The following is a 72,089-nucleotide window of genomic DNA, read 5'->3' as shown; positions in this document are numbered from 1 at the left end:
TTTTTAGCCTCGATTCAAAAAAAAGGAGGCTAAATGTGCTTTTTAGTCTCGTTGTAAAGGAACCGAAGCTAAAAGTTCATTTTTTTGCCTCGGTTGTAAAGGAACTGAAGCTAAAAGTCTACTATTTCACCTCAATTGGTAAAAAATTGAGGCTAAAATTCCATTTTTCACCTCAGTTGGTGAAAAATCAAGGCTAAAGGTCTACCATTTCGCCTCGGTTGGTAGAAACTGAAGCTAAAAGTCTACCATTTTACCTCAGTTGGTGAGAAACCGAGGCTAAAAGTATACCATTTTACCTTAGTTGGTAAGAAACTAAGGCCAAAAGTTCACTATTTCGCATCGGTTGCTAAGGAACAGAGGCTAAAAGTATGATATTTTGCCTCAATTGGTGAAAAACTGAGGCTGAAAGTCTACCATTTTGCCTCAGTTGGTAAGAAACCAAGGCTAAAAGTTTACTATTTCGCAACCGAGGCTAAAAGTTCAATATTTACCCTTAGTTTGTGAAAAACTAAAGCTAAAAGTCTACCATTTAGCCTCATTTGGTAAGAAAACGAGGCTAAAAGTTTACTATTTCACCTCGGTTCTTAGGGAACCGAGGGTAAAAGTTCAATATTTTGTCTCAGTTGGTGAAAAGCTGAGGTTAAAAGTATACCATTTAATTACCTCAGTTGGTGAGAAACCGACGTTAAAAGTTCACTATTTCACCTCGGTTGCTAAGGAACCGAGGCTAAAAGTTCGACATTTCACCTCGGTTGTTCAAAAACTGAGGCTAAAAGTCTACCATTCAACCTCAGTTTGTAAGAAACTGAGGCTAAAAGTTCACTATTTCGCCTAGGTTATTAAAAAACCGAGGCTAAAAGTCCGATATTTCACCTTGGTTGGTGAAAAACTAAGGCTAAAAGTCTAAGGAATCGAGCCTAAAAGCCCGCTATTTCACCTTAGTTACTAAGGAATCGAGACTAAAAGTTTATTTTTTTCACCACAGTTGGTGAGAATTTGAGGCTAAAAGTTTATTATTTCGCCTCGGTTGTTAAGAACCGAATCTAAAAGTTTATCATTTCTAAAAGTCCACTTTTTGGCCTCAGTTATAAGCAACTTAGGCTTTTAGCTGAGTTAGTAAGCAACTAAGGTTAAAAGTCCACTTTTTAGCCTCAGTTGTTAGGAAATTGAGGTTTTTAATGATGGACATTCAATCAATACTGTTTTCCAGTGGTGTAGTCCACATTAGTTTTATATCTACCTCATTTTTTGTATCCAGCGGTAAAATGTTCTTTAAAAATGAATTAACAGTGTGGATAAAATAAATACATCATGATGGGCGCACAGAGCACCAACCACTAGCCACCTGGCTAGTGGCAGCGTCACTCGCCAAACAGCATCCCTTTGGTAGATAACTGACCCACAGCCATAATACCCTATTCATCTCAGACTTCATTTGCAACAGAGAGCATTTGCAGTAGAGAGAGAGCGAGAGAGAGCGAATGACGACGATCAAGGTCGTTTTGAGAGAGAGAGAGAGAGAGCAAATGGTGGCGATAAATGTCATTAAAGCTAGGCAGATCTTCGATAGCCGTGGAAATCGAAACGTCGAGGTGATTTTTTTTCCTGTTTCTTTCAACTAATGATTTGCTATTCTCATGTCTAAGTTTTCTTTCAACCAACTTTTCTTTTGTGGCTGTCATGAATGTTTTAATGGGTGGCTTCCAGTGTTACTATGACACTTCCAAGGCAACAGATGAGCTCGTTCAGAAGATACTACTAACAGGACTGGAGCCTAGAGCTGTTGATGTGTTTCTTGATTTCATTTGCTACTCAGGTGGTCCTCTACCTGACCAACTGCTCACCCAAGTTAAGGTTAGGCATCATCCCACATGATGTCAAATTCTATTTCTTTTAGCTTTTCGGTTCCTCCAATTCATGAAGCTGGTATGCATTTCTATGTATTTTTTTCTTCTTTCTTTCAAGTCAAGGTTTATGTGTTATTTTGTTGATATAATTTAGAAATTTTCTGCATCAGTATGCAATCATTTTTCAAAGCTTTTTCTTTTATCAGATGTTATCAGTTGTTCTTTATCTTTATTCAATTTCTTTAGTGTTATTCAATTTTTGCTCATGCCTCATCTTGAAATAAGGTTTTTCTAATGGAGTTATTTTGTTATAACCAGGGAGTTCATGTTTCAGAGGACTTTGTTGCCAAGCAATTGAGGTCCATACTTTCTGATATGTAGGTTGATGTGGTAAGTGACAAGCACTCAAAAGCAAGTTATGATTGGATGGCTCTTCAAGCTACATCCCATATCCAATACCATATTATCTTTGTTGGATTTATCTCAATGCAATCCCACCTTTGCTCTACAACTCTCAACACAATACTTGTAAAAAAAAATTATTTTTTCTATTTTTGGTTTTGGCATCTAATACAGATATACGAATCTACAGATCTAAAAGGATTTTAAAATCTTAAAGTTTTTTGTTATATACAATTTACTGTAAATAGTGCCAGCTGAGCAACATAGAACAACTCATAAATTGAACCAGTTTTTTTTCTTTTTTCTTTTTTTTCTTTTTTGTTTTGCAAGTTTGAGAGCTATCTTTGTAGATAAGCAATTGTATCATAATTCAGGTACAAACATATGATATCTAGTTCTATCTGTGGAACACGCATCTTTAAACTGGGTTTGTTTAAACCAATACCCACAATCTATAAGGTTACAGGTATGTATACAACTTTTCAGGAAAGATGCAGTTTTAGTAGTATAAAATTCTAGATATTCTCGTTTCTTCTTCATAGAGGAGCTTTAGAGAAATTTGTTGTTACCAACTTAGAAATAGATAGCGGAGACAAATTATCCTTCTCATCTCCAGGTCAATTTGTTTCTTAAAACATAATCTCCTTCAATGTTTGATAAGGATCCTTATGTGATGGTTTTATTAAGAAAACATAATTCATTTGCAGCTGAAACATTTATATGCTGAGGGTAAATTAAAATCCCTCATCAAGTACCTATAGTATTCAAGAATTTAAACTTAACATTTTTCAATGATTGATGGTGCAGTCATTTGAAAAATTATATCTGTGTTGATTGTTTATTTTTTGTTTCCAATCAGTTACTTTCACAATGAAGAATTTTAAGTAAATCTTTAGCTATACAAAATGTTTTATCTATGACTTCTTTCCAACTGCATAACTACGATGGATCTCATTTCTAAATTATTTCCTTTTTTGTTTTAGGTTGCAGTCAAACATGACATTGAGCATGCAATAAGAAAATAGATTGAAGCAAATGGGTGCGATGGTGAGGAACATTTGTTTGTAACTAGAAAGACTGGATATGAATGAGCAGAGGGAAATGTTAGCAAAGATTGCAGTGGGGAAAATGTCTATAGAGTAGTTATCTGATCTGCTCTCAAGATCTGCAGCACAAGGCACCTCTCAAACTTGCATGGAAAGCAACAGGAAGTAGAACTTTACTTAGTGTTATTTGTGTCTATTTTTTTAGTTTAAATAAACGGTTAACTATTTGTTGGTATTGTGTTTTTATGCCTAGTGTTATTTGTGCCTGTAGTATTTTAAAATTTTTAAATCGAGGGTTAACTGCTATGTTGGAATTGTATTTTTATGATTGTTTTAAAACAAATATTTAAAAATAAAATTAAACATTTTTAACCACAGTTTGTAAATGAAGCTAAATCTAAAATTTAGCTTCGGTTATCCAAACCGAGGCCGCACCCTTGTGGCTAAAGGCTTTAGCCTCAGTTGTTGAGAACCGAGATTAAAAATAGATTTAGCTTCATTTGAAGGCAACAAAGGTTAAAATTTGGATTTAGCCTCGTTTTCACACAACCGAAGCTAGAAAAGCAAGTTTAACTTCAATTGAAGAACCAAGGCTATAAAACCTTTTTAGCCTTGGTTTCTAAAACTGAGGCTAAGGCTTTAGCCACAGGGGTTGTAGCCTCAGTTTGGGTAATTGAGGCAAAATCGAGACTAAAGGCTTTAGCCATTGGGGTTGCAGCCTCAGTTTGAAAAAAACTTTAGAATTATTTATAATTCTATGTCGAGGAGCTCGCCTGTGAAAACACTAGGCTCAACACATGATTGTATTGATTTGGGGTGAAAATAAGTAAAAGAAATAGGATCTGACTTTTTTTTAACACATGCAAACACCGCCACACACTCACGCCATAGTGGGATTTCAGTGGGATTTCACCACATATGGGTACTCAAACCCTTGACCAGGTGTTGAAACTCCTAAGAGTCTACCACTCGAGCAAGAGCAAGGACCCATAAGATCTGACTTAATTTGGTCCCATAGATCCTTTCTACTTGGTACTGATGTCACAAGCTATTTCAAGCCAAGGAAAAGGTGTATCTACTTTGGTTAACATCCACCATAAGGCCTCTCCTCTAGCACATCACCTTCTCTTCAATTTTTTTTTCTTTGAGAGTAAATTTTTCTAAGACATCATTAGATTTTTTTTTCTTTTCTTTTTGTTAATTTTATAGAATTTGTCTGTAACCTATTCATTCGTAAACACAAGCCATGGAGGGGGGGAGAATATGCATTGTTCATTTAAGGCATTCCACTTTCACCCCTTTGCATGATCATTATCCAGTTAAATGACATAGATCTTGCACAGACACTCTGTGTTAGCATGTGTTAACTATCTATCCACGTCCACTAGCACAACTTTCTCATTATCTTGGTGGAAAGCTTCCTTGCATAGTCCAACTTGTGGAGGAAAAAAAAAGCATCCAAATAAAAACATGATTATAATACAAGTAGACATGCTCCAATATGTTGGTTTGCATCACATCATCATCGTTGCAACCGTAAAATTCAATATGAAAGATACAAACATATTGTGGCCCCAAATAGGGGCATCCAAAAAAATCCCATCAGCCAACAAAAATCATCCCAAAATTGTGATGCCAAAAAGACCCTGTAGACATCCCACTTAGAAAAAAAACTAAAAAATGACTATTGACATCATTGTTGGACCAGATAGGGACCAAATAGTGCAGATCCATGGCTCAAAACACGACTTGAAGAAAACCGTTTGCCCAGATTAAGCCATGCCCGAAGTCAGCTAAAAAATCAGCTCATTCTATGGCCGATTTTTCTTAAAACTAACCATAGAATGGCTGGATTTGGGGACCACCTTGGAATGGACAGCTTGAATCAAAATATAATGCCCTGGTTCCCAAAACCTGAGTATGCTACTCGTTTTTTGAAAACCCGAATGTTAATGTTCAAAGATAGCCCAAATTTAACGTATATTTTTCTTTTCTTTTCTTTATCAGAGTTAGCATATTAGCACAATAAAAATAAATTAAGTATAAAGGGAAGTCCAAATATATATAACAAAATATGCGAGTGGTTGCCCGAAGGGTTATACAAACCAATGTCCTAAGTCTTTACAAATTTAGCATAAATGAAATCTACAATCTATAGTCGCAAGGTCATCTGGTTCCTCATATTCCACATGAACACCAACATGCACATCATCTACATCTCCTGCACACTAAACATGGTTTGATAACGTCAATGGTAATCCCAGTGAGGTATAACCCCCAAGATTTATCAAAACATTATAATAGTTAAGCATAGTTATCAAGAACAGTCTATAATGAATATTTTATAATGACCATCATAGTAATAAGATAGATTTAGATAGAGTTCATCAGACACGCATACATTAAATAAATTTCACAAAAATATTCTTGTTTAAATGCATGGATACATGAATACACATCAACTAGGGATACTCGTCCAATTAGCTTTTGGGTAAAGCCCATGTATGTGGCGAGTCACCAGCGAAAGTACATCCCGTACATGAATAGTGACCAAGCGATGCAGGGGAGGACGTTAGGTCAAGCACCATCTTCCTCAAGAGGATAACTATTCCGAATCCACGGAACTTCTCTAGACTCCTCACAGAGACTTCTCGAATCCACGAGGAAAGAAAGCAAGAAAATATAAATAAATTCTAATAAATTTGAAATTGATTAATGAATGGAAAAAAAATGAGTTCACAACCCTTTAAATAGGGATACTAAGCAATGGCAGATAAATCATAATCAAACTACGACTAAAACTCCTAGAATTTGCGACTTACTATAAATAGTAAACCGACTATTTATAGACGATCGTGATGTCTACTAGTGGGCAAGGTTTTCGACCAAAAATAGTAATTGTCCTATTTGGCTTCACCAAGTTATTCTCCTAATTTTTCTAAGCTCTTTTCGCGTAGGGCGCAACTCCTAAAGCCCAACAGATGAAGAGTTATAATCAAATTAAAACTTACTATTTATAGTAAAAACGGAATTAAATGATGGAAACAACCGTCGATCTGGCGGTATTTCACAAATCCAGCTTGTGCAACCTGACATAGCAAGTTGGTTGGCTAAATTAGCTCCTTCTACCCCAAAATCATATATTTTACGTTCGATAACTCATTTCGGATTGCGAGATACGCCAGATATAAGGTCCGACGGTCCAAATCACTTCTGTCATCGACCAGGCATTTTTTTATCCATCTTGGCCATGTAACTATCCGTGACCCTCTCTACATCAGTCTCCTCCACTTTAAAAGAACTCATCCTTGAGTTCTCGTCTTGCTTTAATTCATGATACTTGGTCAGGTCCGCTACGTTAAAAGTCCATGAGATCACCATGTCATCTGGAAGATCAACAAAGTAAGCATTGTCATTGATCTTTTGGATGATTGGCACCGGTCTAATCTCCTTATTTTTCAACTTGTTGTACGTTTTGGTCAAAAATCTTTCTTTGCGCAGATGGACCACTACTTGGTCACTCACCTCGAAAACTTTTTGTCGCCGATGCTTGTCCGCTTGCTCCTTGTACTTTTTATTCGAGTAACTTGGTCTATACCTATACATGATTGCCTATAATCCTGTTTGTCATATGTTCTATTGCGATGCTCATGCCTAGAAGCTTCGGCAGAGAGACCAAGTCAAGTGTGTGGCGAGGTACTCGTCTGTAAATAACTTGGAACAGAAATTTTCCTACTGAGCGGCTCACCATGTTGTTGAACGTAAACTCCGCTTGAGACAAGAACAATACCCACTGCTTCAGTTTTTCTCCTGAAATACATCGAAGGAGGTTTCCCAACGTGCGATTCACAACCTCGGTCTACCCGCCAATCTATGGGTGGTAGGTGCTACTGAACTGAAGTTGTGTATCGAATCGAGTCCACAAAGTTCGCCAAAAGTGGCTAATGAACTTCGTGTCATGATCAAAAGTAATAGTCTTGGGAACCCCGTGTAGCCACACAACTTCTCTAAAAAATAAATTCATCACGTGTGTTGCATCGAGAGTCTTCTTGCATGGATAAAGTGCACCATCTTAGAGAAACGATCTACTACCAACCCATGCGTCCTTGAAGTCGTCATCAGTGGCATATATGTCCTTGAGGCGCTCGAACCTGATAACCTCATTACTCATAGTGATTAACAAAGTTGCACGGTGACTCAGCGCATTGGCTACTTTGTTTTGTTGCTCAGACTTATGTTTTAGCACTAACGTGAATTCCTATAAAATGAGATCCATCTAGCATGCACACGGTTAATTTTACTTTCGCTATTAATGAATTCGAGAGCTTGATGGTTCGTGTAAAGTATGAATTCCCTTTAAATCAAATAATGCTGCCTGAACCATTACGTATAACTCAATCTCAGATGCAGACCACTTCTTATGTGCATCACTAAGTTTCTCACTGTAGAAGGCTACTAGCCTACCTTCTTGAGATAAAACTCCCCCAATCCTGACATGTGAGGCATCGCATTCGAGTTCAAACAGTTTGTTAAAGTTGAAAAGTACAAGAACCGAAGTCGTGAATAACCTGTGCTTAATTTCGGCAAAGCTCATGTCGGCTTCATTAGTCCACTGAAACTGTCATTTCTTCATGCAATCTGTGATTGGTGACACAATGGTACTAAAAATTTTTATAAACCGACGATAGAATGTCACCAGTCAATGAAAACTTCACACTTCATGAATATTTGTGAGAACCAGCCATTCTCTGATTGCCTTCACCTTCTCCTCATCCACCCGAATGCCCATGGATGTTACGACAAAACCCAGAAACAATAAGCTATTAGTCATGAAGCTGCACTTTTTTAAATTGAGATGCAATTTATTTTCAGTGAACAGTTAAAGGACCTTCTTAAGGTGTTCCATTTGGGTGGTTTAGTCTTACTGTATATCAAAATATCATCGAAATAAACCACAGAAAATCGCCTAATGAAAGGTTTCAGAACTTGGTTCATCAATCTCATGAATGTGCTAGTCACGTTCGAAAGATCGAAGGTCATGACCATCCATGTAAGACCCGTATCCTAGTCCATACTGTTCCATTGAGTCCCGCGATCCTTCCTGTCGAATTTCGACGACCCGTGACGTATAATTTAGAGAATATTTTTACACCCTTCAGTATGTCCAGCATATCGTCCAACCGTGGTATAGGAAACTTGTATTTTTTATTGATGGCCCGGCTGTCAACACACATGCACCAACTCTCATCTTTCTTTGGAGTTAAAAGAGCTAGAACGACACATATGCTCATGCTTTCTCGAATAAGACCCTTACGGATCAGTTCCTCCACTTACCCCTGCATAATCTCGTACTCATTCGAATTCATCTGATAGTGAGGACGATTGGGTAAATTGCATCTAGGGATAAAGTCGATATGGTGCTGAATATCCCGCATGGGGGGTAACCCATTAGGAAGGTCATCGGGCCAAATTTCTTTAAATTCATGTAACAAGGGCCTTAGTTTTTTAAGGATGGTGGTAGGCTCGAGTTCTTCTCCTTTTACAATTAATGCATAAGCCTGTCCTGTTTCTTTGGATTCTTCCATGAAGTCCCTATAGTTAAGAGAAAACGGCCCTCCACTTTAGAAGTTTCAGATGGTCCCTTTGGATCCATAGGGACCAATATGGTCTTCCGGCCATCCTTGACGAAGATATATATATTATCTCATCCTTTATGAGTAGCGTCATAGTCAGATTGTCAGGGTCGACCGAGTAGTATGTGACATGCTTCCATGTCAAGCACATCGCATACTACTTCATCCTTATAATGTTTACATTGAAAAGGATATGGTGTACCATTCAGTTACCTTTGTTTCGCTAACCTTCTTGATCCAACTGATTGTATATGGGGAGGGATGAAGCTCCATTTTCAATTGTAATTTTTCCACCATGAGCTTGGAGATGATGTTCTTGTTGCTCCCACTGTCAATGATCATGTCACAAACCTTTCAATTCATCGTACACCTAGTTCAGAAAATGTTATGCTATTATAGATGCACTTCTTTTCTTAGCGCATATAATAGCCACCTCACGATGAGCGAATCACTGCAATCTTACTGAACCCAACCTAACTCATCTACCTCATCCTCGGTGGTGTGCTCCTGTTCTTCAACATCTGGATCTTCATAAGTGTTATCAGCACTACCATCATTGATGGTGAGGTTTACCACTTTTCGTTAGGGACAAGTATTTGATAAGTGGCCTGGTTAGTTACAACGATAACAGTTGTCGGGTCTTGGCTGAGCATAAGGGTTCAGGATTTTACTTGGACCAGCAGCAGACGATACGCCCCTTTGGGGTTATCTTGTCTACTTCCCTGATCTCGGCTCTCAGATGTAGGAGGTTGAGTGTGTGCTCCTACGAGCTCCTTCTCCTTAGACTATGGAGCTCCTTGGGGTGGACCTGCCGCAATGACCCTTGAGGTAGATAGGTCTGTGTGTTAGGACGTTCAAGTTACGCTTCCACCAAGTAGCCAACTTGATTGCATCATTCATCATCTAGATGGACTGCATCTGGACCTGATCTTGCATCGTCATACGCAATCCACCATTGAATCGAGTGACTTACTATGATTTAGTCTCAACCAAATCGTTATTCGCCGCCAGGCGGTAAAACTCTTTTGTATATTCTCTCACCGACCAACTACCCTATCGACAATTTTGGTATTGTTGAAATAGTACCTAATCGTAATCGCTACGGAGGAATCGAGCATGTAGTAGTTGCTTCATCCGCTACCATGTGTGGATTGGTGCTTTCATCTGCCTGGTTCGTGCGAGTTGCAGTTGTTCCCACCAAGCTGAAGTTCCGCCCTTCAACTTATAGGCCACAACATTGACTATCTTTGCTTCAGGAATGTCCATATAGTCGAAGAATCACTCAACTTCAGAATGCCAATCGAGGAAATCCTCAATGTCTAGTTAGATATTGAAACTAGGAATATCAACCCGCATCTTGAATTCATGATCTGTTCGATTAACTCGATCGCCACCTTGTCTTGAGTGTTGAAAGATTATGTCATTGATCTCGTCCTCACTGAATTCTCCTTCCTCAAGAATGACCCTTGGATGCATTGTCGGTACTATCCTGCGATTAGGGTGACTACAAGTTTCAGCAATTGGTTGTGGAGGATTACCACCAGGAACACGGAGTTGCCCTAGGGTTTCCACCAAGAGATCCGTCATATGGTCAATGGAAGCCTGCAGCCCTTGTATGGCTCGCTGATTCTCTCGCTATGCTACTTCGAAAGTTGCTGCCGTTAAAGGTAAATTTCCTGGAGCATCACCCATCGAATTGTTGCCCGACCCGTTGTTAGAAGTCATCGATCCGAGGAAAAACCTCGCTTTGATACCAAACTGACGCAGGAGAGGACGTGAGGTCGAGCACCGTCTTCTTCAAGAGGATAACTATTCTGAATCCATGGAACTTCTCTAGACTCCTCGCAACGACTTCTAGAATCCACGAGGAAAGAAAGCAAGAAAATAGAAATAAATTCTAATAAATTCAAAATTAATTGATGAATGAAAAAAAATGAGTTCATAACCCTTTAAATAGTGATACCAAGCAATGGGAGAGAAATCAGAATCAAACTACGATTAAAACTCCTAGAATTCGTGACTTACTATAAATAATAAACTTACTATTTATAGACGGTCGTGATGTTTACTAGTGCACATGGTTTTTGGCCAAAAATATTAAGTGTCCTATTTGGCTTCACCATGCTATTCTCCTAATTTTTCTAAGCTCTTTTCGCGTTGGGCGTAACTCCTAAAGCCCAACGGATGAAGAGTTATAAACAAACTAAAACTTACTATTTATAGTAAAAACGGAATTAAAATAGGGAAACGACCGTCGATCTGATAGTATTTCGAAAATCCAGCTTACACAACTTGACATAGCATGTTAGTTGGCTAAAGTAGCCTGTTCTACCCCAAAATCATATATTTTACGTCCGATAACTCATTCCGGATTGAGAGAAATGCCTGATTTAAGGTCCAACGGTCCGGATCACTTCTTTCGTCGACCGGGCCTTTTCTGATCCATCTTGACCATGTAACTGTCTGCAACCCTCTCTACATCACCAAGCTCACCAAATGTGGCCAGCCAACAATGAAAGTACATCTAGTACGCGACCAAGTTCACTAAAAGTGGGTCGATCGTCAATGGTCTGAGAGCTAGCGAGATGATACCACGATAAGAGGCACGTGCTACAGCATCCAAAATTAGCCATCTGTCATCGCCCATATGCTATGAATGCATGATTAACCCAACCGTTATTATTCTAAATGTAAACAGTCATTTAGAAAGCTCAAAGGTCAGTATGAGGAGCTCATCATCGAGCATAAGCCGACAGCTTGAGCATAGTGTCTTACACCACCATCTCCAATTCATGAGACTCTAACTGTAAGGCCTGTATCCTGGTCCGTACTATTCCATCAATTCTCGCGATCCTTCCCGTCGAATTTCGGCAACCTGCGACGTATAATCAATGTTTGCGCATGACCCTAAGTCGTATCCTATAGATTTGAGTTAGCTTAATCCGAGACTTGTACCATTACGACCGTACCATCGCCGTAATTCCAACACCGTATCTTGCATACCGATCTGATACCCTAGCCAGGAGATGTGGGCCTGTGTTCAGTTCGAGAAAATGACGCGTGTTGCAAAACACAAGAGAATCTCTACGACATGTCACCTCAATCAATCAATCAATCCCATTAAGGAACAAGTACACCATCACCTCACACTCATCCCCAAGCAACCCCATAAGTCAAAAAGTTCTTACACACCCCAATACCTTTCTTATACAACCTACCCCTAAAGTCAACAATCTCTTACACACCCATCACTCACCACATCCATCACTCCATCACCCATCCCTCTCTCTCTCCTTAAAACCCTCTCTCTCTCATTTCTCAAGCTCCATTCCAAGCAACCAAAAATACCACACGTCTAAGCTTCCCAAGTGCTCATGGAGGAGCTTTAATGTGGCCCACTTCCACCCTCTCATCTCCCATCTCAACCATCTAAACTCCATCTCCTCCGTTAGGATCGAAGCTAAGGAGCAAAGGAAGCCAAGGGAGCAATAAGAAGACGGTGGGTGATCTCGGATCTTCATCTCTTTCATTTTTATGATGTAAGGGCCCACTTATAGTGAGACTCACCTTGATGTAGGCTTTGTATCAAAGAGGGGCCCATAGTGGCAGGGCCCCTCCATCCTCTTCGTTCTCTCTCTCTCTCTCTCAATTGTTTTTTTGTGTATGATGGCATGTGGGATGGGTGGTACGTGCCATGGGCAAAACACAAATATCAGGCTAATCCAAAACAAGTGGGCCATGTGGGACCCACCTTGATGAGGTGTACATCCACACCGTCCATCCTGAGGGACACACCAGTGGAGGGTGCAGCTAACAATGAAGTGTTATCTGTCAGTGGGTGCACTGACGTGGGGAGTGGTAGTAATGAAGTGTGGACTAACGTGGGTGCACTAACAGTGAAGTGTGTGTAGACGGTGGGGTCCATGGGACCCACCCACGTCATCCATCCATTTTGGTGGGCCACGCCACACGCATGTGGTGCATCCACAGTCCAAGGATGGTGGGACCCAGATCCATGGCTCACGTGGTAGGCTGAGTGAAAGGTACCTCGTTTCAAAGCTGAGGTCTTGGTACGATTCCCTAGTGCAAGTGGCTACAGTGGAGTGTGGACCGACGGTGGGGTCCATGGGACCCATCCACGCCATCCATCCATTTAGAGTGGGCCACACCATCATGTAGTGTGGTGTCCACCGTCCTTGGACGATGGAACCCACCCACGTGTGGGGCCCTCCTTGATGCACATGATTGTCCAGGCTGTGGATGGCCTGGACATTGATTTATTATATATTATAATATATATAATATAATATATATAAGATAATATATATATATATATATATATACACTACTATATCTGGTGGTTTCCCACATGGGGACCCACCTGCTATGATATTGTATATGTAATAGATTATATAATATATATTTTATATGTATATACATAAAAGCTGCACAGCAACAGCTATATCCGTAATATATATAATATATATATTTTATTTACATACTTAAGGGTGGGCCCTTCGTGGGACCCACCTCTGTTGTTCTTTAAAGCAGCCTTAGCTGCATGTACCACAGATATATGGCTACCCTGTGACCTGCTACTGTATACGGTAGCAAGCTCCGTGGGTCCCACCTCTTCCATCCACGTCGTCTATTTATGGGACCCACCATGATGCTTGTGTCATATAAAAATCGTCCAACCATTTGTGAGATCATTTTCGAGCATGATTAAAAGAATGGGTAAGATCTAAAGCTCAAGTGGAGCCCACCATTTAAATAGTGGATAGCGACGTCCGTCGTTGGAAAAAGGACCACGGTGGTTCCCACTCAAAATGATACTTGGTCTTCACTTCATCTATCCCTATGTTAACTTATGAATAGGTCGGGTCTCAAAAATGCATAAGGGCAGGCCCGATTGACAAACATGAAGCCCATTGGAAAGGCCCATTTGAATCGGCCCATTTAATTCGGCCCATCTGAGTTGACCCATTCAAATTGGCCCATTCGATCAGCCTGATGCGATGTATGTGAGGCCCATGGACGAGGCCCAATGTCATGTATTAAAGGCCCATAGGCGTGGCCCATCGTGATACACTTGAGGCCCTCGTATGAAGCCCAATGCGATGTATGTGAGGCCCAATGTGATGCATGTGTAGCCGCCGCGTTGCATATAAATCCCTTATGTGGGCCACACCTTGGGAGCAATGTTGGTTAGATGTCCACATTGAAGGGCAAGGATGGTTAGACGTACTCATTGTGACCTTCCCTTAGGCCTTGTTAGGCCCATTCTCTTCGTAGGTTAACCCAAATAAGTGGGCCCCATTCACCGTAAACAGATGACTCTGTGCTATCAGATTTGATATAACCACGGTTGAGTATCGATCTTTATACTATGGTTGATCGGCTGATCATCTATGGACCCCGCTTTGTTTATCTGCTGATTATCAATGTTGATTATCGACGCTGATACCGATTATCGACCCTGATTATTGGTGCCGATTATTGACCCTGATTACTGGTGTCGATTATCGAAGCTGATTATCGATGTCAATTGTCATGACCGATTTGTCGATTCTGATTATTGATCGATTCTGATTGTTGTGGCTGATTACCGATTAGCGATCGAGGCCGTTTACCAGGACCGATTGCCAATTCTGATTGACGTGATCGATTTGTCGATTCTGATTATTGATTGATTCCAATTATCGTGACCGATTTGCCGATTCAATTGTCGTGGCCGATTGCCGATTCCAATGGACTTGACCGATTGCTGATTAGTGATCGAGGCTGTTTATCATGACCAATTGCCAATTTTGATTGACGTGACTGATTTGTCGATGCCGATTATTGACCGATTCCAATTGTCGTGGCCAATTATCGATTATCAATCGAGGCCGATTATCGTGACCGATTGACGTGACCGATTTACCGATTCTGATTATCGATCGATTCTAATTGTCATGACCGATTTGTCGATTTCAATTGTTGAGGCCATGTATCGAGGCTGATTTCGAGTGTTGATTCCAATTGTTGAGGCCGATTCCAATTGTCGAGGCTCATTGTGATGTATTTAAGGCCCATGGGACGTGGCCCATTGTGATATATTTTCAGCCCATATGGTAAGGCCCGACTTGATGTATATTAAGCCCGTGGGAGCGGCCCATTGCGATGTATATTAGACCTATGAGATGCGACCCACTTGATGTATATGTGGCCCATGAGTGAGGCCCATCATGATGTGTATTAAGCTCTTGAATGAGGCCCATGGTGTTATATATTGGCCCTGGTGTGAGGCTATGAGTCCACTGTATGTTAGGCTTTATATGGGCCATTCCTTGGGGGCAATGTTGGTTAAATGTCCAAATTGTCGAGGTTGATTGTCGATGCCAGTTATTGATACCGATTATGAGTATGTGACCGCATAGCATCATGATACATGCCCATACGCATCATCTACGTATTTATTATGAGATGTAGTTGACCATTGCATATGTCATTAGGCAGGTTGTTATGAGACTCCCTGATAGGCGAAGGTTATCTCACATGAGCACACGATATGCGCAGGATTGGTGCATGACTGGATTGTATGACTCATGCATCGTGCATTGTGTATTGTGATTACTGTACACCCTATCAACATCAGTGCCATAGCCTCCACAAGCATATCGTGGATGGCCAGATGGTACACCAGAAATGTTTGGTTCGAGTATCGGGCTGCCATAGATGGCCCTGGGTGAAAATCCCTAAAACCCTCTTGGTAGCAGAGGACGCCCCAATGTTGAGACTGAATGGATGTACATGAGCGCTTGAGTGCCGAATACCAGGAGACCGCGTCTCCCACTATGTCGTGGTCAATTGGGAGGGGGTGTGGCCTTACCCGTCCGAGGGAGTAGGCATAGCTAGGCTGAGTTTGACCAGCTCGAGGAATGGCTCCGCTATCAACGAGCCGGGTAGGTATTGGTAGACTACTAGCCAGGCGGATAATGAGATCTCTTCCACTTACTCAGTTGTGTGTTTGATGGGGCGACAGGTGGTGTGGAGTGTACTAGACCCCGGTGATGATCCCAGAAAGGAACCGTATTGATATATGGACTTATTGAGTAGGAGTTGCATACTTCTACATTCGTTTCATTCACTATCCACTAGGGCTGGTGGTGCGCAACTAATTGTTGTGTACCTTCGCATGGCCAGGATTTCGGTTGGGCGCGCGACTAACCTAAGATTAGGAGTTCACCACATTGAGTCTGACTATCCAAATTTAGGTATGAGACTAGTTTGGATAGAAGTCCCTTGTGATAGATCTCATAGCATGCGATACTACGTACTATCATCCCGACTTCACTCCAGCTTAGTCATTTCGTTCGCACCGCATATTACATTGCATTTACAGTACTTGGCATTTTGGGTTGCCATGTTTCTGCATTGATATGGCCATTAGTACTCATGCCTTGCATCGCATAGCCATGGTACGGTTGATGGCACTCATAGACTTATCAGTATATTTTTGCTTATTTTGATATTGTATGATTTATGGCATTGTATCCTCGGCATCTAATATTTAGCTCGGTTTAACTCATATTTGCATAACTGATTTGTATTGTGTACCCTGATATTGTATGACTCATGAACTTGTCAGTACTTCCGCTTACTCTGATATTGCATCCTTGGCACTTACCTTGTGCACATACTTTCACCACTCACTAAGCTTTTTATAAGCTTATACATGATAGATGAGTGCAGGTGGCATCAGGTTGCAACAACATTGAGCTTGGAGCATGTAACGGACTTATGGAGCTTTGATTTTTGACATATGTATTTTCCTTTCAGCACTGTACTCAACTATTTATAGTAGTGGATATGTGATGATGATGTTGCCTTTGTGACTTGGGTAAACTTATGGTTATGCTTATTATGAGTTAAATGTACATTAGAAAATCCTCCTTGTAGGATCCCAGGATTGGAATCTAGCGTATGAACGTTGGGAGCCGAGAATGGGGTACTACGGAGGCTGTCGGCACCGGCGATTGAAAATTTTGTGAGTCCGATTTCTGGGTTTGGGGCATGACATTAACAATCAGGATATTTTAAAGGCAACCTCTTCAACTAGTGGCCAATTACAGTTCTACAAGTAAAACTTACCATTGTAGGGTTGTACAAAAATAATCCATCAAAGCCTATTTGATAGTATATTTTTGTGAAAAGTAACTGGAATTCACTAAGCACATTAGAAAAACATGATATATGAATTTATGCTCTGATTTAATCGATAAAGAACCTATTGATGGATTGCTTATATGATTTGGCTCTAGGTTTTCAAAATCTCACTTTCTCGTCTTAATTTTACTCATCCATACTTGATTACACAAAGGATTGATTTCTGAAAAAGGATTTGAACATTGAGAATTGAGAATTACTTCACACATGTTTTGCTCGAGACTAGAAAAATACTTGTTGGGGGTGTGTTGAGTGTGAAATATTGTATATTTCTCCCTATTTATACCTTGGTTTTATAAACATGATAATGTTTAATCGATTTAATTATACATGTTTTCATGTGCGTGGTGATTTCAAGAGCTTAAGGTGAAATTAAAGTCAAAAGGAAGATTTATGCTCAAAAGATTACTAAATGAAGATTTAAAGATTTAGAAGTCATTAATGAAGAATTCACATGCCAAAGATCTAAGAAAACTAAGTGAGGAATGAAGAGAATCAAAGATTTGAAGTGAAGAAAAGGAATCCTAAAACTGTCCTGAAAATAAACATATTCTTAAAGTTGTCTTGAAAAATATATTCCGAAACTCCGAGTATATTTTAGAAAACCAAGCAGAGTGTTAAATTTGAGGCGGTATAAACCCTAAGTCTATTTTGGAAAACTGCGCAGAGTGCGTAAATTTGAAGCAATTTCCAGATTTTTCCAACTTGGTGCGAAAGTTAGAGTTCCACAACTGTAAATATGACTCCCTAGGATGCTCCAAAGCATCTTCTAGGGTTTCGAAAAGTCTCAAGGAGCATAGCATAAGGGTGGAGCAGTCGGCAAAAAGTTTTTCTTATTCCCTAGTTTATTTTTCATGCTTTCTTTAAGATATTTGGTTTTAATCATGTCTATGGTTGGCTAAATGTAACACCCCGTACTTTCCCGTACTCGAGTGTTACTATATAAACTGACTTAGTCGGATGCAAACCTAGCTTAGTGAACATTCATGTGCATCTTAGTTTAAATCTGACCGTCGAAGGTGATCCATATCCACATATCAAACCACCCAGTAGTCAAACAATATATATATACTAAGTATATGATCTTATCTATTTATTATATTATAAATGTTACATAAACATAGGTAGAAAGAAAATATAAACGTATATTGATTATTTATCTATCATGAAGAATGTACGAAAATGTATTGTAACGGAATGATATGTATATATTTAATGAATATAAACTGAACATAATGAATGATAGTTCTACAATATATAATTTAGTTCTAAATATTAATGAAGAATTAAACATCTTTTACGGATATGAATACAAAAAATTTCTAGATATTTTAATAAAGTGGTGTATTATTTAACAAGGTGATTTTAAATGATATGGTACAATTTCCAATTTTATATATATATATATATATATATATATATATATATATATATATGTATGTATGTATGTATGTATGTGTGTGTGTGTGTAAGGTTTTAAATCATTATAATTATAAGTAATACACCATAGTAAAAAAATCTATGTTAATATTAGTATTTGAGGTAATGATATAGGAAGAAAGACTTGCAAATGGCCCACTAGGTTCTTTTAACTGTTGACGTTTGATTTCGGGAAGATCCGGCCTTTAGATCAATGGAAGCCACCGTTAGAGCTAGGAAATCAACTCGTATGGCCCACCTAGACCTTGGATCCGCCCCACCTTTGGTAAAGGGCTATGGCAGGGCCCACTAAATACAATGGACGGTGTGGATTTATGACAAACATCAAGGTAGAATTCCAATGACTGTATCGTTCCGTAGGCTCTTGCGGTCCTCCCGGTCAAATTCCAACGACCTGCGACACGTAGATAACATTTGCACGCGACCTTGAGTGTCATCTTATAATTTCGAGTCAGCTTGGCCTAAGATCTATGTCATTACGACCGCATCGTCGCTGCGATTCCAACGCCGCGTCTAGTCCACCCACCCTAGGAGCACCATTTCCCATCAAAGCTTTAGTCAACTCTCTCTTACAAGTCATTATGAGGTTCTCTTCCCTATGCTCTTACAACCCATTATTACCCTCTTATAACCCATCCTTTCACTCTCTCTCATCTCTCTACTCTCTCTCTCTCTTCTTCTTCATTTTTCTCTCCTAGCAAGTGAGGAGCTAAAAACGTCCATGGCAGCCTTCCCATTTCCAACCACCTTCTAGTTAGATCTCTCTCAATCCAACCCTCCAAACCCCATCTCCACCGTTAAAATCCCTCCCTTGAAGCTGAGAAGACCGAAGGTGGAAGAAGAAGGAGATCTAGAGCCTTGAGGTGGGTGCTTCTCTCTCTTTTTCCCTTTCTTTTATGATGAGTGGCCCACCTGATAATGCATGTAATATCCTTACCGTCCATCCAGTGGGATTGACCCACCTTGCTACCCACCATCCAGCAGCCACGCTGCTTGATTTTGGGCTGGTTTGGCTATGGGAAAACACAAATATTAGATTGATACAAATCAAGTGGGCCATGTCCACGTGAGATCCACCAGTCGTGGTCCCCACACGTGGGACCCATCTTGATGAAATGTATACCCACGTCGTCCGTCCAACGTCCCTGGACACTGGACGTTGTGAAGAGTAACAGACAGTGAGGTGTACTCATTGTAAAAAGGCAGTTTGATTTTAAGGCTTTTGGGTGGGCTACTTATACAGGCCCCACTTTGATGTATGAACCTTATCCATGCCATCCATTCCTTTCCTCAGCTCATTTTAGGTGTTGAGTTGAAAAATGAGGCCAATCCGACTATCTGGCGGGCCATACCATGGAAAACAGTATTGTAGGGATGTTGGACGTTGTGAAGAGTAACAGACAGTGAGGTGTACTCGTTGTAAAAAGGTAGTTTGATTTTAAGGCTTTTGGGTGGGCTGCACATAAAGGCCCCACTTTGATGTATGAACCTTATCCACGCCATCCATTCCTTTCCTCAGCTCATTTTAGGCATTGAGCCGAAAAATGAGGCCAATCCGACTACCTGGCGGGCTATACCATAAAAAACAGTATTGTTACCGTTCAAAGCCTACCTCGATGTTCTACTCACAAAACATACTGGATATTAGGCTCCTTTGGACGATATCGAGCCATGGAATCCAATGGGCAGAGTGGATCCTTCCGATGCGGGCCCCACATGGGAAAAACCGCAGGAAAATAAGTTTCCTTTTTAAAAAATATATGTATAAGGATGCAGCAGCGTCCTGCTGCTGCATGGACACTAGGCGGGCAGGGACCGTGGGTCCCAGCTGTGGGCCCCACCATGTTGTGTATTAAACATCAACACCGTGCATTTGATGGGTCCCCTTTACATATGGGGTGCCCCCAAAAATCAGTTGTGTGTGGGACTCAGGTGGACCACACAGCAGGAAACAGTGGGAGTGAACGCCTGCCATTCAAATTCTTTTGGGTTGTCATAGAAGTTTTGGATCATTATGAAGTTTGTTTTTCCTCATTATCCAGGTCCGTGTGACCTTATCAACAGTTGGATGACATATAAACATTATGGTGGGCCCCACTTGGGACCCACCTAGATTGGAAAAGGATTGGCTGTTGTACGCCACACACCAGCTATGTTGCTGGTGTAGAAGACGTCAGCAAGTTCTGTGGGTCCCCACTGGCATATGTGTTTCACCATGCTGATCATCCATTTTTATGGTGGGACCCACCTACCAACTGACGTAGCAGGTCCTGTGGGTCCCACGTGATGTGTATGTATATCCAAGCCGTCCATTGAGGTGGGCCCCACCATTTTCTGGTGTTGTATGCGCACCATCCAGCAGCAGTCGCTGCTGGACATTAGAAACCACAAATATCAACTTCCTCCAAAGCTGTAGGTCCACATGTGTGGACCCACCTCATATGTATGTGTTCTATGCACATGGGACCCACCTTACATCCGTACCGTCCAGCCACTTGAAGAGATCGTTTTATGGCATTTTAGGGACCCACCCTGCACATGTGGGGTGGGCCCACCTTGCTGGATGTATTCTAATCCATCCGTCCATTTGGACGCTGTCACTCTCACCCTCCCTTGTACACACGTGTATGAATATACATATATGATATATATATATATATATTATAAATGAATGGTGGGCCACTCCTACATGGGACCCACCTTTAATATATACATTATCTCTACCGTCCAGATGAATCTGGACAGTGAGTTGGGTAGCCTTCTGCCATTATGCAGTATACAATATATAATATTATATTATCTAATATATATTGTATTAATAATATTATATGGTGGGCCACGTATGTGGGACCCACCTGATGAATGGTTTGGTTGGCGTACTTCACACAGCTCGCTGCCGTGAAGTTGACGTCAACAAGTTCTGGTGAGACCCACCGCAGTGTATGTATTTCATCTGCACAATCCATTTGGACACTGCCATTTACGGCCCCACCTGATGGTTGTGTTCCATCCAAACCGTCCATCTTTTGGGTGATCCACACCGTCCATCCTATTGGCAAGCCCGACTTAGGCTTAAGACTAAAAATGAGGCAGATTTATCAGGTGGACCACACCAGAGAAAACAGTGGAGAGATGAATGCCTACCATTGAAGTCCTTTTGGACCACGGCAGTCTTGGAGTAAATTGAATTTTTTTTCCTCCCAACTAGGTCTTTATGACCTTACTAGCAGACTGGATGGGAAATGAACTTGATGGTGGGCCCTGAGTTTTTATAACGGTGAAAATCATTATCTCCACTGCTATTTGTGTTTTAGTCCAGATGATCTTCTGATATGATTTATTCTTTTGGAAATGTGCTAGATTAACCTCTAAATGGGGTAAGGGCCCATTGATGCGGCCCACTTGATGTATATGAGGGCCCATTGGTGAGGCCCATTGATGCGGCCCACTTGATGTATATGATGGCCCATTGATGCGGCCCATCATGATGTATTTTTTTACCCATGTGCGGGGCCCACCTATTTGTATTTTTGGCCCATGTGATGGGGCTCACCTATTGTGTATTTATGACCCATTAGCGAGGCCCATTGTAATGTAATTCCGGCTCATATGTCGTGGCCCATTGTGATATATTTTCGGCCCATACGATTAGGCCCATTGTGATATATTGAGGCCCATAGGTCATGGCCCATTGAGATGTATTAATGGCCCATATGCAGGGCCCACCTGTTACGTATTTGAAGCCCGTGCGACAAAGCCCATTGTGATGTAGTCCCGGCCCATAAGATGCGGCCCATTGTGATATATATAGGCCCAGGTATGTGGCTTGTTGTAATGAATTTGTGGCCCATTTGCTAAGGTCCGATGTGGTGTATATGTGTCCCTTGAGTGAGGCCCATAACGATGTATATTAGGCCTTTGTGTGAGGCCATGGGCCAACTACATGTTTGGCTCTATGTGGGCCACTCCTTGGGAGCGATGTGGGTTAAATGTCCACATTGATGGACAATGATGGTTTAATGTCCACATTGTGACCTTCCCTTAGGCCTTGTTCATCCAATCATCGAGGCCGATTATATAGGCCGATCCCAATTGTCAAGGCCGAGTATCATGGCCGATTCTGATTTGTCGAGGCCGATTGTGTAGGCCGATTCCGATTGTAAAGGTCGAGTATCTTGGTCGAGTCAGATTGTCAAGTGTAATTCCGATTGCGGTTACTGATTTCGATAATCAAGGGTCGAGGCCGATTCTGATTGCCGATTACCAATTTTGATTATCGGAATCGAGGCCGATTCCAATTGTCGATTTCTGATTTCGATTATTGAGGTCGATTCTGATTATCAAGGCTGACTCTGATTGTCGAGGCCGATTGCCGATGCCCATTGTGATGTATATGCGGCTCATATTTAAGGCTCATTCTGATCAACATTCGGCCTCGGCTTGATGCATTTGAGGCCTATGTAATGTATGTGAGGCTTATGTGATAAGGCCCATTGTGGTGCATTTGAGGGCCAGGCGATAGAGCCCATTGTGATGTGTATTAGGCCCAAGTATATGGCCTGTTGTGATGTATTTGTGGCCCATTTGATAAGGCCCATTATGATGTATTTGTGGTTCATATGGAGAGACCTGATGTGGTGTATATGTGGCCCTTGAGTGAGGCCCAATGCGATGAAGGTGCAGACCGATGTAATGTGTGATTTCACTATAATGTATGTAATGATATTTATGTGGGCCACTGCTTAGGAGCAGTGTTGGTTAAATGACCACATTGATGGATAATGATGGTTAGATGTCCACATTATGACCTTCCCTTGGGCCCATTGTGAGGCCTATTTTTGTTATGAGTATGCTGCCTAGGCCTATCCTTGATATGAGGAAAGTACACCATTATCATATAGCATGCTTAGTATAGCTTCATGACCCATGTCATGCGCATCACACCATTATCATATAGCATGCTTAGTATAGCTTCATGACCCCATGCCATGCGCATCACACCATCATCATATAGCATGCTTAGTATAGCTTCATGACCCATGCCCATGCGCATCATATGTATGCCTGATATGAGGAATGATTGATCATAGCACATGCCATTGGGCAGATTATTATGGAACTCCCTGATAGGAGGAGTTGCCCACATAAGCGCGTGGTACGCGCAGGTTTGATGCATGACTGGATGGTATGACTCATACATCTCGCATTTTGTGATAGGACCATTGTATGCCCTAACGACATCAGGGCCATAGCCTCCACAGGCATACCGTGGATGGCCAGATGGGACATCGAAATCCATTCTACATGGGGTGTTATAGATATCCTTGGGTGAAAGTCTCAGAACCCTCTTAGTTCGAGAGGTTGCTCCAATGTCTAGACCGAGTGGATGCATGAACGCATGAGGGTTGTATACCATTAGGCCGCGTCTCCCACTGTGTCGTGGTCAATTAGAAGGAGGTAGGGTCTTACCTGCCCGAGGGCAGGCAATGCTAGGCTGAGTCTGACCAGCTCGAGGAATGAGTCCACTATTGACGAGCCGTGCCCAATATTGGCAGGTGGATAGTGAGGTCTCTTCCAGTCACCTTGTTGCTTGTGATGAAGCGGCAATCGGTTTAGAGTGTAATAAATTTTAGTGATTTCCCACAGAGTAACCGTACTGATATGTGGACTTATTGAGTAGAAATTGCATATTCATTCATTCATTCATTCACCATCCACTCGGGCTAGCGGTGCATAACTATTTGTTACGTGTACCTTCACATGGCCAGGATTTCGGTTGGGCGCACGACTAACCTGAGATTTGGAGTTTACTAACTTGAGTCTGACTATCCAAATTTAGGTATGGGACTGGTTTTGATAGAAGTCCCTTGTGGTGGACCCCGTAGTCTGCGATACTACGTACTATCATCCCGACTTCACACTCCAGCATGGTCATTTCATTCGCACCGCATATTACATTGCATCTGTAGTACTTAGCATTTTGGGTTACTATGTTTCTGCACTTATATGGCCTAGACAGACTTAGCAGGATTTACATATTGCATTGTACTCTCGGCATCTGATATTTGGCTCTCTTTGACTCCTCATTTGTATAGCTGATCTGTATTGCGTACTCTGATATTGTATGACTCGTGGACTTACCAGTATAATTCCTCTTACTCTGATATCGTATCTTGTCAGTATTTCTGGTTATTCCATTGTATGATTTATGGCATTGTATTGCATACTTGGCACTTACCTTGTGCACACACTTTCACCACCCTCTAAGCTTTCTATAAGCTTATGCATGATAGATGCGTGCAGGTGGCGTCAGGTTGTAGCAGTATTGATCTTGGAGCGTACAACAGACTTTTGAAGCTTTGCTTTTTGACACATGTACTTCTCTTTCAGCATTGTATTCAAATGTTCATATTAGTGGATATGTGATGATGATGTTACCTTTATGATTTTAGTATACTCTTGGTTATTCTTCTTATGAGACACATGTACGTTGAAAAATCATCCTTGTAGGATCCCAGGATCGGAACCTGGCATTTGGATACTAGGAACCGAGAATAGGCTACTACAGAGGTTGTCGCACCAGGTTCGGCGATCGGGATTCCTATAAATCCGATCTCCGAGTTTGGGGCGTGACAGACCCCACTTAGGGGCGTGCGTGTGCACAGCTGGTGCACACCCACTGTGCACCAGACATGTTAGCCCTACTGACCAGCGCTGACCCGCACTTTCTTAAAACAGAGGGGTATTCCTCACTTACAGTTTCTATCAGCGGACGGACATATGTCCGTTTCTCTGATCGGTGGCCCACCATCTTGCCCCGTTGGAACGATCCAAGCCTTCCATCTGATCAAGGAAGCGGAGCTGACCATTACCTAGCTGATTTCAAGTGATGGAAAGAACACACGTGTGCACGAGCCACCAGCCAAATCCGGCATGCGTGCAGCATCTCCTCAAAATGGAGAGTTTCCATTCCTCCTCCTGTTTGCCTCGCTAGTAAGCTGTACACTTGTAGCATCAACCGTTGGATGTGAAGCATCTCAGCCGTCCATTCTAACTGAGCGGTTTAGGGCTCCCTTAACAAAGAAAACCACAACAGTTTTAGAATCGCCCACTATATTTGGAGACAGTTTCAGCCAAGGCGATCTACACCGTTTATTGTCAATCCTACGGTTCTAGCACGTTAGGCTAAAGGAATAAAAGAGCGTGAAAGACCGAGCAATAGTAGCCTCTCCTATCCTTGCAGCCATGCTCGAGTGTAGCAGCCATCTTCAACTATCGAACCCACCAGTCTATCCTCCACGAAGCTTCAATGAAGCTTGTTTACAAGCTTTCAGGGGACGAAACGAACCATCCCTAGGGTCTAGATTGGAGGGAGAAGCTGCCGTTTACAATCCACCATTGGAGCTAAGCTCCTTCTTCTCAGTTCGAACCGCATTGACCCGACTTGAGTCGAGGCCGGGGTCCCTCTGGTTCAAATGGATCTGACCTGCGTCCAAGGATTTTAAAAGCGCAGAGAAAGGAGAAGAAAGAAGAGAGTAAGAGGGAGCAGATTCTGCGGTGTGTGGCTTTAGCTCAACTCGAACCGAGTTGAGGCTAGACCGAGTCAGGTGGCTCTTGGCATCTGCTGGAGCTGTTGAAGGAGGGTGTGCTGCATGGCTTTTAGTTCTACCATGACTAGTAGATCAGTCCAGACGGTGAAACTCAAGCACTATCCGTCAGGTAGCTATCCCAGCCGAGTTCTGACCAACTGAGTCAAATCATTTGATAAATTCTCCCTTCTGTTCAGATCATATTTAGGAAAGCTGGATCCTCTAATTTCAAACACCATGGCCCATTTTCCCCTTACTGTAATAGTGGTCAGTCCATCTCACCCAACAATGAATAGCCAAGTGGAAAAGAATGCTGAACGACTCAAAACGAGTTGCCTCGCTGCATGTTGAGTGAGTTGGGTTGGGTTTACTACTGGAGCCCCAAGTCCATGGAGTGGCTGGGCATGCAATGTGCAAACAGTAGTGAAAAACAAAGGAAAATGTGAAGAATAAGAAAGGAGAAAGAGGAAGAGAGGAGAGAGTGTCGTTGGGTGTTACACCACTAGACTTGCCGGGTTGACTCAGCAACTCACTGACTTGGCTGAGCTTGGGCCACGTTGTACCAGCTAGTGGACTGCTGGGTTGGGTCAAATCGGGCCCAGGCCAGGACTAGTTCGGGCTTTAGTTGAGGGTGATTCCAAGCCCAAATTTGGACCATTTGTTGGGATGAAACCAAATGGGCCTGGTCGTTCTAATGCAGTTGACCTTGTTCATTGGCCCTGACAAATCCCCCTCTCAACTTTGATAGTTTAAATAGATTAAGGCCCTGGGAATTTATTGAGATGGATTGGTTAGCCATGAATAGATGGTTTGTACCCAATCTAGTTATTGCAAACAAAATTTTAATAGTAGTATTTCATTTAAACCCTCTTAAATATCATCCTTAATGTTAGATCATAACTAGATTCATTAAATGATAACTATTACTATTATCATTAGGAAATACCATCATTAGTAAAGATTTTATTATTATTACTTGTATTATTTAAGAGGGTATTAGTCATTATAAGAGGATTAGATAAGGTCGGTATTTATTTTTTTTTTAAATGAACTTGGGAACCATCATTATTAGTATTGATGGATTAATGATAGCTCTTATGAGTATTATTTGATCCGTCGTATAATAATAATAAGAAGAATGATATTTATAATATTTTAGGATTCGAATCCTAAGACCTAAGTGTAGGACTAAACCTTAGGGTGAAAATCCTAATTCTACATTAAAATCCCAAAAGATAACCCTAGGCGATGATCTTTAACCCTAGGTAGTGATTAGAACTTGGACCTAAATATACAAGTTCATGATTTGTGGTAGGATACAATTCTAAGGGCGCAAGCACTTAGCGACACTAGAATGTGATTCAAAGTATAAGGTGATGATTCTTCCCCTTGAGCTCTCCATTTTCCCATTAGCTTAAGTTATAGTTTTTATTTAAATTCATAATTGATATCTGCCTTTATAATCACATGTGTTAGCTGGTGGAAATCAAATTATTGTATTACATGTTTTATACTTATCCTGTATAATTGTTCATGCTTATGGATTTCTTTTTGTGGATTGCTTATGGAACTTAAACTGGTACATTAGTGGGAAACTCCAACATATAAATGTACACCCATACTTGGGATGTAACATGACTAGTTGTGATCGTAATGGACCTTTGACTTGGTGGTTATTGAGTGGTGGTCTAGATGGATCATTGATGTGGGCCTAGTAACCAGGGTTGTTGTGCCCAATGGTTTTTAAGGATGGTCTTTATCATATGGTTTGGATATTGGCCCTATGTGACATATTTTGATACTCGCTCTACATGGTTTTGTTTTGGTACTTGCCCTAGATGGGTTCAAAGTTTTTTATAGTGCAACCATGCGATGGGTAGCCCCATATACTATAATATAATTGGCCACTAGTCGACAAGTTTCCATTAAACATCCTAAGGTGGTAGTCTCATGGGCCGGGGATGGTGGTCATGAAATACTATGCCCGAGCCGTTGGCCTACGCTGGGCCAAGAGCTTCCCATAGTGACCGTGAGCTTAATTAAATTGGCTGAGTGTAATTGGATTAATAACGGATTGACTAATCATGCATACATGGCACAAACTAGCATCTATTGCTATCGTACGTGATGTACGTATTGTTTCGACTGGATGATGTATCCCAGGTTCGATGATTCCGACTGGATGATGTGTCCCAGGTTCGATGATTGTATGGGTGACGAGCCCATTGTCCGCACAGATGAGCATCCCCGAGGTGATGATTGCATACTTCACGCATCCATGCATCTAATAAGACTTGCATCATGTATTGTTTTGTATGCTTTGCTTTATAAATATACTTACCTAATGTGGTGGTGTGTAATCTTGAGAGAAATTCACACTGAGTTGGTCACTCATCCATTAAATATATAACCGTACAGGTAGCACAAGTGACCTAAGTGATTTACAAGTTCAGATTGACGAGGATTTGGGTACAAGTGCCAAGGATGCATGACTGCATCGTCAAGAGAAGATGCACGATCTTGCGGCTTATGTTCAAATGCATTTTTATACTTCTCATGTATCAAATTTTGTAATTCTTGTAATTGCTTCATCGAGACATTGGTTTGTATAAGTCATTATGGGCAACTTCTTGTATATTTGAATGATAATGAAATTTTCCTTTATGTCGATTTGTCCATACTACGCTCATCTGCTTACTCTGATGAAAGAAGAAAAAAAAAACTCAAATTTGACCATCCTTTAGGGTTAACACTCGAGTTTTTGGGAAACGGGTCATGTACTCGGGTCCTGAAAAGTCAGAGTGTTACAGTTGGTATTAGAGAATAGTTTGGACAAATTTAGCCTTAGGAAATGATCTTATACAAACCTTGAATGTCTCAAGTTAGGATAGTTGAGATTTGAAATTTGAACGTAGGTGAAATTCCCTTAGACTTAGAAGAATGGTTGAGAATGTAGAAACTCAAACTTAGTCTCCCTTAGAAATTTATCAAGAATTACCATTTGAACTTGTGAAAATTTCCCCTGTAGCTAGGAGAAATTGAGAACATAGGTGCTTCAAACCTTAGGCCTCTTGGGATTTTTAAGACTAGACCTTCGAACTTTAGACTCATGTAGGAATCCTTAAGAACTATTTGGTTAGCCATTTGAAATTTTACCGAATTCCCTTTGGATTGGGAAGAGTCAAGAACTTATAGTGAACTTAGGTTCCTTTAGAAAAATTTTAGGCTTAGTCATTTGAACTTAGAGGCAAAGGCTTTGGCTTCCCTATAAACTATAGGACCGTTGTTTGAAAACTTAGAAATAAAATTTTGGTTCCCATGTAAACTACAAAAGTTGTTGTTGAACTTAGAAACCAAACTCAAATGTCGTGTGAGGACAAATACTCACTGCAATGTTCATAAGAACAGACGGGAATATTCCTTAAACATGGCTCTCAATGAATAAGTTTCAGGAAATCCACAATTTGAAATTTCCCAAAACATCATTAGTTAGAAGTGAAACTATCACAATGTTCAAGTATGAAACGAACTTACACTTCATAGGAAATTCCTTACCCACCACATCGTACATTATATCAAACATAAACACCCTCTAAACTTTGAGAATCATACTATAAACATAACTTGAATCCCCTAATGCACTTCTTTATTTACAAATAATGTTTCCTACAAATGCTCGCACGTGGAAATTAGTTAGAGGAGAAACTACATAATTCTGATTAGATTTTCAACTTTGAGCTACATGCATCAGCACCAGGTTTGAAATCCCAGGTAAACTTAGCAAAATTTCAAACTTAGATTTCAAGTAGAAACCTTATCCTGAAATTTTGGTGTTTAAATAATCAGAGTGCACAGTAGAAGCGTAATGCACCACGTAAACTTATCAATTATCAGAAAATAAGGTTTCATGATATTCCTCAGGAGTCTAGAATAATTGAGGTCACGAGTTGATGAAACCACACCTAGGTGAAGTTTACGCGGTTTGACTCAAAGTTCTAAGTCCTAGCAAATCTCAATGATTCCAATGCCCTGATCAAGCAAAGGATCGAGATTTAATAGGATGGTGAATTGATACCGAAATCCTCTGCTCTGCAGGCAGATGATCGATGTATCGGACTCAAACCCACTACAACAATTTATCCGTGAAAGCTCGAACACTGAAAACCAAAATTTGTATTGTACTCTAGATGTTGAGAGTTATCCTTTAAAGGTAAACGAAAATAAAAGCAAAGCTAGGACATTAGTATTAGCCACCTAAATGAACTCAAAACCCTAGTAAGTAGTATGAGAAACCCTGATGCTGATAGGCATTAGTAAGATCCCCTAGTTCCAGTTAATATTGAAATGATTTCTAACATTTAGAGGAACCCAAACGCATCAGTTGATTTGCTAGGATGGAGAGTTAAGGGTTGTGGTAGATTGGAATATGGTAGTAAAATTTCACACTTAGGCATACATGAAATAGAGTGCACTATTAAAATGAAATTACTTAGGGATACACATGACAAATCTTGGGATGAGATTTTTGTTAAGGGGGGTAGATTGTAACACCCCGTACTTTCCCATACTCGAGTGTTACTATATAAACTGACTTAGTCGAATGCAAACCTAGCTTAGTGAACATTCATGTGCATCCTAGTTTAAATCTGATTATCGAAGGTGATCCATATCCACATATCAAACCACCCAGTAGTCAAATAATATATATACTAAGTATATGATCTTATCTATTTATTATATTATAAATGTTACACAAACATAAGTAGAAAGAAAATATAAATGTATTTTGATAATTTATCTATCATGAAGAATGTACGAAAATGTATTGTAATGGAATGATATGTATATATTTAATGAATATAAACTGAACATAATGAATGATAGTTCTACAATATATAATTTAGTTCTAAATATTAATGAAGTATTAAACATCTTTTACAGATATGAATACAAGAAATTTCTAGATATTTTAATAAAGTGGTGTATTATTTAACAAAATGATTTTAAATGATATGGTACAATTTTCAATTCATATGTGTGTGTGTGTGTGTGTGTGTGTGTGTATAAAATGATATTGCATATTATGTTAATAGATAGGTGATTAATAGCACGTATATGATAGTATGTTAGTATTTAAAATTATGTGTGTGTGTGTGTGTGTGTGTATAAGGTTTAAAATCATTATAATTATAAGTAATACACCATAGTAATAAAATCTATGTTAATATTAGTATTTGAGGTAACGATATAGGAAGAAAGGCTTGCAAATGGCCCACTAGGTTCTTTTAACCATTGATGTTTGATTTCGGGAAGATCCGGCTGTTAGATCAATGGAGGCCACTGTTAGAGCTAGGAAATCAACTCGTATGGCCCACCTGGACCTTAGATCTGCCCCACCTTTGGTAAAGGGCTATGTCAAGGCCCGCTAAATAGAATGGATGGTGTGGATTTATAACAAACATCATGGTGAACCCCACTTAGGGGCGTGCATGTGCACAGTTGGTGCACACCCACTGTGCACTAGACATGCCAGCCCGGCAACCAGCGCTGACCCGCACTTTCTTAAAATAGAGGGGTATTCCTCTCTTACCGTTTCTGTCAGCAGATGGACAGATGTCCGTTTCTCTGATCCGTGGCCCACCATCTTGCCCTGTTTGAATGATCCGAGAGCTGACCATAACCTAGCTAATTTCACATGATGGAAAGAACACATGTGTGCACAAGCCCCCAGCTAAATCCGGTGTGTGTGCAGCATCTCCTCGAAATGGAAAGTTTCCATTCCTCCTCCTGTTTGCCTCACTGGCAAGCTGTACACTTGCAGCCTCGATCGTTGGATGTGGAGCATCTCAGCCGTCCTAGCTGAGCAATTTAGGGCTCCCTCACCAAAGAAAACCACAACAGTTTCAGATTCGCCCACCGTATTTTGAGATAATTTCAGCCAGGGCGATCCGGACCATTTGTTGTCAAACCTATGATTCTAGCACGTTAGGGTAAAGGAATAAAAGAGCGTGAAGGATTGAGCAACAGTAGCCTCTCCTATCCTTGCGACCATGTCGAGTGTGGCAGCCATCTTCAGCTGCTGAACCCACTAGTTTATCCTCCACGAAGCTTCAATGAAGCTTGTTTGCAAGCTTTCAGGGGACCAAACGAACCATCCCTAGGGTCTGGATTAAAGGGAGAAGTTGTCGTTTACAATCTGTCATTGGAGCTAAGCTCCTTTTTCTCCGTTTGAACTGCATCGAGCCGAATCGAGTCGAGGCCGTGGTCCCTCTAGTTTAGATGGATCTGACCTGCGTCTAGGGATTTTAAAAGGGCAGAGAAAGGAGAAGAAAGAAGAGAGTAAGAGGGAGTGGATTCTGCGGTGTACAGCTCTAGCTCAACTCGAACCGAGTTGAGGCTGGACCAACTCAGGTGGCTCTTGGCATCTGTTGGAGCTGTTGAAGGAGGGTCTGCTGCATGGCTTTTAGTTCTACCGTGACTAGCAGATCGGTCCAGACGGTGGAACTCAAGCACTATCCGCCAGGTAGCTATCCCAACCGAGTTCTGACTAGCTGAGTCAACTCAATTGATCGATTCTCCCTTCTGTTCAGATCATTTTTAGGAAAGTTGGATCCTCTAATTTCAAACACCATGGCCCATTTTCCCCTTTTTGTAATAGTGGTCAGTCCATCTCACCCAACAATGCATAGCTAAGTGGAAAAGAATGGCGAACGACTCGAAACAAGTTGTCTCACTGCGTGTTGAATGAGCTAGGTTGGGTTTACTACTGAAGCCCCGAGTCCATGGTGTGGCTGGGCGTGCAATGTGCAAACAGTAGTGGGAAACAAAGGAAAATGTGAAGAAGAAGAAAGGAGAAAGAGGAAGAGAGGAGAGACTGTTGTTGGGTGTTGCACACTAGACTCGCTGGGTTGACTCAGCAACTCACTGACTTGGCTGAGCTTGGGCCACGTTGTACCAGTTAGTGGGTTGCTCGGTTGGGTCAAATCGAGCCCAGGCCAGACCCAATTCGGGCTTTGGTTGAGGGTGATTCCATGCCCAAATCTGGACCATTTGTTGGGATGAAACCAAATGGGCCTAGTTGTTTTAATGCGGGCCCAGTTGACTTTGTTCATAGGCCCTTACAAATCCCCCTCTCAACTTTGATAGTTTAAATAGATTAAGGCCCTGGGAATTTATTGAGATGGATTGGTTAGCCATGAATAGATGGTTTATACCCAATCTAGTTATTGTAAACAAAATTTTAATAGTAGTATTTCATTTAAACCCTCTTAAATATCATCCTTAATGTTAGATCATAACTAGATTCATTAAATGATAACTATTACTATTATCATTAGGAAATACCATCATTAGTAAAGATTTTATTATTATTACTTGTATTATTTAAGAGGGTATTAGTCATTATAAGAGGATTAGATAAGGTCGGTATATTTTAAAAAAAAAATGAACTTGGGAACCATCATTATTAGTATTGATGGATTAATGATAGCTCTTATGAGTATTATTTGATCCGTCGTATAATAATAATAAGAAAAATGATATTTACAATACTTTAGGATGTAAATCCTAAGACCCAAGTGTCGGACTAAACCCTAGGGTGAAAACCCTGATTCTACATTAAAATCTCAAAAGATAACCCTAGGCGATGATCTTTAACCCTAGGTAGTGATTAGAACTTGGACCTAATTATACAAGTTCATGATTTGTGGTAGGATACAATTCTAAGGGCGCAAGCACTTAGCGACACTAGAAGGCGATTCAAAGTATTAGGTGATGATTCTTCCCCTTGAGCTTTCCATTTTCCCATTAGCTTAAGTTATAGTTTTTATTTAAATTCATAATTGATATCTGCCTTTATAATCACATGTGTTAGCTGGTGGAAATCAAATTGTTGTATTACATACTTTATGATCATCTTATGTAATTGTTCGTGCTTGTGGATTTCTTTTTATGGATTGCTTATGGAACTTAAACTGGAATATTAGTGGGAAACTCCACTATGCCAAAATAGTGAGACAAGGATGGTCCAAAACCGTCTTAAATGACCAAAAAAGATGGTCATGCACCGTCTCATGGGCCGTCAAATTTTGACATGTCATATTACTTAAAGGACGGTCCAAAACCGTCATTCTTATTGACGAAAAAAGGACGGTCATGGACCGTCCTTAAATGGACTCTCTTATTAGCTTAAGGACGGCCATCGACTGTCCTTTGAAAGGATGGTCATGGACTGTCTCTTATGAGCCTTCAAAGGACGGCCATTGACCGTCCTTTAAAAGGACGGTCATGGACGGTCATGGACCGTCCTTAAAAAGGACTGTCATGGACCGTCTCTTATGAGCCTTCAAAGGACGGCCATGGACCGTCCTTAAAAAGGACTGTCATGGACCGTCTCTTATGAGCCTTCAAAGAACGGCCATGAACCGTCCTTTAAAAGGACGGTCATACATCGTCCTTAAAAATGACTGTCATGGACCATCTCTTATGAGCCTTGAAAGGACGGTCATGGGCCATCCTTTAAAGTGACTACTATGGACCGTCCCTTATGAGCCTTCATAGGACATTTTCAAATTTGAGAGGGTCAATATACACATGTTATGATATATTTCATCGTATTCTTTCTGATATACACCTGTTATATAATATATATCATCATATTCACATTCACATCCATCTAAACCCAAACTACGTAAATCCAACATAAACTACATTCATCCAAACATAAACTGCATCCATCCAAACACAAACAATCTTATCTACATTACATTCATCCACGCATAAATACATATAAGTTTTACATCATAAATTTTTAAAAAAGGAAAAAAATCAGCAACAATTTTCTTTTTGTATCTTTCATCTAATAAAAAAATATTAAACCAACAAAACATTATAATTCAGAATCATGAAGAATTGCATAAACTTCTTCCAAAAAAGTGGACACTTTTTTAAAATAAAACTGATCATTAAAATAAAACTAATGCAAGCAAATAATGCAAAAAGTGTTTCAATTCAAGTTAATAGAAACAACAACAAAAATTAAAACTTTGTAAAAAGGGGCATGTGTTAAAAGGGATACATTCTTGTTTGTTGCCATGTGATTGGGCTACAATTTAAGTTAATAGAAACAACAACAAAAATTAAAGCTTTATAAAAAGGGGCATGTGTTAAAAAGGATACATTTTTGTTTGTTGCCATGTGATCGGGCTACATTATTACAGCAATCGGGTTCAGGTTTGGGATCGGGTTTAGGTTTGGGTTTTCAAGTTTAGGTTTAGGTTTAGGGTAGGGAGTTGAGATTAGGATTAGGTGTAGGTCTAGGTTTAGGGATTTAAGAATACATTTAGATTTTAGGTTTTAGGTTATAATTTTAGGTTTAGGTTTAGGTTTAGGTTTTAGGTTATAAGTTATAAGTTTAGGTTATAGGTTATAGGTTATAGGTTAAGGTTTAGGTTATAGGTTTTGGTTTAGGTTTAGGTTAAGGTTTAGGTTTAGGTTATAGGTTTAGGTTAAGGTTTAGGTTTTAGTTATAGGTTATAGTATATAGGTTATAGCTTTAGGAAATTGAGAATAGGTTAAGGTTAAGGTTTAGGTTTAGAAAATTGGGTCCAGGTTCGGGATTGGGTTTAGGTTTGGGTTTTCAAGTTTAGGTTAGGGAGTTGAGATTAGGATTAGGTGTAGGTTTAGGTTTAAGGATTTGAGAATACATTTCGATTTTAGGTTTAGGTTTAGGTTTAGGTTATAGGTTTAGGTTATAAGTGCAGGTTATAGGTTTAGGTTTAGGTTAGGTTGTAGGTTAAGGTTTAGGGAATTGAGAATAGGTTAAGGTTTAGGTTTAGGAAATCGGGTTCGGGTTTGGGATCGGGTTTAGGTTTGTGTTTTCAAGTTTAGGTTTAGGTTTAGGTTAGGGAGTTGAGATTAGGATTAGGTGTAGGTTTAGGTTTAGGGATTTGAGAATACATTTAGGTTTTAGGTTTAGGTTATAGGTTATAGGTTTTGGTTTAGGTTAAGGTTTAGGTTTAGGTTATAAGCTATAGGTTTAGGGAATTGAGAATAGGTTAAAGTTTAGGTTTAGGAAATTGGGTTCGAGTTCGGGATCGAGTTTAGGTTTGGGTTTTCAAGTTTAGGTTTAGGTTTAGGTTAGGGAGTTGAGATTAGGATTAGGTGTAGGTTTAGGTTTAGGGATTTGAGAATGCATTAGGTTTTAGGTTTAGGTTTAGGTTATAAGGTATAGGTTTAGGTTTAGGTTTAGGTTTAGGTTTAAGTTTAAGTTTAGGTTATAAGCTATAGGTTTAGGGAATTGAGAATAGGTTAAGGTTTAGGTTTAGGAAATTGGGTTCGGGTTTGAGATCAGGTTTAGGTTTGGGTTTTCAAGTTTAGGTTTAGGTTAGGGAGTTGAGATTAGGATTAGGTGTAGGTTTAGGTTTAAGGATTTGAGAATACATTTAGGTTTTAGGTTTAGGTTTAGGTTATAGGGTATAGGTTTAGGTTTAGGTTTAGGTTAACGTTTAGGTTTAAGTTTAGGTTATAAGCTATAGGTTTAGAGAATTGAGAATAGGTTAAAGTTTAGGTTTAGGAAATCGGGTTCGGGTTCGGGGTTAGGTTTAGGTTTGGGTTTTTAAGTTTAGGTTTAGGTTTAAGTCAGGGAGTTAAGATTAGGATTAGGTGTCGGATTAGGTTTAGGGATTTGAGAATACATTTAGGTTTTAGGTTTAGGTTTAGGTTATAGGTTATAGGTTTAGGTTTAGGTTTAGGTTAAGGTTAAGGTTTAGGTTTAGGTTATAAGCTATATGTTTAGGGAATTGAGAATAGGTTAAGGTTTAGGTTTAGGAATTTGGGTTCGGGTTCGGGATTGGGTTTAGGTTTGGGTTTTCAAGTTTAGGTTTAGGTTTGGGAGTTGAGATTAGGATTAAGTGTAGGTTTAGGTTTAGGGATTTGAGATTACATTTAGGTTTTAGGTTTAGGTTTAGGTTATAGGTTATAGGTTTAGGTTTAGGTTTAGGTTAAGGTTTAGGTTATAAGCTATAGGTTTAGGGAATTGAGAATAGGTTAAGGTTTAGGTTTAGGAATCGGGTTCGGGTTCGGGATCGGGTTTAGGTTTGGGATTTCAAGTTTAGGTTTAGGTTAGGGAGTTAAGATTAGGATTAGGTGTAGGTTTAGGTTTAGGGATTTGAGAATACATTAAGGTTTAGGTTTAGGAAATCGGGTTCGGGTTCGAGATCGGGTTTACGTTTGGGTTTTAGGTTATAGGTTATAAGTGTAGGTTTAGGTTTAGATTTTAGGTTTAGGTTATAGGTTATAGGTTTAGGTTATAGGTTAAAGGTTTAGGGATTTGAGAATAGGTTTAGGTTATAGGTTTAAGGATTTGAGAATAGGTTTAGGTTATAGGTTTAGGTTCAGGTTTAGGTTTAGGTTTAGGTTATATGTTAAGGTTAAGGTTATAGGTTTAGGTTTAGGTTAAGGTTATAGGTTTAGGTTTAGGTTAGGTTATAGTTATAGGTTTAGGGAATTGAGAATAGGTTAAGGTCTAGGTTTAGGAAATCGGGTTCGGGTTCAGGATCGGGTTTAGGTTTGGGTTTTCAAGTTTAGGTTTAGGTTTAGGTTAGGGAGTTGAGATTAGGATTAGGTGTAGGTTTAGGTTTAGGGATTTGAGAATACATTTAGGTTTTAGGTTTAGGTTTAGGTTTTAGGTTTTAGGTTAAGGTTTAGGTTTTAGGTTTAGGTTAAGGTTAGGTTATAGGTTATAGGTTAAGGTTTTAGGTCATAGGTTTGGTTTAGGTTAAGGTTATAGGTTTAGGTTTAGGTTAAGGTTTAAGTTTAGGTTTAGGTTATAAGCTATAGGTTTAGGGAATTGAGAATAGGTTAAGGTTTAGATTTAGGAAATCGGGTCGGGTTCGGGTTCGGGTTCAGGTTTAGGTTTGGGTTTTCAAGTTTAGGTTTAGGTTTAGGTTAGGGAGTTGAGATTAGGATTAGGTGTAGGTTTAGGTTTAGGGATTTGAGAATACATTTAGGTTTTAGGTTTAGGTTTAGGTTTAGGTTTTAGGTTATAGGTTAAGGTTTAGGTTTTAGGTTTAGGTTAAGGTTAGGTTATAGGTTATAGGTTAAGGTTTTATGTCATAGGTTTTGGTTTAGGTTAAAGGTTATAGGTTTAAGTTAAGGTTTAGTTTTAGGTTAGGTTAGGTTAAGGTTTAGGGAATTAAGTTTAGGTTATATGTTTAGGTTGTAGGTTAAGGTTATAGGTTAAGGTTTAGGTTATAGGTTAAAGTTTAGGTTTAGGTTTAGGTTTAGGTTTAAGTTATAGGTTTCGGGATTTGAGAATAGGTTTAGGTTATAAGTATAGGTTTAGGTTATGGTGTAGGTTAAGGTTTAGGGAATTGAGTTTAGGTTATAGGTTATAGGTTTTTGGTTAAGGTTTAGGTTATAGTTATAGGTTTTAGGGATTTAAGAATAGGTTTAGGTTGTAAGTATAGGTTGAGGTTTAGGGATTTGAGAATACATTTACATTTTAGGTTTAGGTTTAGGTTTTACGTTTAGGTTAAGGTTACAGGTTTAGGTTATAAGTGTAAGTTATAGGTTTTGGTTTAGGTTAGGTTATAGGTTAAGGTTTAGGAAATTGAGTTTAGGTTATAGGTTATAGGTTATAGGTTATAGGTTTAGTTTAAGGTTATAGGTTAAGGTTATAGGTTATAGGTTTATGTTTGGGTTTAGGAATTCGGGTTTAGGTTCTGGTTCAGGTTATACGTTTGGCTTAAGGTGTAGGTTTAAGTTAAGTGAATTAAGTTTAGGTTATAGGTTTAGGTTTATGTTTAGGTTTAGGCTAAGGGTTTAGGGATTGAGATTCGGGTTCAGGATCAGGTTTCGGTTTAGGTTAGGGAGTTGAGATTAGGATTAGGTGTAAGTTTACGTTTAGGGATTGGAGATTAGGATTAAGTGTAGGTTTAGGTTTAGGAATTTAAGAATAGGTTTAGGTTATAGGTTTAGGTTATAGGTTTAGGTTAAGGTTATAGGTTTAAGTTTAGATTAGGTTATAGGTTTTTGGTTAGGGTTTAGGTTATAGTTATAGGTTTTGGGATTTGAGAATAGGGTTAGGTTATAAGTATAGGTTTAAGTTAGGTTGTAGGTTAAGGTTTAGGGAATTGAGTTTAGGTTATAGGTTATAGGTTTAGGTTAAGGTTTGGGTTATAGGTTTTGGGATTTAAGAATAGGTTTAGGTTATAAGTATAGGTTTAGGATAGGTTGTAGGTTAAAGTTTAGGGAATTGAGTTTAAGTTATAGGTTTAGGTTATAAGTTATAGGTTTAGGTTAAGGTTTAGGTTGTAGTTATAGGTTTTGGGATTTGAGAATAGGTTTAGGTTATATGTTAAGGGTGTGGTCCCTGCAAATATAGATATAAATACGGCCTGATCCAATTGGCCAGGCCCTGTCAATGTTGTCCATAGGAAATGGACAGCTTCATCATGGTCATAACAACGGTTCCCACCTTCCAGGGACCCCTGCTCAACATCCGGATAGCTCCGACGCATAACCGAGTTTGCTCCATCAATTTCGAGTAAATACATAAACACGGCCTGTCCAAATGGTCAGGCCACTCCAATGCTATCCATAGGAAATGGACAGCTTCATCATGATTATAACAGCGGTTCCCACCTTCCAGGGACCCCCGCTCATCCGGATAGCTCCGACGCACATCCGAGTCTGCTCCATTAATTTCAAGCAAATACATAAACACGGCTTGTCCAAATGGTCTAGCCCCTCCATTGCTTTCCATTGGAAATGGACAGCTTCATCATGGTCATAACAGCGGTTCCCACCTTCTAGGGACCCCGCTTAACATCCAGATAGCTCCGACGCACATCCGGGTCTGCTCCATCAATTTCGAGCTAATATATTTAAAAATAACATAAATATATCTAAAAGCATCTGGATACTTGGGCAAGGCCTCCCATATTTGTATTGTTGGTTACTCATCCCTTTGTCTACAAGCCACAATCGACCAATAATTTCTATCGCTACCTGTACTGTGAAACCAACACAAATATAACTGGGAAACAATATAAGGAATAAGAAAAAATGAATTTACTTGTACACATCATTAAATGTTTCCTTATAAGGAGGTGATATTATATCTTTAATAGCCACAACCTGTATGACAGAGAAAAATGCAACCGATACGGTCTATTACAATTCAAAGGAGAAAAAAGATTTGTGGTTACACCGATATTCTAGTACATTATGAACAGCTGCTTACGTACCCAAAAAGTCAGATTGGGATCAAGCCACTACGTAGTTCTTTTTAATTAAGCCATCAATGTTTCCCCACTCTCACCTCTCCGTCTCTCTCTCTTGAAGCAAAAAAGAAGAAAAAAAATCTCTTTTATGTTTTTTCAATCCATCTTCCATTTTCTTCTTAACAAGAAAATCCATATTTACTAATATTCCCATTTTTCTATTTTTCAAAAGAATGAGATCGGACTCTGAAAGCGTCGGCTCCAGCACTCATACTTTCAGCCCAAACCCTAACCAAGGACTCCAAAATTACCAAGTACTCATAAACATTCATTACAAGCATTTTCTATCTATGTGCATGACGACCATACTGTTAAGATCAATCCTCTTATTTTCATTTACAGAAACTAATGGATGAAAAATTATATGTAACTTACAAAGATGGTTCAGTCACTTATGCAATTAGGGAAGGTTCAAAAGGACATACATATTTGAAAGATGGATTTTGGGTGCGGTAATGGCGACAGTGTTCCAATTTGAGGCTTTTTGGGTGCGATTTCACTGCCACTTTTCTTCATTGTCGAGCCCCAATCACAAACTTCTAGATTTGGGCAATAAAATATATGAAAAGATTCAACCCCACAAAAGAATATGAAAAACAAGCCATGAATGATAGCAATGCAATTGCCTAATCACGAGTGAAACTGTTCAGGCTGGCCTAGTTCTTCGATGGGCCACGCACGTATGCATATGTCAATGGTTCATGATCAGACTATCCTGATAATACACGATCGACAAAGATACCCATAGCGGCCCACTCAAAGATTAGCCTAGATGTCACTCATGTGCTACTTTGATGTTGACGGTCTATAGTCATTAGAAAATAGCAAACTTGAAGAAACAAAACAGAGCAAAGCCTCAAATTTGAAAGAAGGATTTGTTACTATGGATTTGTTTTGTTGGGTTCTTCATCTAATATCTTTGTTCTACTCTTTAATGTCTTTAATGGACTATTTCAGGCATAATATACATCTATGCTATATATAAGAGAGCAACTTTATTAATTGAAATTTGTAACTAGCCCACCATTTGTTAATTCCATTTCTAATGCAAGTCAGCCCAAGCAACATCTTCTTGCAACTGGATGGAGTGTGTAAGTGCAAAGAGGCTTGTTGCAGGTGATTCGGTCCTTTGTCATCTGGTATGCTCATTTAGATCCTCATGCCACCTATCTTATGCATGCAGCATTTCAACCTACCATGTCATATATAATTTGCATCTAACACTAAAATATATTAGTTTCATCATCAGCAATGAAAGAATCAGTTAATCCTGGGAATCTGGCATGCTAATCAGCCACAAACAGTCATGCCTTTATCACTATATATATTAACTTCTTGAATTGTGAAAAAAAAAAAAAAAAGAAATAGTTACTAACCATATGCACTGGTGGATTTCATGCATGAGGGTTTGTATGTGGATTTCACAGGGTTTGTACTCTCAAGGCAAGGAGTGATGATGTAATCTCCTCCATCTCTCTGAGTGTCCTTAACAGTTGCATCACAATCAAATTTTCACTGGTACAATTTGGAATGTACAAAATAATGGAAAGTAGATTACTGAATCACAATTTCATGTAAAATCTTTCTGCCAGCTCCAGATTCCTGAGGTATTTCAAATCTACCCTATGATTAGAAGCTAGATTTGAAGCAAAGAACATTATGGAATCAGGTCGCAATGTGCACAATGAAAATAACTTAGAAAAGGATGAAGCTTGTGGAGAAAGTTTTTGCAGCTCTAGCAAACCCATTTGTAAGTATTAGATCATTCAAGTGTAAAATATTAAGAAAGTTTTTTAGTGTAGTACATGTGAATTAAAACTGCACTAACAGTAAACAGTTAACTATAAGAGGAACTAAGGCAATGGTAATTAAACAATAAACAAAAAATAACTAAAAAAAGATAGATCTTATCCAAATAAGTGTGTTGGCATGTGTGACAAGCAAGCATATTTGGTTGAAACAGAATATAGGAGTTTTTGTAACATTGTTAGACAGGTCACAGATTCTAATAAGGTTGCAAGTACAAAGGAAATTACCAGCAAAAAAAGTAAGATTAAGATATATATTTAAATAAAGTGGGTGGACATAATCATCAACAACATTTAGTTCACAAAACCGCCATAGCAAGGTGCCCAGTTCTATGTATTGTAGGACTTTGGTGGTACACTTAAGACCTTTCCCATAGGAAAAATTCAAGAAAGGTGTGAGTTTTAATCATATCAGCCCTATGAAAAGGTAAAAATCTCATCAATTTCAAGAAAGGAAGAAAAAAAAACAAATCAAAAACAAGGAAATCAGATCAATCCATCTACATAGACTGGTAAATAGAGGCAAAAATCAGGAAAAAAAAGATGTGAAATATTATCATTTTGGCATGCAAAAAAAGGAGAAAATTAAATTTATTAAGAATGCCATCCAAAAAATGTCATTATTTTAGTAAGAAAATAAATTTATTTCAGTTTGATAACCATTGACGATTACTTTGAACAATTTCAAGAAAAAACAAAGCACCTGAGGAAATGTATCTTTCGGTGTATAGCCCCTGGCTTTCATTCTTTCTAATAAAATTTTGGTTAGAATATATATATATATATATATATATATATATATCATCTCCAAGAATACAAGAAATGCCCCACCATTTGTCCTCTTCAACAATTGGTTATTCTACTATCTGGTCTTCATTGCTTTGTTTTCAACCAAAATGCCCAAAGGTCAGCCAAAGATTAGGCTTGATGGCCACCAACACAGCATGAACACACTTTTAAGAATGAAATATGTAGAAAAAGATATGCACAACCCTACCTAATTAGTGGATGCATAAATAATCATCTATCTTGGTTAAAGGGAGGAATTTGCTTCTGACTTAGGCACTTGACTTCGAATGCAGAAATCTTTTACATGCTCCCTTATCCCAGAATGCACCCAGGAAATCTCTGTTCTTGGGAGAGTCCTACAAATTTGATAAAAAGCATAGTAAGGGAATGTCAAGAGAGGAAAAATGAAGAAGATAAGTACAAACATTGACACAAAATTACAAACTAACTAGATCTCACCAAACCAAGGTTGCTTAATTTGAAAAAATGAGTTTAAATGTCTAAATATGTAGAAATGACTGGAATACAATTCTAAACCAACATTTACAAAATTGCAAATACAAACACATGTGCATATCTATAGTTCAAATTATAAATTAGTGCTGTTGGCTCCAATTATACATGATTACTATAATATGAAAGCTAAGCAGGTTGGTAATCCATTCATGTAACCAAAAGACTGGAAATACTAGAAATTTTCATCTTGAGTCAACTGACAAATAAAACAATGAAAAAAAAACAATTTTCTTTGGTTGAAATGATAATGCAGCCAATAATTTGATTACAGTCACTAGTTGCAGTCATACAATAATAGTTCCAACTATCAATGACTTCAACCCGAAGATAGCTAATCAATAACATAGATCCCACTGCTTCGACCTAAAGAAAACTTATGGCTAGCTACAACTGAAATACCTACTTTTGACACTTGACATACATTTTCAGGCTCACCATTGGCCTTTGTAGCAGCTTGCGCCAAGGCAACAACAACTTCATGAAATATAAGAGTTTGCATTTGTTCAGAGGTGCTTTGTGCCCCTTTATAGGGAGTCCACTGCACTTTTTAGAGGGAACAGATTCCTTAACACCATTCATCTTAGGTGCAATGTGTACGCATTTGATGCTTTAGGACAATGTCAACTGCCAACTGCTAGGGCTGGAATGGCATGCACTGGCATCACAGAAAAAAAAAATCACGGAACTCATCATAACATTTTAAATCCCATATTACAGCAGCTTATAACTCACTAATATTATCAATAAAAGAAATCACGGAACTCATCATAACATTTTAAACATGGGACTGCAACCAAGACAAACATCATCCATAAACATCAACTTTACCTAAAACTGCAATATCATGAATGCCCAATAAACAGAAACATAAAAAATAATGAAAAAATTCGCATAATCCCAATTTCAACATACAGGTGTCCGTGAATCACACTACAATAAAAAGCGGTAAAAAAGGCATTTGCGCTGCACGTTTATCGGCGCTAACAAAGACCCAACGACGGATATTAAAAAAAATAAAAACTCTCTCACATCTCTCTCTCTCTCACTCTCGTACCATATTAAAAAAAAACTCTCTCACCTCTCTCTCTCTCTCTCTCTCGCTCTCTCTCTCTCTGCAACTCCATGACTCTGCTATTTCCTACCCGTCTCTCTCTCTCTCTCTCTCTCTCTCTCTCTCTCTCTCTCTCTCTCTCTCTCTCTCTCTCTCTCTGCAACTCCACGACTCTCTCCTTCTCTCTATCCTCTTTCTCTCTCACGGCTGCTTTGGGATCTCTCCGTAGTATCTAGATCTGCTACTCTCTTGTTTCCTAGGGTTTTGGATCTGTTTTCTGCACTTTGCAAGGTATTCTTAGATTCTCAGGTATGATCTATTTTAGAATACTTGATTAGGAATATGTTTTGTTAAATACAAATCCCTAATTAGGGATTTGCGTTGCAGAATCCATTCTTAGGGATTTGCATTGTCGAATCCATTTTTAGGGATTTGCATGGTCGAATCCCTAATTTAGAAGTGCTTATTACATCTGCAGATTCTCGAATCAGGGTTGTTGATGGTGTTGATCTGATTCACAAGTTCAAAGGTATTAGCTAAAACCTTCATATATATATATATATATATATATATATATATATATATATATATATATATATATATATATATATATATATATATATATTTGTTCTGTTCTGTATCTTGTCCATCATTTTCTGTTGAAACTATTTTAGGATTTGAGACGAATCACCAGCAGATAGTCCATTCTGGAAAACAAATCATTCTTCTTTGTTAGTCTTCCTGTGTGCATGACATGCATTAGAGCAATATAATAAGGATGACGAAGTGGAGATCTAGCAGAAGTTTGTTGTAGCCATTGATTTGTTTCATGCACTGTGGCATCATCCTCTGAATAGCCACATCTGTTTTATGGGCCAGGAAATCTAGATGGTGGATTGTGATTGATGGATGGCTTGGAATATTAGCACCTATGCTGGCATAGCTTAATGGTGTGGACGATCAACCGTCCTCTGTTTTGGGGTGAGGCAACAGCATCATTGAAACCATTTGCCAATGTATTAGCCACGATTGATGGGAAAAAGAAAATGCAAGTCCCATTGTGGTTTTGCAGGACTGTTTAAAAGAAGAAAAGAAGAATTGTCTGATTTTTGCTATTTTTTCACTCTAGCCCATCCATGGGGTGGGTCCCACCAGATAAATTGTTTAATCACCGAGTATAGTTGCGAAGAATGATGAAGATTGCGCGAAACTGAAATTTATGTGAGATCTTCAAGCATTATACTAGTCCTTTAATCCTTTAAGATATAGCCATTATGTAATGGCTGAATCAAGACAAGATTTGGGGAAGATTACTTGCTCTCGTGGAGGAGAGAGGATACATCCATAGCAAAGAATAAAGGATATATGCAATAACTTCTCCATCCCAAGCATATTATATCTATAATTGGATGTCATATGCGCAACTTGTCCACTATAGTCCTTTGTTGATCTGTTCTGGGTCATCCAAGTGACTTCAGAAAAATGTCTGTCAGTTAATCTTTTCATGTTACAAATGAGGTATAAACTTACTTGAAAGATTTCTTGTAGTTGATTATTATAATAAAGATTTCTTGTAGTTGATTATTATAATAATAATGCTATAAATTATTTTTGACCTATCAAGTCTTATAATAAAGATTTCCTGTAGTTGATTATTATAATTCTGTAATTAACTGTTGAAGGACGGTTGCTAGCACAGCAGGCATTATCTTAAATATACAGATGTTATGGCTATTTTTTTTAAAAAAAAAATCTGTCTAGGGAATTTTTCTTTGGAGAAGTAAAATGTCAATAGCATTTCCATTTCAAAATCCAAGTGTTCTACATTAAAGAAATATGCTTGGAATTTTTTTTCTCCTCAAAGGATGTTTTTGATATGGCAAGTATGTCTTACTGAAAGTCAAATGGTAGTAGATATGTGCACTGTTTGATTTACGAGGAGAACGCTTTTGTAACATTATTATTATTATTTATTTTTCTTACTGAATGCAGGATCAGTATATACTGGGGTGGATTTTTGTAAAAGGCTATGCGGTGTCTCAGTTATTAGAAGGTAGACTGTCATAGTTTGTTGCGAGTTCTATTATCAGTATTATTTCCACCTTTTAAGTACTGAACATGAAGAACATCTTATCTATGCAATCACTGTCAAGTGCAATGTCACATACAGGAGCTCGTTTATGCTTTTTTCACTATTTCCTTCTGCAGCTGCTGCAGTTCTTGTAAATGTTTTAGCAGTTGTCGCCATCTTAGTTGCATCTCAGTGGCTCCTGTATGTGACAAGTGCAATGTCAAGCCTGCCGACCAATTCTGTGAACAAATTAGTCAGTTGTCACCATCTTAGTTGAAAATTGTTCTTTGTACTCCTCTAAAGTTTAACTCATCTAATACCTTAATTTCAATCATTTTCCGTTATGCTTTGGCATTTTGGAGGAACTGACAAGATGTCAGTGATTGAAAATGTTGCCTGAGGACTTAACCTCTTCAAAGTAGGCATCTCCCATTTATTCCCATGTTATCAAAGAACTGAGTTCAAAGGTTGAATAAATGGAATTTATTTTTTTTGGTTACTTCACCCTTTTTAAAATCTCCAAGTATCTCATCATCATCTAAACTTTATCCCAATTAATTGGGGTCAGCTAGAAGTTAAAATTTCCAAATATCTACTATGTTGAAAAGATTGTATGGCTGGTACATTGGTGGTTTTTTCGATTTATGCCTATTATGCCGTGCATGGTTCTTCTGATGTAGCCTGTGGTTAGTGCTTGGAATTGTGAATATCAAACACGTGAGGTTATGAGAGTCTTTTGTCGGAGATGACATCGACAAACTAACTTTTGACATCATATTCCTTCAGGCTTTTCATATTCCATAAGATAATCAGTTTTTAATTGTTAGATAATCAGTTACAAATCTTTCTTCCTCATATATAATGCATGTGCATGGATCAGATTCTGATTGAGCAAATCTTATACGATCATCTCGAAAAAAATTTGTTTGTCATATGTTATTTTACATAGCTTGGTTGTAATAGAAGAGCCAGTGATGTTACTTGCAACATGAGCAATATCTAACCTTGGGTGTTCTCACAAATTTTGAGATGGGGCGTCAAGTGTCAACGTTTCCTAATTTGCAGTGTTGATTTGAATGTAAAAAAAAAAAAATAGAAAACTGCAATTTATGCAAGTAAAGAGAATCCTTAAAGCTTCACATTGACTTAAAAAAGGACTGTCAACTGATTAACATCCTTTTAGCGGGTATGCTACAATTCTCTATTTGTTGTTTTGTCATTTTTGGTGCTTAATGGAGAGCAAAACTGAAAGTTGTTGTCCATATGTTAAATTTCGAAACAAATTTCCAAGTTCTATGTTAGTATCTTCTAGAATTTCAGCTGTAGATTTTTTTCCTCTTTTTAGATGAAATTCAACATGATCTTCTAAATTGCATATCTTTGATTCTTAGAACCAATACAAGCAATCTCTTCCTATATAGCTCTACAAAATAAGTCAGCGGTTTCTCTCCATTTGTTTGCCAGGTATTATTCATCAATCTCTTCCATAAATAATTGATCTTGCTTAATTTATATTTTTGTCGCTTCATTTATGTGTTTTCCTAGAGAGTAGAGGCCCAACTTGTAACTCCTCAGAACCCGCTCTACCGTAAGATATTACGGTGTATGACAGTTCCCAGCAGGTTAAGTTGCAAGTTATTATATAGAGTTGGTTGGATGTCTTTTATTTTTGTAAATGTTGTTAATAGTTAGTTGGATGATGAATGATACTTGTGATTGTGAATGACAATAAACAACTTATTATATATGGAGCCCCAACATGCCCACAATTTTTGACCTTTACGCTGACCTGCAATTGAATTCGGCGTCCCAGATGGATCGGTCAATGGGTAGCTTTCGAAAGGAGGGTAGTTATAACCCACCAAATTTTTTTGATTGAATGGCTAGGATCATTCAATCGGTGTGAATTTTGGGCCATGACATATCCACGCTGCAATCTAGTGATAGGGACATCTAGATCGATGGATATGCTAATTCAACGGTAGAGATTGTGAAAAATCCTATTTTAGTGTGCACGTATTAGTTCATACGCACTATTTTTTGACATTTTATACTTTGACATTTTACACTGCATGACTCGCAAGTCGCATGGTCATACGTGTGAGTGGTAGAGAAATGATCATCTACAGGCAAAGTTACCGCAACTTGTTGTACCGTACCGTTATCCCAAATAGTGTGCGTTTATGACCACTTTACGAATTGTTGCAATTCTCTCCATAGCATACACACACGCCAATCTGGACCGATCAAATTACGGTTCCTACTGTGGATGGAGCACCATTAGCTAGATGATGAATGCCAATTGTGATTGATTATGTAATTGTTTAAGTATAGGACAATCAGTTGCCTATTTGAGAATTTTTATGTGGCTAAGCATAGATATAGTGTGCTTTTGGAGGCATAAAAATTCTCAAATTGTCCCACGTTTGGACAATTCAAGGCTGGATAGATTGGAATGCTTTTGGTTACCTGATTTAAATGCCCATGCTAGTTCTGCGTTATATCTATCCTTTTCTCTCTGGTTACGTTTCTTATATTTATTTCTAATGTCAAATATCCTCACATTATGTGGATACTTGACATGGGAATCAAATGCAAGATCAACGTATTCGGAGAGACATGGGGAGATGCTGCCAGAATTTCAGTATGGGCATTTAAATGGGAACATGAAAGTATTACAATTTATCTAGTCTTGGATGGGTGATTGATTTAGTTAGTCAGTTAAAGATACCATTAGAGATTCTATTAGATGCCTAAATCGTCGTTGCTTGTGGGGTGAGCAATAATGGTGCTTGTTTTATTATAATTTATCTCTTTAGTACTCTTCCTTAAATTTCTCTTATACCCATTCTAGTTTCTCTCCTAGGAAGCTTTGTCGGGCTCACGTTGTATTTCAACTAACTTGTCGAAGTAGCTGGGGAATATAGTGATGGATAAGAGTTGGATTCATTTGTCAAGGTATCTCAGTAACTTTTTCTTCCAGTTGTTGTGGTCCAATGGTTAAGATTCATTGTTTGATATGTCCTCCAATTGCATTGAATGGTTTACGGTAAGCAATGCATACGTAAGTGGAGCTAAGGAATTCCTAGACTTTGCATTTACAAATACAAGTGATAGAGGGAGGATCCTATGTCCATGTAAGAACTGCAATAACAACTTCTGGGTATCTCGACAAGAAGCATACGATCATATTGTGTGTGACGGATTTAATATGAGTTATACTCATTGGCATTTTCATGGGGAAGCCACGTCTTCTTCTATGCCTAATCTGGATCCAAATGATGATATGCACGAATTGTTACATGATACATTTGATTTTTTGGGTCCGGATAATCAAGAGAGTGATGCAACATATAGACCTACACAGGGGCTTAATACTGAAGCACAACAATTTTTCAAATTAGTAGAAGACGCCGATAAGGAATTGTACCCAGGCTGCAAGAAGTTTAGTAAGTTCTCTTTCGTTATTCGACTACATCACATAAAGTGCCTTGGTGGATGAAGCGACAAGTCATTAACGATGTTACTTAAATTGCTAAAGGATGCACTTCACGAAGGTGAAACCTTACCAAGGTCTTTTTATGAAACCAAGAAGATTATTGGGGACTTGGGTCTAAAATACAATAAAATTGATGCTTGTCCTAATGATTGTTTGTTGTATTGGAAGGAGGCTGTCAACGAGCAATCATGTGGTATATGTGGTGCTTCCAAATGGAAAACATTTGAACAACAATCAGATGACGAGGCGACTTCTTCGACTGTCAAAGAGAGAAAAATTACAGCCAAAATATTACGCCATTTTCCTTTGAAACTAAGGCTCCAGAGGTTGTACATGTCATCTAAAACATCATCCTCTATGAAATGGCATTACGAGTGTCGCACTAAAGATGGAATGTCATGGCATCCGGCTGACTCCTCAACGTGGAAAACTTTTGACCACTACCATCCGACCTCCTCATTGGATAGTTGCAATGTTAGACTTGGGTTAGTAGCTGACGGTTTCAATCCATTCAAGACAATGAGTATTGCTCATAGCACATGGACGGTTATTCTGATACCATATAACTTGCCACCATGGATGTGCATGAAGCAATCTTATTTTATGATGTCCTTACTTATTCCTAGTCCTTTCGGACCTGGAATGATATTGACGTATATTTGCAACCTTTAATAGATGAGTTGAAGGATTTGTGGGAGGTTGGCATAGACACTTATGATGCCTCAAGCAATGAAATATTTCAAATGCGTGTAGCATTGTTGTGGACTATCAGTGACTTTCCTGCATATGCGAACTTATCTGGATGGAGCACTGAAGGACGCCTTGCTTATCCTTGCTGTAACAAGGACACTTTGTCTAAATACTTGAAGCATGGTCGAAAGTTTTGTTATATGGGTCATCGTCGATTCTTGGAACTTGATCATAGATTTAGAAGTAATAGCAGATCTTTTGATGGTACAGAAGAATTTAGTGAGGCACCAACTTTACTATCTGGGTCTGATGTGTTGGATCAGTTATAAGGAATTAATGTCACATTTGGGAAGAAGACTTCTAGCAATTATGGGCACAAGAGAAGATGAGAGGATAATGCGAAAGATCGATATAACTGGAAGAAGCAGAGTATCTTTTTCGATTTGCTGTATTGGGAGCATAATTTGTTGCGGCACAATCTGGATGTGATGCATATTGAAAAGAATGTGTGTGACAATGTGCTCGGGACACTGTTGAACATTGAAGGGAAAACAAAGGACAGTTTAAAGGCACGTCTCGACATGCAAGATATGGGTATAAGACAAACATTACACCCAAGGCAGCTTTCATCGAACAAAACATATTTGCCACCTGCATGCTTTGCCATGTCATCCAGTGAGAAAGATGATTTCTGTAAAGTTTTGAAGCGAGTGAAAGTTCTAGATGGTTATTCAGCCAATATTTCACGATGTGTACATCTCAAAGAGCATAAAATTTCAGGTCTCAAGAGTCATGACTGTCATGTTTTGATGCAGTAATTACTTCCTGTAGCGATACGAACAACATTGCCTAAGTGCGTGAGCTCAGTCTTGCTTGAATTGTGCAATTTCTTTAGGGAATTGTGTTCCAAAGTTGGCCAAGTAAAAGATTTTGATGGGCTAGAATCTCAAATTGCGGTAACACTTTGTCATCTAAAAAAGATCTTTCCACCGGCTTTTTTTGATATTATGGTGTATTTGCTGATTCATTTAGCGGGTGAGGCCAAACTAGCAGGACCAGTACAATACCGATGGATGTATCCCATCGAGAGGTGGGTACAAATATTTATAAATTAAATTTATTTTTCATGCTATTCCAGTCACGCTAATCAATCATATATTTCTAAACTGTTTAGTATTGGTGACCATAGGTACCTACACACATTGAAGTCATATGTACGTAATAAAAGTCAGCCCGAGGGTTCAATTGCAAAAGGGTACTTGGCGGAAGAATGCTTAACTTTCTGCTCGAGGTACTTGCATAATGTGGAGACAAGGTTCAACCGACCAATACGAAATGATGACTATGGTAACACCGTTATAGAACAATCCGCTATTTTCCCACGAATAGGTCGTGCATTAGGGAAGCCGGAGGATTATGTGCTAGATAAAGTTGCATTTACATAAGCACATCGATATGTTCTATTTAACAGTGGTGCACTCATCCTATTTCTTGAGTAAGAAAACTATAACACTTATTTTATACATGATGGAAAATAAGTTACTATCACGTGTCTTACTGAAACCAATTCATATGCAGAGAACATAAGAATGTTGTTAAGCAAAAGAATCCTCGCGCACGACCAAGGGATATAGAACGCATTTACAATGAAACATTTCATAAATGGCTTAACGATCATGTAAGTAGTTGATGCAATAAGTCGTCGACGTGTGCATGTTCATTTATTTTCATTGTCCAGACATGTGCTTCTATTTTAACATTTTTAAAATAGGTTGAAGAGCTGCGCCAGGTAGAGAATGAGCAGGTCTCAGAAGACCTTAGATGGCTAGCTCGGGGTCCTTGTGCAACAAGAAGATACAAGGGTTTTATCATAAACGGCTTCAGGTTTCACACTAAAGACCGAGAAAAGAAAAGAAAAACTCAACATAGTGGAGTTGTGGTGACCGCAAAGACATCAAGCTTTGCGACTGTCAATGACAGAAATCTTGTTGCAGGAGATGTAACTTACTATGGTGTCTTGACAAACATAATTGAATTGGAATATTGTGGTGATAGGAAAGTTATATTATTTAGGTGTGATTGGGTTGATGTTCTATCTCAGGGCAGGGGTGTCAGGAAGGATGGGTTGGGGTTCACACTCATGAATTTGAAACAGTTATGCCATTCTGGTCGACAATTGTCTGATGAACCGTTTGTGTTTGCATCTCAAGCTGAGCAGGTGTTCTATGTATAAGACCCTGTCGAGAAGGATTGGCATGTTGTGATGAGGGCGAAACCTAGGGACTTGTTTGACATGCATGGGGAGGAGTTTACAGATGATGCCGATGCATACTTGGGGAGCTCGCCATGCAATGATCAAAGTTTGGAGGATTCGAGTGATGACATTGATAGTTGGGAAAGGATAGATATCGATGGTACAACAATTATCACACCTTTACCTCTCACCCAGACAATGGTATATGACCAAACAGATGATACTGAGTTTTCTAATCGTGATGGAAATGACATTATATACAATAATTGATTTCTTATACACTAGATTGTCCTAAAGTATGAAAGAGAAATTCACATCTTTTTTCATATGGTTGAATTATTATTATTTTCACATGTTCATTTATTTTCATTGTTCAGACATGTGCTTCTGTTTTGGAATATGTTCCATTGATAATGGGATTCACAATTTGTACGGCTTGTATATTTCAATATGCATCTGTCCACAAATCAAGTTGTTCATTTTATGAATCTCCATTTAAATGAGAAATATTTAATTATCATATTGTCATATTGCTAGACATATACAGGTTTTAAACATGAGTACTAGACGTAGGGTTAGGCAATCTGTAGGCCCTATGACCGATAGCACCAGCCAACCTCAGCTGCCCCAAACTAATGTTGGTCCTGCCAAACCTCAGCTGCCTCAGGCTACTAGTGGTATAACAAAATGTGTTCTTCTCTCGTAGACAATGTGTTTTACTGTGTAATTTTCTTTTATTAATTAGTTTTATATGTACCATTGTGATTTTATTCAACAGATTCAACGTCCAAGAAAACAAAGACTCGAGGCCCCACAAGATCCTTTGATGTTTGGAAAATGCGTGAAGGTCAACGGATTTCTATTTCCATCAACGATCTAGGGTAGCCCGATTGTGACAATGCTAGTAAGTTGACAAATTTCATAGGGACAATATCACGCAATGGGGTATATGCTCCCCTTACATTTAATGATTGGAGGGCGGTGCCAAATGCGAAGAAAGATGATATGTGGGGGCTTGTCACGGTAATGGTTACGATGCTTTTTTTTAATTTTTATTTTTGTTCATTATGTGATTGTCCGCTTTTAACATGTGATGCAATCCAAGTTTGAGTTTGACGGTAATGCTAAGGCTTGGGTGCTGAAGTCACTTGGTAAAAAATGGAGGGAATGGAAGGGCAAGCTGAAGAAACTCTACTACTCTTCTCATGAGACTGATGAGGAGCGGCTCGCAGATCTTGATGGGCGGGTCCAAGAAGATCAATGGAAGACTCTCGTTCAGTTTTGGAACTCTGAAGAGGGGAACGTATGCCTCATTCAATTATAGAATTATACAAAATCTTTTGTTGATATTTTATAATTTACTGTCTGTGTGTCACATATAGGCTCGTTCTAAAAAAATAAAGAGAATCGGAAGAAACAACTGATTAACCACGCGGCAGGCTCGAAGAGTTTTGTGCAAATACGTGAGGAAGAGGTAAATTTTATTAATAACCTGACTAACCATGTTAGTATATTTGTGTTATATAACTTGTTTGCATAATAATAGAGGAAAAGGGCCAATGGGTCGGATCTGAGCCGGGCAGATATGTTTATCTTGACTCATACATGCAAAGATGGAAAGCCTGTGGATGAGGCCTCATCAGTAGTAATGGTATGTTAATGTATTTACATGCAAGAAGAGCTCCATATAAATGTGTAGCAGCAGCTAGAGTATTTACACATTAACTGTTACCATGTGATAATTATTATTGCAGACAAAACTCAATGAAGAAATATCTCAGCAACCCGGGGCCTTACAGAGTAGCACGGCAAGGGATGATCTATTATCTCAAGTTATGGGAGAAGACAAGTATGGTCGTGTCCGCACTTATGGGTTAGGACCATCTCCATCTGATTTGTGGGGTGCAACATCCAGCCAACAAAGGATGACTTCCATTGATCAGAGGAGAGATAAAAGATATGAGGAACTACATGCTGATATAGTCTCTCTTAAAGAAAATATAGCTGCACTCTCATCCTTAAGAGAAGCTGAAATGTCATCCCTTAAAGAAACTATGGTTGAAATCTCATCCGCAAGAAATGCTGAAATTTCTTCCTTGAAAGAAACTCTGATGAAATTGATAGCCACTATGAATAATGCAAACAATAACCCACCCACAGTATTCGGTGCTGCAGCTAGTTCTAACATGAACCAACAGTCCTCATCATCAAGCCATTGGGTGAACTCTCAGGTAATTATATTATATAAATGTCTTTATTTACATATGCACTATGTCCTAGATTATATATAGTTTAGTTGGTATTTAATGATTGATATTGATTTATCATTTGCAGAAACACTCGACGAATAAGAGGAAGACCACGAGTTGCACTAGCACTGGGGTAATTCCTTATACCAAGTGAATAGTTCTTTTATTATATTTTGATGTTATTGTGTTCTTAATTATATGTGGTATACGGATGAGTGTTTATTCAATACAATGCAGTTTGTCAAATAGTGAATTTTATTTTGTAGGATATGACTAGAGTTCTTCTTACAAGTATTGTCAAACCCGGGGTTACTATTGCTAAAGGAATTGTTTTGAGCAAGGATCCGCTCATAAAAGTAGGGGGGCATGAACTTGGAATTGGTTTTTGGGAAGTATTAATTCATGTTGCAATAGTACCGGAGGAGGTTTTGATAAGACCCTATGGACGATATAAAACAATTGGGGATGCTATTGGAACGAGTATTGTTTGGCCCTCTATTATGTGTAAGGTCAGATTTTTTTTTTTTTAATTTTCCATATACAATAGAATTTCTTGTACAAGAATGCGAGTACTAATTAATTTCTTTTTATTGTTTTATTTTGTAGGTTTAAGGAGAGATGGATTGAGCTAAATGAAAGGATCTCTCTCTCTCTCTCTCTCTCTCTCTCTCTCTCTCTTGTAAATGTTTTATGTTTTGTGCATGGATTTAGGACTGATGTGTGATTGGTTTTGGATTGAAAGTGTTTAACTCTCATTTTGGAATTTGGATTGACTTAAGATCCAATGCATATGACAGGTTAGGCAACTAAATCAACAAGTTAGCCAACATGATTTATTCTTGTTCTTATCAATTTTCTTTATAACTCAATGCAACTCTTGTTCTTTCCATGTTTCTTTACAACATTAATAGGATGACGTTGACCTTTTTTAGCGTGTTTTTTGTGGCAGTGTTAGATGATGAAAGCCAAGTGAAGGAGAACAACTACATTTATGTAAGTATTATAAGTCTTAAGCTCCATTTGGTCATCACATCAATCTTTATGAATATAATTTTTTATCAAACTAAATGGATCTTAAGCCCCTTTTTTAACTCTGCTAATGCAACTACTTGCATTGCCGGTCCCAAGCCCGGGTAAAGGAGGAGGGAGAAAGGCTTGAGCGTCAAGGTGAGTTGTATCATTTGCTTCCATATCTCTAATATTGGAGTATCAGAGATGTTTTGAGAATCTCTAAAAAAAGAGATTTTGAAAATATCAGGACATTTTCCTGATATCATTGCTATTTTTTAACATGTATGCTGATATTCTTATGTATCAAATCTTTATGGATTTTTAGTGATAGATTATATGCTCTGGAGCATATCATTCTAAATGTGAAGTGGTTGGTAGTTGGTTGTGCTTTTTGTTATTGTTGGATAAATATCATCGGTTCAATTAATGGGCATGTATATTATTATTTAATCCTTGAAACATGATAACAGGAAGCTTGGAACAAGTTAAATTCAGAGGAGCTCTTCTAAAGACCTTGAAACCTTCTTTGCAGATGATTTTGGTAATTTGCATATGTTGGGAGGGGCAAACAGCACATGCGTTTTGCAGCTACTTAATACATCATGCAGTTGTTCTGGTGTAGTGCTTTATGGATGGTGCTTCCAATGTGCTGCTGCTGCCTTAGTAAGGACTCTTTGTTGTGTTTATGGCTGCTGTAAATTGCTTTTCATTGAGAAATACGGGTTACAGAGGTGTGCTTTTGTGGAAGTGCGACGACTGCTTTAGTCATGTGTACAGTAGCAGCAGAGAGGGATGGCGTAATCCATGCCCCATCGTTCGGCCATCCCCTTTGATTTTTAAGTGGTTGTCTTATTCTTTTTCGTGATCATCAGGATCAGATCCTTGAATGATCGAAAACATTGAATGAATGCTGCTGGTGGCGAATGAGTTGTCTTAGATTATGAAGTCAAGCTGGCGATTTATGATTTTTGGTTAATTGTATTCTAAAACTTGACTGTCAAAACTATTTTGTCAGGTTAGCATTTTAGCTCTGATTTTGTGGAAAGGGACATTTCAAGTCTGCTTCGTCTGCTTCTTTGGTCTGACTTGGTGACAACCAATTGGATTGGTTTTTGTCAGGTTAGCATTTTAGCTCTGATTTTGTGGAGTGGGAGATGAGCTGGGGGGTTACAAAGTGCATATTTGTTTGCTTGATGTTGATGCAGAATAGCCTGTGAAGACTTTTCTAACCTCACTTTCATCTTTTTCTACCTTTTTTCTACCTTTTTAGGCTTGCTTCTTAAAGGTGTCACCGAAGCAGTAGAAGAAGCAGCAGAAGCAGCAGGTATGTATGTACATGCTTTTAAGATTATGAATTTCTTTTAAGAAAGTGTGGGGTTTAGAGAGAAATGCTTGTGAATTTCGATTTTATTCTCAGTTTGTAAAGTTGTTGAGTTGCCAATAACAAAAAGGATTTATTTATTTATAGTTCAGTGGTCATAGTTACTGGATTTTTTTTTATTTTTTATTTTTTGTGTATTGGTTTATTGTTCCGTTCATGCTTATGTGTTATATTTTTAGTTACTTGTTAGTGGCAAGCTCACAACTGTTTATGATTTTTGTCTCTCCTGAAAAAGTTCCATTCCTTACTGTCATCTTTTGACTGGCTACTCAGGAAGAGTTATGAATATGTATCATATAGTCTGACCATGTCATTTGATTGTGCAGCCATTGTGCGCAAGGAAATTCAAGATGAGACTGATAGAATGACAGGGAGATCTAAACAAATATCTCCAATTCCTATTCATCTCAGCAAATATTCTCCAAATGGTGCTAGCAAATATTCTCCAGCAGGCACAAAATTCCAACCTGTGATTGTATGGTAGGTTTTCAGTCTCATGAAATCCAACCTGTAGATTACCCACAGGAGCAAGGATACATTGCAGCGGCTTGGGGGAAAGCAGGTCCAATGTGGGAGTGATAGGGGAATGGCTGAAATCAGATCTCAAGCAAACGTGTGCAGGTAACTGCATATTCGAGGGTGTGTCTGGTAGTGCTTGCGTGTTGGTGTCACTTTGTGTCTCCTTAAGGCCCTTTAACAATGATTTACTATCAGTGAAATGGCAACTGTTTTCCATTTTATTCTCCTCCAATAGCAACAGTTGTCAGTGATTGGGGCCTTTTGGCTAAAATTTATCTTTGCCCCTGTATATACTTAATGAGATAGTTATGAAGCTGTTTGTTTGAGAGTCTTGGTGGCAACAGTTGTCAGTGCTTCTACACGTAAGATGGTGTGCCTGCCTATAAAGACAATAATAAATACAGCAATAACTGTAAAATGAATATAAAGCAGATATACCTTCTCAGCAATTTGTCGGCTTTGGAATATCTCGAGAGATTTTAGAGCTTAATGATGTTCTCATAGTGTTATTCAGAAAAATGTTTCCTGAAAGTAAAATATTAAAAAAAGTTACTATAAGGGAGATGGCCCTTTTTGATGAAAATATGTAAAGGAAGACAGATTTCCTCAGTACTCGTCTTTCGCGAATAAGGGAATTCGTCACATCTGAGGAAATCCATATCCTTTTTCACAGTTAAATCCTGTTTTACACCAATCCAAAAAGCCCCAAAGAGAGATTAAAAAGTTGAAACCACATTGTAATAGTGCCTTTCATGGATAGCTATGATCTGGTTGTTTTGAAGACGGTTGCCATCTGTGAGTATGGGGTGAGTGAAATTCAACTATCAAAGTTGGAAATACTTCTAATTATGAAATATTGTTATCGTTAAGGAAAAAAATTAGAAATTTGTATGCCTTGATAATGAAAAAGTTTATAAGGCTTGATGGACTTGATGTATTTGTTTATTGACACAGGTCCATGCATTCTCTGCAAATTATATCATGAAATGTGACGATGACACATTTGTCAGAATAGAAATACTTCTAATTATGAAATCTTGTTATCTTTAAGAAAGAAAAAGTTAGAAAATTGTATGCCTTGATAATGAAAAAGTTTATAAGGATTGCTGGACTTAATGTATTTGTTTATTGACACAGGTCGTACAGTCTCTGCAAATTATATCATGAAATGTGATGATGACACATTTGTCAAAATAGATTCGGTGATTAAGGAAGCCAAGAAAGTCCCCATTGGTAGAAGCCTATATGTTGGAAACATGAATTACTACCACAAGCCCTTGCGTTATGGTAAATTGGCTGTGACATATGAGGTATAAATTAACTTTCCCCACCTTTCCCTTAAACTATTATTCTGCTCTTTTAAAAATAAAATAAAATAAAATCCGTTGCTTGAGTAATTATGTGGTACTAAATCGCACTTGATGATAAAATGCTCTGAATTGCATTCCTTGAATGGGGGACTGCCATGGTTACATAATGAACTGTTTGGAAGAAACAAAGGAAAATCTGGAACTTTACTTGCCTTTTCCATCTTAGAAGAGTTTTTGGGGTCGGGTACTTATCTTAGTTTACTTATGCAAGTAAAAGAGGTATTATGGGACACCAACATGCTCCGAAAACAGTGTTTCCTCACTGACTTACTACAGGTTTATAGGAAGCAAAAGATTGAAAAGTAGATGATTTAATGCAATAAATAGAGCAGACTGGGAACTAAATTTCATATCTTGTTGGCAAAAATGGAACTGAATTGAAAACTTTAGTATTAGAGACTCTATTCATGCTCAGGCCTTTCATTTCTTAGAGAAGTCAGGACACTGGTCCAAACACCATGGCCTGTTGCATAGTCAGGATAGCCACATTAGTCTAATTTACCAGGACTAGAATCTCAATTCCCTGCTAACTTTTCAGCTTTAGTAGAATGTCTATTGTCAAATGCAGCAAACACTGCAAGCATTGGGGCGGTATTGCTTTTCTGGTGATTTATATACTTTCATTGTAATATTTATGGTTTTTGGTGGAAACCTCGTCATTCATTCTCATCGTCTTATTCATTACCAACTTCTCTTTCCTTCACTCGGAATAGCTCACAACACTATGCTTATTGTTTGTGTTTCAGGAATGGCCAGAAGAAGATTATCCACCGTATGCCAATGGCCCAGGCTACATCGTATCATCAGACATTGCACAATTTGTTGTAACAGAGTTTGAGAAACACGCCTTGAGGGTAAGATGTACAAACTTCTGCTGCTATTGTTTTAACCCTTATTACCAACTTGAAAAAAAAGAAAAAGAAAAGGCCTTCACGCTGACAATTCAACTCTAAAACAACTCTTCAAGATGGAAGATGTGAGCATGGGCATGTGGGTGGAGCAGTTCAACAGCACGACACCCGTCGAGTATCTACATGACCTGAAATTACTGGCATGCTAGGGCCTCTCAAATCCATACAAAGGCTTCTACCGGCGCTTGTGCAGAAATCTTACGGCGCTTTTTCGCAAGAAAAAGTGTACAAACCATTTTTACCGGCGCTCCAAGTGACTTTTAGCGGCGCTTTTTCGCGTCGAAAAAACTTACAAGTAGCGGCGCTCAGAAAGGCGCCAATTGAAGTTACCTAGCGCCGCTAATACTTTTAGCGACATGCCCATTTATCGGCGCCTGACTAGCGCCAATAATAGAATCGCCGGCGCTTTTAGGGACTTATAGCGGCGCTTGTGAGCGCCACTAAAAGTCTCATTTGTTGTAGTGTCAAAGGTTAGGATTGTTCAACTCATCCCAATCTTGGGACTATGAGTAAGCGATTGTGCGGTTAATACACGCCAACTGCACAATTTTTGAGTTCCCGCATATCAAGTGCCTTGATCCAACCAGTGCAATTGGGCCACCATTTCCAAGGAGAAATCACCAACTAATACCTTATATTTAAGGTACCATGTTCTTTTATCTTCCGCTGTCATGTTGCTTTTGTGTAACATCAAAGACAAGCACAAGGACTGCAGCTTTCATAAATATCACCTGGGATGAAAATGAGTGTGGTCCATTCATATGGTGGCATGGTCTTACTCAAATTCTATGCAAATGGTTCTTCCAATCTTAGGATTTTTGGTGCACAGACCATGAACTTTTTGATAGTATCACCTTTTAAACATGGAGATGTTCTGATAAACTGGACCATAAAGTTCAGATGTGGAAAATCATCACCACAGACAAATCAAAGAAAAACATGAAAAGATGGCATCTTTACAACAAATTCCAGGGAAAAAAGAACTCTAATGGTAGGCATGTTGATGTACAATGTTTTGGTGACTAGACATGTGACGTACAAAACCATCATCAATGATCCAACGTAGATTGTCCTGATTATAACATTGAAGCACAACAAAAGATAATTGAACACATACTGATATGTTTTTGGGCAAGGAATTGAACCCATTTTTTGAAGCTTTAAGCAGGTATTACAATTAGCTTCAAGACTTCTGTGAATATGACAGAGAAAAGAAAAGAATAGTAAATCATGAAGGTCATTACCAACATGACGTGAAAGCAATTGTATTTCATAAACACCTACCCTTTGATTGGTTCCAATCAACAAGCCTTCGCATATCCACTTTCTCATTATCCTATAAATGTTATCATCAACGAACTATTACTGATTTTCTACTAAAAAGAAAAAAAAATATTGAGAAAGAAATGACCTGCTCCTCTCACTGCACTAGTGTTGTCTCCCTTTTACTCCACTGTGTATCCACCAACCTGACACAATTACACTTTCCTATCACTATTTTCACTTCACAACACCATACTTTTTAACTAATAATTTAAAAAAAAAAAAAAAAAAAGACCCAACACAGCTGGGTCTCAGTTCAATTGATGGTGGGAACCATAAGATAGAATCAAGATCCATGCTCCCACATATATGGGATCATGTGTGTGAGATTAGAAAATGCCAGCAATCCAATCTTTTGCCTTTTCTCGCTCAGTGTGGACCACTGTCATGTTCATTTCTTTTATGTCTATCGAATAGCTAGAAATTTCATCTTAGGTAGTTCTCTAACAACTGTAGGGATCAAAGGAAGTATGGCAACCCCTTCATTCAAAGTTGGTAAATAGAAAATTCATACCTTGGCAAAATAAACAGAGGAATGATATGATGCACAGCCCACATCCTTGCACAATATACAAGGATTTTCAATTTTGACAAGCATATAATTCCTCCAAACTCATGATCTTTAGTTGTGACCTGGGCTAAGTTCCTCTCTCTCGCTCTCTCTCTCTCTCTCTCTCTCTCTCTCTCTCAAGTTGTTTGTTTTATTTTTATTTTTTTAAATGTAACTACTTAGCAAAATAAATAGATACATAATACAATGCAGAATATGCATCTTTACACAACATACATGGACTTTCAGTTCTGACAAGTAGGGCCTATGGTTTTGTATGGCCCAAACCTCTCTGTTGCATGCCATTATGAATGGATCATGACCCAAGAGACTTCCAGATTAGAAGATCCCAGTGACCAATCATGAGACTTTTTTTTTGTCTTTTTTCAGTTTGAATTGGATGATTGGTGCATTTCTCTTCTTAACCATCAATACATATCAAGAAATCAAAAGGCAAAAATGTCCTATTGAGTGTATATCTGGTACACAGCTCATCAATGGCAGGTTGCAGTAGATAATATTCCGGATTACCAAAAAATGAGTCCCACCTGATAGAAATGGAAACCATGCATCATATAATTCCTCATGAGCAATATCATCCTGTAAGTGCCATAGTTTATAGCCCTTTGTGTTGTCAAATTTGTGGTGCCAAAGACACCGTTATGAAGCTTGCATCTGTGAAGAACAATGCTCTATTCAAGATCAACTTAGGTTGACAAGCACTGTTCACAAGTCAAGAATCTTAAGAAGCTTTCAAGTTCAACTTCAAGATCTCAAGAAGCTTTCAAGTTCAATCTCAAGATTTCAAAAAGCTCTCAAGTTTAAACGACATCAAGACTTCAAGCTCCATTACTTTCAAAGGTCACTCGTCTCTAAAGTTTCAATGTCCTTACTTCACTATTAAGGTATGACTGACCTTAGGTTGACCTTTAGAGTAGGCCATTTTGGATACATAATTCATATGTTTTATATAAGTGAGTTTGGTCTATTCTAAGACTAGTCCAGGACTTTGTTCGACTAGTCCTAGCACTACTTCGACCAGTCTAAACATTTCCTGGATCAGTCGTAAGTTTGTTACAAAAATCGTAAATTTTCTGTTAGGCTTCGACTAGTCCTGGGGACTGTTCGAGCAGTCGTAGGAACAGTGTCAACTGCATCTTTGACCAGTCGTAGACTTACGACTCAAAGAACAATGTTGAAATTCGGCCACCTACGACCAGTCGAAGGGATCCTACGACTAGTCGAAGGAAACCTACGACCAGTCGTGAAACTGTCAAATCTTATTGCGCCCAAATTTTCAAATATCTGTTGGTTCTACGACCAGTCGTAAAGGTCCTTAGACCAGTCGAAGGTGTGATTTGCTCACCTATAAATAGAGCACGAATCTCAGAATTATATATGGAAATTAAAGAGCTTCAAGCTAAATTAATTCAGCCTTTTGAGAGATAAGTCGGTGCTCCATATAATCTAAGTGTGCATATTTAATATTCTCTTTCTTTAGCTTTCTTAATTGATTTTGTTTCTTGTATTCCAATCTAATCTGAAAAGAGGAATTGTTGTTTTCCTTTTTCTGGAATCAAAATCAATTATAGCTAGCCCTTTTGTTTTAATTTAAAATCTATTAGAACCTAGAACCATTATAAAGTGAGTATTGGACATTGAACTTTGACATTCAAATCTCTACTCCGACTTGGTTCTTCTGGGCTGCTACAACGAAGGAGAAAATCAAGTATTTTACAATTTGTGTAATTTACATTATTTGGTTTTATTTGAAGTTAAGCCAGAAAAATCTCAAAGTTGTTGGTTATCTAAGGAGAGCCAGAAAACTCAGAAGTAAGGGTTTTGAATTGTGTAAGCCCTTTGAAAAAGACACAATTGTGAAGGTTTTGGGTGAACCTGTGAAAACTTATTTGATAGTGAACGCTAATATCCCCTGGGTGAGGATATTAGGAGTAGAGTAGCATTCTGTGTGGCTGTTGTTTAACAGTTGGTGAACACACAGGCGAACCACTATAATTCTTTGTGTTGTGGATGTGTGATTTATATTTCCTATCTTTTATCATTTAGAATTGTAGAATGTATGTGTGGATGTGAATGTTGTAAATTTTACATTTCAAGCACAGTGGGGAATGTTGTAATAATTTAGATTTACATTTCAGCATTATATTTTTGCTATCTCTTTATTACTTTGAGCTTCAGTTTCTCTATTTGTTCTAGTAAGGTTGCCCAACCATTTTTATGGTGCATGGTTGTCCTTAGAACAATCAATATTTTGAGCTAGCATTCAGTAGTGTGAATTGATTTATTTATTCAGTTCTATCTTTCTATATTTCCGCTGTATTTATCTTAAAACTTGGCATAGTCCTATTCACCCCCCCTCTAAGACATATAGCTTGGCCATTTCAAGTGGTATCAAAGCCTAATAGCTTGCTCTTATTGCTTTTTATTTGGATTTAATTCTTGAGCTAACGATCTCAGCTATATAAAAGATGTCAAATTTTGATAGCCTATCAGTCACTAGGCCTCCACCCTTTGATGGCTCCAACTATGCCTATTGGAAAGCCAGGATGAGGATCTTCCTCAAATCCATGGATGAAAGTGTGTGGCTATCCATAGTGAATGAATGGACCCCTCCTACCACTGAAGTAATCGGGATTGATGATTCAAAATCTATGAAAATTACACCATATTTCTCTTAGACCACACTTCAGAAAACTGAGAGTAGTGCAAATGGTAAGGCACTAAATGCAATTACTTATGCACTATCACCGGATGAATTCAAAAGAATTATATCCTGTGATTTTGCAAAACATGCTTGGAATATATTAGAAATGACACACAAGGGTACTTTAATTGTCAAGAAATCTAAGATACAAATCCTTACAACTAAATTTAAGGAAATACATATGGAAGAAAATGAAATGTTCATGGACTTCTATACCAGATTAAATGACATTGTAAACTCTATGTAGGGTCTAGGCGATAAAATTTCTAAAAGCAAGATATGTGCTAAAATACTATGCTCACTTCCTGAACGGTTCAATTCTAAAGTAACCGCAATCCAGGAACTTCGTGATATGGACAATATGAGGGTTGAGGAATTAGTTGGCTCATTACAGACTTATGAGTTAACCTTTAAAGCTCCGAAAGGTAAATCTATTGCCTTAAAAACTTCTAAAAATGGTTTTCATGAAAATGATTTAAACTCTGATTTAGAAAAATCTGAGGATGATATGGCTCTTTTGGCAAAGAGATTTTATAAAATTTTTAAAAGTAAAAAAGAGGGTTGATTTTCAAAAAGCATTTGATAAAAAGAATCCTAAACCTGAAACTAGAAAATCATTAAAAGACAATCAATGTTACAACTACCATGAGTATGGGCATTTGGCTAACAAATGTCCTAATAAGGGGCAAGTCCAAAAAAGAAAAGTATGATGGCTACTTGGGATGAGTCCTCTGATTCTGAAGTCTCTTCTGAATCAGAAGATTCTGAAACTAAGTCAGGGTGTGATGTTAAGGCCCTTATGACTCTAACCAAATTCACTTTTTCAGATAATGATGACTCGACTAATGAAGAAAATCTGAATAGTGAATATGAAAATGAAGATGATCTTCAAGATGCTTACAATGCCCTATACAAGGAAAGTTGTAAAATTGCTATGAAATTGAAACTTCAAAAAGTGAAATTTTCTAAACTTAAAGAAATATATGAATCTCTTGTTTTAGAAAAGTCACATATTTCAGACTATTTTGAAAAGACAAAATGTGATTTAGATTTTAAAACCTCCCAGTTTGAAAATCTTAAATCTGAAAACGAACAACTAAAACATGAAGTCTCTTCTCTCTTGAGTTTAAAGGAAACCTGGAAATATGCCCAAGGTGATCCTAAATTAGAAAAACTCTTATCTGGATCGAGAAAATGTGGTAATTAATCTAGTTTGGGCTATGACAAGAGTGTTCCTCCTAAACCGAAGAATACTTCTCCCACGTTTGTAAAGGGAGAGATCTTAAACTCAAAAGGGAAAGATCAAATGTTTTCTAAAAACTTTAAATCTTTTCAAAAACTTAAAAGACATATCAACTATAAAAAGCAAAACCAAAGTCCTTTGGCAGAAAAGATAGCTGATTTACTTAAGGAGCTTTTAAAGTCTAACTCACCAGGTCATACTTATAACTCTTACAATCGAAAGAAGACCTGCTATCCTCCTAAACCTAAAATGGTTATGAAATGGGTTCCAAAGGTCACTTGCTTGGTTGCCCACACCACTTTTAAAGCAACAAGCCATTCTAAGTAGTACCTAGATAGTGGATGCTCCAGGCATATGACAGGCGACAAGACTTTATTCACCGATCTCAAAGACATGACTAATGGTTCGGTCACATTTGGAGATGGCAGCAATTACAAGATTATGGGCCAAGGTATGGTTCAACTCTATAACCTTCCTTTGATTAAAAATGTGTTGTATGTTGAAGGACTGAAACATAATCTTCTAAGCATATCTCAGATTTGTGATAATAACCATAGTGTATGGTTTTCTAATCAAAGCTGTGAGATTCTAAACAACAAGGGTTCAGTAATACTAACTGGACGTAGAACGTCTGAAAACTGCTATATTGTTAGCGAATCTAGCTCATCTAATCAATCATGTTACATGGTCCAAATAGACGAGACTGATTTGTGGCACAAACATCTTGGACATGTACACTACCGAAATTTACATAGATTGAGCAAATGGGAACTTATAAAAGGTCTACCCAAACTACAAAAATTAGATAAAATATGTGGTGAATGCCAAATTGGCAAACAAACAAGGAACTCACACAAAAAGGTGAATTCCAATACCACATCAAGACCACTCGAGCTTCTCCATATGGATCTAGTAGGACCTACCAGGACGGAAAGTCGAGATGGCAAAAGATATATTTTGGTAATAGTAGATGACTTTACCAGATATACATGGGTTGTCTTCTTAAGGGACAAATTAGAAACCCTTGAAGAAGTAAAAAGGCTCTCAAACTGAAAAAGGTTCTCAAGTTAGTAAGTTTCGTAGTGATCATGGATCTGAATTTGAGAATAGCGGTTTTGAGAAGTTCTGTAGCGATCAGGAAATATTACATGAATTCTCAGTGCCCGAAACTCCACAACAAAATGGTATAGTTGAAAGGAAAAATAGAGTACTTCAAGAAATGGCTAATGTCATGTTAAATAGTATGAAGCTCGCTACAAATCTTTGGGCTGAAGTAGTCAATACAGCTTGCTATATTATTAACCGGGTTTACACTAGTAAAGGTAATAATAAAACGGCTTACGAAATGTGGTTCGATAAAAAGCCTACTGTCAAATACTTTTGAGTTTTTAGCAGTAAGTGCTATATTTTACAAGATCGTGAACATCTGGGAAAGTTTGGTATGAAGAGTGATGAAGGGATCTTTTTAAGATACTCTTTAAATAGTTGAGCTTATAGGGTTCTGAACAAAAGGACCGGTGTGATTCAAGAATCCATCAATGTAGTCATTGATGATCACTTAAACATACCAGTCTCAAATTCAGATAATGATGACGTACTAGTAATTGATAAATCTGATATTTCATCTATTCAGACTACTTATGAACTGAGGACTGTTAAAGATCATCCAACCACACAGATTCTTGGAAACCCTCTCACTAGTGTTCGTACCCGTAGACAACTTGAGAATATATGCAATTACGTATGTTTTACATCCCAGATAGAACCATGTAATGTAAAAGAAGCTTTTGCTGATGAAAACTGGATTGTTGCGATGCAAGAAGAACTTAACCAATTTGTGAGAAATGATGTTTGGCCTAGACCTAAAGACAAACACATCATTGGAACCAAATGGATTTTTAAAAATAAGTCTGACGAACTTGGCAATATAATTAGAAACAAGGCTAGACTAGTGGTATAAGGTTACACTCAAATTGAAGGTATTGACTATGATGAAACCTTTGCACCAGTAGCACGTCTTGAATCAATCAGACTCTTTATATCCATTGCATGTTTTAGAAAGTTTAAGATTTACCAAATGGATGTGAAAAGTGCATTTTTAAATGGCGATCTACATGAGGAAGTTTATGTTGAACAACCAATGGGTTTTAAAGACCTCAAAAATGCTGATCATGTATATCGTCTTAAAAAGACACTTTACGATTTAAAACAAGCTCCTAGGGCATGGTACGAGAAACTAACAAAGTTTCTATTAAGCCATAATTTTTAAATGGGATGTGTTGATAAAACTCTGTTTATTAAAAAATATAAGGATCACATCTTATTAGTACAAATCTATGTTGATGATATCATTTATGGATCTACCTGTACTGACATGACTATTGAGTTTGCAGATTTGATGAAATCTCAGTTTGAAATGAGCTTGGTTGGAGAATTGAATTATTTTCTCAGGTTGCAAGTAAAACAAAAACCTAATGGAATGTTCATTTCTCAATCTAAATATGCTATGAACTTGATTAAGAGATTTGGATTTGAAAATAGTAAGAACTTTGATACTCCTATGAGTACAACCTTGAAACTCTCAAAAGATTCTGCAGGTAAAAATGTGGATCTGAAATTATATTGGAGTGTGATTGGTAGTCTATTGTATTTAACTGCTAGTAGACCCGATATCACTCTAAGTGTTGGTATTTGCGCAAGATATCAGTCTGAACCTAAAGAGTCGCACTTGACTGCTATCAAACGGATTATACGATATGTCGCAAGTACTGTTAATCTCGGTCTCTGGTATCCTCATGAGACTAGTGTTCAATTAGCTGGGTACTCGGATGCTGACTGGGCTGGTAATTTTGATGATCGAAAATCAACCAGTGATGGTTGTTTTTATACCAAAAACTGTTTAGTTTCTTGGTTTAGTAAGAAACAAAGTTCTATATCACTTTCAACAGTTGAAGCTGAATATATTACAGCTGGTAATGCGTGTTCACAATTTATTTGGATGAAACGTATGCTAAGTGATTATGGAATTAAATAGGAATCTATGCTTTTATATTGTGATAATTTCAGTGCCATAAATATTTCAAAAAATCCAATTCAGCATTCTCGTACTAAGCACATTAATATTAGATTTCATTATATTCGGGAATTAGTTGAAGAAAAGGTTATATCTTTGGAATATATCCCTACCAAGAATCAACATGCTGATATTTTCACTAAACCGCTCAACAAAAGCAGGTTTAACAAAATGAAATTTGATCTCAACATGCGCATTTTAAAATGATTAATTATGCCTATTTGTATCATAATGTATATATTTGCTAGTTTAGTTTTTAAATCTTGAAAAATATGCAAAAATCAGATTTTTTTGGCCTGTACTCGACCAGTCGTGAGTATCCACGACCAGTCGTGAATCGCGGGGATTCACTTAAAATTTGGGGGAAATCATCTTCTTCTTCATTTCAACATTACTCTCCAACGAGCTGACACACGACTAGTCGAACCCATCTTCCAAAATCTTTAAGTTAGTGCTCCATTTGCATTTTGCTTGTAGATTTGTGTCTAGATTACTTCTATTTCTCTCTTAGAGTTGTTTATTTCAAATTTAGTTGAGATTTGGGATTTTTCTTTTGAAAAATCTGATTTGAGAAAACCTTTTTCTCAATCCTTTACAACTCTTTATATTCTTGAAATCCTTATTGCATATGGCTTCTAGAGGAAGAAAATCAACGTCCCGTGGTCCATCTTCTTCTTCCAGATCGGCCCCTATCACTAAGCGTCATCTTAAGGCTCCTAAGGACGATCCATCTTATGTTCGGGACATCAGATTACGTAATGTTATTGTTGAGCATCCAGTTGATATTAATCAGTTGCTCCTTTTGATATTTTTCATATGCTCCAATCTGTAGGTTAGAATAAATTTTTGCTTTGGGGTGGGCCAGCATACCGGTCCATTGCCCAATCCATGTTTGCATGCATATGTATTTTCTCACTGGAAAATTTAACTTTTTCTATCTCCACAAGAGAAGGGTCATTTAAAGTTGGTCGTCATTTGATTTCAGCCCTTATGGATATTCCAGTGAATGATGAGGGTATTCCCATCCATACTTTATCTGATAAACCCTGTCGCTGAAAAACGTATGCTGACTAAGGACTTATGCAATTTAGATGTACAATGGACGCATAAAGGGAATGCGCTTCCCTCAAGGTATTTGTTACCCAAATATAGAGTTCTTCACAAAATCTTTATGTCTAATTTGTATCCTCGGTCGGGTAATAAATCTGAATTGACGTCCTTCATAGTTCGTATTCTTCATTCTGTTGTCAAAGGTGTTAACATTTGTTTACCATCCTTGATTTCTCACTTCATCATTCAGTTTCGACTCCATCCTGGTCACAGTGACATTCCTTTTGGATATTTGATGACTGTGTTGGCTACACATATGTCAGTCGACATGCCGGTTGGAGAGGCCCCTATCCATCATCTGATATTTAACAATTCCAATATCAATAAGATGAATCTGGATTTCCTTCCTGGCCAAGATGATGGTGTTGGCAATGCTGAAGCTGAACATGAGGAAGAAGTTGGTGATCTTCCTCCTGATGATATTAACATGGATGATATTTTTGAAGAACTTGAGTCTGATTCTACAAATGATACAGATTATGAGTCTTCTTCATTTGATGCACGTCTGAGTGCATTAAAAGATAAAGTTGAGAATCTAAATGTTAAGATGGAAATCATGTCTATTGCCCATGATTTACAATTCAAATATATACGCAAATATCTTAGGCGCTTGAACAAAGGCATGCATCAACTTGATTCTTCCATTCTTGCTCCTTCATCTGGGTAAGATTAGTATTTTTAAGATTACTAGTCTGTAATAACTTTAGTACTCTTAACTAGTTTTGAGTTTGTCACTCTCTTTAACTTAGCTCAGTCTATGAATTATGTGCGTTGCTTATGCTATGTTCTCATCTCTTGACTAGTTACCTCTCATATTTCTCATTGATTATTTCTCTTCAGCCATCTGTTCTGTGCTTCCTTTGTCCTATTGTGACAAAAAGGGGGAGTATAGTTATGTTATGGATATATATATGGATATGGATGTTTTCATGAGGGAGTAGCATTGTATTGTATGGTGTTTTATGATTATGTTACTTAGGGGGGGTATATTACTCAGGGGGAGTATGTGCAGAGGTGTGAGCAGAGGTGTGTAGAGGTGGACTGTATGTTGAATAATATTGATTTACAAGTCTGCAGGATGCCAGTTGATAACAACTAGTGCATGATTCTTTAATCAGATATTCTGTGTTATGTAACATATCTTGAAAGTGTGTTTTGTCACTAATTTGACAAAGGGGGAGATTGTAAGTGCCATAGTTTATAGCCCTTTGTGTTGTCAAATTTGTGGTGCCAAAGACACTGTTATGAAGCTTGCATCTGTGAAGAACAATGCTCTACTCAAGATCAACTTAGGTTGACAAGCACTATTCATAAGTCAAGAATCTCAAGAAGCTTTCAAGTTCAACCTCAAGATCTCAAGAAGCTTTCAAGTTCAATCTTAAGATCTCAAAAAGCTCTTGAGTTTAAACGACATCAAGACTTCAAGCTCTATTACTTTCAAAAGTCACTCGTTTCTAAAGTTTCAATGTCCTTACTTCACTATTGAGGTATGA

General features: G+C 38.3%; 2 protein-coding genes and 4 long non-coding RNA genes across 9 annotated transcripts; 5 read left to right on the top strand and 1 right to left on the bottom strand.

Annotated features, from left to right (window-relative positions):
* The first annotated feature begins 1,424 nt into the window (after positions 1-1,424).
* On the top strand, positions 1,425-3,608 carry LOC131233367 (uncharacterized). The gene is made up of 4 exons (XR_009165212.1): positions 1,425-1,592; positions 1,708-1,854; positions 2,166-2,237; positions 3,233-3,608. It is a non-coding gene; the product is annotated as an uncharacterized LOC131233367 (long non-coding RNA).
* Positions 3,609-40,086: 36,478 nt separating this feature from the next.
* LOC131233368 (uncharacterized) lies at positions 40,087-62,542 on the bottom strand. 3 transcript variants are annotated; one of them, XR_009165216.1, is made up of 5 exons: positions 62,410-62,542; positions 61,984-62,041; positions 61,857-61,908; positions 61,690-61,764; positions 40,087-40,307 (listed from the first exon to the last, which is right to left on the bottom strand). It is a non-coding gene; the product is annotated as an uncharacterized LOC131233368 (long non-coding RNA). The 3 variants fall into 3 exon arrangements; XR_009165215.1 differs by lacking the exon at positions 61,690-61,764; XR_009165214.1 differs by lacking the exon at positions 61,690-61,764 and having other exon boundaries at positions 61,984-62,536.
* On the top strand, positions 40,588-41,765 carry LOC131233369 (uncharacterized). Its single transcript, XR_009165217.1, has 3 exons — positions 40,588-40,941; positions 41,510-41,592; positions 41,703-41,765. It is a non-coding gene; the product is annotated as an uncharacterized LOC131233369 (long non-coding RNA).
* Positions 54,616-56,197, top strand: LOC131233365 (uncharacterized). Of its 2 annotated transcripts, none has more exons than XM_058230057.1 (5): positions 54,616-54,782; positions 54,886-55,362; positions 55,466-55,513; positions 55,647-55,884; positions 55,987-56,197. In XM_058230057.1, exons 1-5 carry the CDS (start codon positions 54,717-54,719, stop codon positions 56,010-56,012), a joined length of 855 nt encoding a protein of 284 aa, XP_058086040.1. In that variant the 5' UTR covers positions 54,616-54,716; the 3' UTR covers positions 56,013-56,197. The 2 variants fall into 2 exon arrangements, with proteins under 2 accessions (XP_058086040.1, XP_058086041.1); XM_058230058.1 differs by having other exon boundaries at positions 55,647-55,889; positions 55,987-56,195.
* LOC131233370 (uncharacterized) lies at positions 57,424-58,205 on the top strand. Its single transcript, XR_009165218.1, has 3 exons — positions 57,424-57,510; positions 57,662-57,715; positions 58,099-58,205. It is a non-coding gene; the product is annotated as an uncharacterized LOC131233370 (long non-coding RNA).
* On the top strand, positions 59,438-60,699 carry LOC131233366 (hydroxyproline O-galactosyltransferase GALT5-like). The gene is made up of 2 exons (XM_058230059.1): positions 59,438-59,601; positions 60,408-60,699. The coding sequence occupies exons 1-2, from the start codon at positions 59,455-59,457 to the stop codon at positions 60,612-60,614; spliced, it is 354 nt and encodes a 117-aa protein (XP_058086042.1). The 5' UTR covers positions 59,438-59,454; the 3' UTR covers positions 60,615-60,699.
* Positions 62,543-72,089: the final 9,547 nt, after the last annotated feature.

The sequence above is a fragment of the Magnolia sinica genome, chromosome 18, assembly GCF_029962835.1.
Source record: "Magnolia sinica isolate HGM2019 chromosome 18, MsV1, whole genome shotgun sequence".
NCBI lineage: Eukaryota > Viridiplantae > Streptophyta > Magnoliopsida > Magnoliales > Magnoliaceae > Magnolia > Magnolia sinica.
Note: the sequence above shows the minus strand (reverse complement) of the source record. Positions and strands in the feature narration are given on the sequence as shown.

Coding starts and splice junctions, on each gene's coding strand:
- LOC131233366 (XM_058230059.1), top strand. CDS start 59,455: ATGAAATGTGATGATGACACATTTGTCAAAATAGATTCGGTGATTAAG. Junction 59,602..60,407: donor AATTGGCTGTGACATATGAG/GTATAAATTAAC, acceptor TTTGTGTTTCAG/GAATGGCCAGAAGAAGATTA.
- LOC131233365 (XM_058230057.1), top strand. CDS start 54,717: ATGTTTATCTTGACTCATACATGCAAAGATGGAAAGCCTGTGGATGAG. Junction 54,783..54,885: donor AGGCCTCATCAGTAGTAATG/GTATGTTAATGT, acceptor TTATTATTGCAG/ACAAAACTCAATGAAGAAAT. Junction 55,363..55,465: donor GCCATTGGGTGAACTCTCAG/GTAATTATATTA, acceptor TATCATTTGCAG/AAACACTCGACGAATAAGAG.